Source organism: Acomys russatus, chromosome 13 (assembly GCF_903995435.1).
Source record: "Acomys russatus chromosome 13, mAcoRus1.1, whole genome shotgun sequence".
Classification (NCBI taxonomy): domain Eukaryota; kingdom Metazoa; phylum Chordata; class Mammalia; order Rodentia; family Muridae; genus Acomys; species Acomys russatus.
In genome coordinates, this window is record NC_067149.1 from 55,226,103 (window position 1) to 55,282,938 (window position 56,836).

General features: G+C 39.4%; 3 protein-coding genes across 3 annotated transcripts; 2 read left to right on the forward strand and 1 right to left on the reverse strand.

Moving 5' to 3' along the window:
• Window positions 1–8,323: 8,323 nt before the first annotated feature.
• Clec12b (C-type lectin domain family 12 member B) lies at window positions 8,324–18,248 on the reverse strand. The gene is made up of 6 exons (XM_051154607.1): window positions 17,755–18,248; window positions 16,197–16,295; window positions 14,051–14,266; window positions 13,429–13,583; window positions 13,030–13,145; window positions 8,324–8,546 (listed from the first exon to the last, which is right to left on the reverse strand). Exons 1-6 carry the CDS (start codon window positions 17,843–17,845, stop codon window positions 8,396–8,398), a joined length of 828 nt encoding a protein of 275 aa, XP_051010564.1. The 5' UTR covers window positions 17,846–18,248; the 3' UTR covers window positions 8,324–8,395.
• An 11,661-nt stretch (window positions 18,249–29,909) lies between these two features.
• Window positions 29,910–36,734, forward strand: Clec1b (C-type lectin domain family 1 member B). Its single transcript, XM_051155671.1, has 6 exons — window positions 29,910–29,973; window positions 31,247–31,393; window positions 32,680–32,805; window positions 32,950–33,101; window positions 34,708–34,814; window positions 36,561–36,734. Exons 1-6 carry the CDS (start codon window positions 29,910–29,912, stop codon window positions 36,703–36,705), a joined length of 741 nt encoding a protein of 246 aa, XP_051011628.1. The 3' UTR covers window positions 36,706–36,734.
• Window positions 36,735–42,400: 5,666 nt separating this feature from the next.
• On the forward strand, window positions 42,401–55,781 carry Clec9a (C-type lectin domain containing 9A). The gene is made up of 5 exons (XM_051155452.1): window positions 42,401–42,461; window positions 48,512–48,658; window positions 52,743–52,894; window positions 54,104–54,225; window positions 55,279–55,781. The coding sequence occupies exons 1-5, from the start codon at window positions 42,401–42,403 to the stop codon at window positions 55,409–55,411; spliced, it is 615 nt and encodes a 204-aa protein (XP_051011409.1). The 3' UTR covers window positions 55,412–55,781.
• The last annotated feature ends 1,055 nt before the right edge of the window (window positions 55,782–56,836 follow it).

A 56,836-nucleotide genomic window follows, 5' to 3' on the forward strand; every position in this document is an offset into this window, starting at 1 on the left:
TTGGTCATGGTGTTTTAATCATAGCAATAGAAAAGTAATTTATACTCCCTGTCTGTTCAGGAAATTTGTACTGAGGTCATTTACTCAGGCTGTGATCCTACAAAAAAAAAAAGTTGCAGAGCTCATTAAATATGATTTTTTCCAGTCTTGCCTCCCAGGCATCAGATCCTGTATATCTGAAACATGGTCTCCAAATCTCTATCTCTCATTTATTTACCTTTCTATTATCTATGTCTATCTTTTTATCATCTATCAAAGGACAGAGAAAAGAAACATTCCTAAGAGTTATTTCTATCTCAGAACTCAACTATGAGAAAGATAATGGGGTGTTCTCACACACAGAAAAAGGCAGTAGGTCTTCAGAAATGGAACTATCAGAATGTTCTCACTGCTGTAAAGTAGGGTGGTGACAGCAAGGTATGGGATGGATGGTCTGACCGTATCAAAACCCAGAGCCTCTGTGGCACTAAACATTTCTTTTCAAATGGGATGAAAGGTACAAGATGCCAGGAAGAACATATAAGGTCTTTATGGGAAAAATTAACAAACAAAGATGATTAGTTTACAAATAAAAGATTCTTTGGTTAAAGATGGAAGGAAAGCAGAAGAAATTATTTTCCCCATGGGAATAAAGAGAAACCCAAATGTGTGTGAGTCAGGTGCAGAGTTTTGATGTTTAATGAGCAATTACACCTTGTGAGAGATCCATAACAGGAATTTACAGATGAAAAATGGAATAATAAACTGGTCTAGCATTTCAAACTGTCCCACATAGGACTCTTATTAAGCCTGGAATTTCTCAGCATTTAGAAACTGGACCAAAAATGCTGGACAACCATTTCCATAATTTTATTTGGGTCCCTACAAAGGTACTATTTGTCCCAAATGAGCTGGAAGAAACCTTAAGATAACAACATCTCATTTCCTTTAAGGGGGGTCGGGTAGGTTTTTAGAGGGTTATTATCAATGGGAGTTGGTTACAAGTTATTATTGGTCTTATGTATAGGTTAGACTCAGTGATGTCTCTCTTCTCCTTTATCTTACCTTCTTAGCTTTGGAGGTAGGGGTTGAAAAGAAAGAAAGCAGAATATAGAAATATATAGAGAAGAGAGAATAAAAAGTAGATTAGTGAATCTACTCCTCAACTTAATGCCTCTATTGTCACTCACAAGGTTATTTTTAATTCACTGCTATAGAATTTTGTATACAGAGGCAAAGTAAGTTTAATTCTAGATGTAGTGGTATAGAATTCAAATGTAAGATTATTCTTCACACACTATATATATAATATATATTTCTATATATAGTATATATTTCTACTCTAATATGAGGTATTGTATCCATATAACTCAATTATAATGCAAGGTTTACTTCCAATACTTTGAAAGTGCTATTGCAGGCTGTTTAGGATAAATAAGTTATACAAGTTAATTGTTAGTTGATCAAATCTTGGTCATGTCAATTACTAGTTTACTTTTGTTACAAGATTATACATCTTAAGTGCAGCAGATATATATGATTCTATAGAAAGATTAGGATAGTTAGATAAGGTCTTCAAAAACCTCAGAGACATGCAGAATATGACACTACAAAAAAGGTTTTTATTTTAAAGATTCACTGACAATGAGACAAGTTAACTCCTGGCAACACCCAGCCTAACTCAAAGAGGATGATGAACATCAAAGAATCTCCTTACAGAGATGCCTTCAAATGTGGAAAGCAAGCCTTACTACTTATTATGTCCTTGTTTCTACCACAGACAGAATTCTGCCTAAAAAAGGGCAAGTTTGGATGCAGGCAGAGTTGATGGCCAAACTCTGCTAAGACAGGGTAAGCAAGTCCTCAATAGTTCCTGCCTCACAAATATGTCTGTCAGATATATTGGGCCAGAAGGCTGAAGAAGATGCTCCAACATAATAGAGAATTTTGGGTGACTATTCAGCTAGAAAACTGTCTCTGTTATCTTCTCATTTGGGAAGCTACTAACCTGCCCTCCCGGCATACTCAGGTAATCAAGTTTATCTCTTCTCAAGTCTCTGAGGGAGTTGAAGACCAGGTAGCTTAGTTTTGCAATGAAGCTTACTTGTTTCGAGGTTAAGATGTTTTTAGGTCTAGATAGATGTTTTAAGTTGATAATGACAAGATGTGATGTAGATTGATCTACATTCATAATTTTAACACTCCAAGACAGGAAAGATGTTTTCTTCAAGGCTGCCAAATACAAATAGCCAAAACACTAAAAACGTAACATTTGTATAATTCCTGATTGTGCCATGTTTCTTCTTGCGACAGGTAGTCTATTGCATATATGTGTAATAATATAAATGTATATGTAAAAACTAAAAAATGTTTAATTAATAAAAAGATTTTTAAAAGAAAAATGGAAGAACAAAGCTGCAATTTCAATACGTTTCTATTTCACCTGTGATTTAGCTCTGAGTGAGAAATGGTAGATATTGTATAGTTACACTATGTTGGCATTAATGGCATGTATATTAAAATGTATATATGCATTCCGCTTGTAGGTCTTACTAATTATTTACTCTGAATCCTACTCCCTTGTTCTATAATTTCCATATATGGATATATGGCATATAGAATTTTCCATATCCATATATGGCATTATTTTAGCATTTTAAAGATAATAAGCTATTGGGTGGTATTGTGAAGTTGTTGTTTCAAAGAACTGTTACAATGTTCGGAATGCAGTGTTTTCTAGTAAAATTTTGGCCACTGCTCAAATTTGGTATCACAAGTTAATTTACCATTCTTTCTAGATGACAACCGTGCAACTAGCACATAATTAAATAAGGAAAACTCAAAACCATATCATTCGTAAGTACTGTGAAATCCATAATTTTGCCTCAGAATGATTTTTGAAGCCTGGATTTATAGTATTTAGCTCCTGCCAGGAGGTGGGAAAATTATTTCAGTAAAGATGTCTTCAAATAATATTTAGTATTTCTCAGAAGAAAAGAAAATGCCTCATGATGTCTCAGCAGTCCTGAGCACTTCCCTAGCAAAGATGTAGATGAGCACTCGAATCCCAGCACTACTGCAACAAGCCCAGTGTGGTCAGGCTCATGCCTGTAACCCCAGAAGCTAGTGAGCAGAAACAGAAAGATGGTTGGCAATGGTTCCTTCCAGCCTAGCTGAAAAAATAAACCATAAGCTTCAGGTTTATGAAATGACACTGCATCATAGAAGGTGAGGAGTGATAAAGGAGGGCACTCAATGCTTTCCTGTGGCCTCCACATGTATGCATCAGCATAGGTATTTATTCATGTGCACCTACACACATACATACATAATACTTACGCTTATATAAACATAGAAGAGAAAATTTAAGGCTTTGGGTTTGGATCTCTGCCCACTGTTTACCTGCCTGGGTTTGGATCTCTCTCCACCTGCCCACTGCTTACCTTCCTGGCCCATTGGGGACACTGACAACAAACAGGCAGACCTGAGTCAGGCTTGGGCTACAAGCCACATTAGCTGCCATCCCGAAAAGGACTGTGGGACACCGGAGCAGTTTTGGGCTTGGATCTCTCTCCACTCCCCTGCTGCTTACCTCTCTGTTCCATCTGCGATACAGAGAGCTAACAAGCAAAGGTGAGTCAGGAATAGGCCACAGCTCTCATCAGCTGCTATCCTAAAGAGGCCTGTGGGACACTCACGCAGCTTTGGGCTTGGACCTCTCTCTCTGCTCACTGCTTACCAGCCTGGCCAGTCTGGATCACAGAAAGTGATCCATCAGAGGTGAATCAGGTTCAGTCCACATTATCTACCACACCAAAGAGGCCTGAGGGGCACCCATACATCTTTCCACTTGCTTTTCTCCTTCCTGACCCAACTGGGATACAGACAGTGTACCCACCCAGAAGAGCTGAACTGGTTGCAGGCGCCAACATCCAGTGTCTACATCCCTGTGAAGCCTCTGGGGAGCCCTAGCAAACAGCCTTCAGCTTGGAGCTCTCTTTGCTTGCTCCCGACCTGCCTGGCCTACATGGAACAAAAAGACAGTGACCCCATTGGAGGAACCTCCAGGCCTGCTAACACAATAGACAACCAGATGGCTAGAGGCCAGCACAAGAACACACACAACAAAACTCAGGGCCATATGACACCACCGGAAACCAATGATCCTACTACAGCAAGCCCTGGAGACACTAACATCCACGAAGCCCAAGAAGATTTAAATCTGAGGTGATGAAAATGATGGATTCCTTGAAGGAGAAAAATAAATCCCTCAAAGAAATACAGGAAAATATACTCAAATAGATGAAGAAACTGAATAAATCCTATAAAGAATGATGGGAATAGTCTATCAAATGGGAGAAAGAAATGACAGAAATGAATAAAACTATTCAAGACATAAAAACAGAATTAGAAACAACAAAAAAACACAATCTGCGGCAATCTTGGAGTTGGGAAACCTAGGAAAGAGAACAGGAACTGCAGACACAAACAACACAAAGAGAATGCAAGAGATGACAAACACCTTCAGCAGAGTGGCTAGATACAAAATCAGTTTCTAAAAGTCAATAGCCTTTCTGTATACAAAAGAAAAACAGGCTGAGAAAGAAATTATGGCAACAGCACCCTTCAAAATAACCAAAACAAACAAACAAACAAACAAAAACCCATAAAGTATCTTGGTGTAACTCTAAACAAGCAAGTGAAAGAACTGTATAAAGTCTTTGAAGAAAGAAATTGAAGAAAATGTCAGAAGATGAAAAGATCTCCCATGTTCGTGGATTGGTAGGATTAACATAGTAAAATTGGCCATTGTACTAAAAGCAATATACAGATTCATGCAAAAGCCATCAAAATGCCAACACAATTCTTTACAAACCTTGAAAGAACAATTCTCAAATTCATTTGGAAAACAAAGCCTGAATAGCTAAGAAAATCCTATAAAATTAAAAAAAAAATTCTGGATGAATAGCCATCCTTGATCTCAAGCTGTAGTATACAGCAACAGTAATAAAAATGGAATGCTACTTGCATAGAAAGAGACAGGTGAATCAATAAAATTAAATTCAAGACCCAGAAATACACCCACACATCTATGGACACTTGATTTTTTACTAAGAAGCTAAAACCATACAATGAAAAAAAGATAGCATCTTCAACATATGGTGCTGGCCCAACTGAATGTTGACATGTAGAAAAATGCAAATAGACCCTTATTTATCACCATGCACAAAAATCAAGCCCAAGTGGATTAAATATCTCAACATAAAACAAGACACACTAACTCTGTTAGAAGAAAAAATGGGGAAGAGCCTTGAGCTCATTAGCACAGGAGACAACTTCCTGAACAGAACGCCAATAGCATTCTGCCAATTAATAAATGGGACCACATAAAACTGAAAAGCTTCTTTAAGGCAAAGGACACTGTCAACAGGAGAAAACAACTGCCTAGAGACTTGGAAAAGATCTTCACTAACTCTACATCTGACTAAGAGTTAATATCCAGCAGCCTACCAGACAAATAATCCAATTAAAAATGGGGTATAGAACTAAACAGAGAATTCCCAACATAGAAATATTGAATGGCTGAGAAACACCTAAAGAAATGCTGAAAGTCTCTAGTTAGTCATCAGGGAAATGCAAAATGACTCTGAGATTTCATCTTACACCTATCAGAATGGCGAAGATCAAAAAGTCAAGGGACATCACATGCTGGTGAGGATGTAGAAAAAGTGGAACACTCCTCCATTGCTTGTGGGAATGCAAACTTCTATAAGCACATCAGAAATCAATTTGGCACTTTCTAAGATAATTGGGAATAGATCTACCTCAGGACACAGCCATACCATTCCTGGCATATACACAAAAGATCCTCCACCATACAACAAGGACATTTGCTCAACTATGTTCATAGTAGCTTTATTCATAATAGCCAGAATCTGGAAACAACCTAGATGTTCTCAACCAAAGAATGGCTAAAGAAGCTGTGATACGTTTATACAATGGACTACTACTCAGCTATTAAAAACAAGGAAATCTTGAAAATTTCAAGCAGATGGATTGAACTAGAAATGATCATCCTGAGCGAGGTAACCCAGACCCAGAAAGACACACATGGTGTGTCTTATAAGCAGATATTAGCCCCCCCAAAATACAGGATAACCATATTACAGTATACAGACCTAAAGAAACTAAATAACACAGAGGAACCAAGGCAGAATGCTTAATTCTCATTCAGAAGGACAAATAGAATAGACACTGGAAACAACCGAAAATAAGGAACAGGAAGGGAGCTTACCTTAGAGGTCCTCTGAAAGACTCCACCCAGCAAGGTATTTAATCAGATGCTGAGCCTCACAGCCAAACTTTGGGATGGAGCTCTGGAAGTCTTATGGAAGAGTTGAGGAGTAGAAGGACCTGGAGGGTAAGGAGCTCCCCAAGGGGACAGAGAGAGCCAATAAATCCAGGCAGAGGACAGTGTACTGAAGAGACTGATGCACCAACCAAGGACCTAGACCCTCTGCCCAGATGTAGTAGATAGGCATCACAGTCTCCTTGTGGGTCCCATAATACGGGGAGTAGGGACTACTTCTGACATGGACTCTTCCCCCCACACTTTGATCACTTCCTCCTGGCGGGGCGGCTTTGCCACAGAGGAAGAGTATACAGGCAGTGCAGATGAGATTTGATATCCTGAGGTCAGATGTTAGAGGAGGGCTCCCTTTTCTGAGGACTAGGAGAGGGCAGAAAGGGGTATGAGGGAGTGAAGGAGGAGACAGGAGGTGATGAGACAGAGCTACAGTCAGGATGTAAAGTGAAATTAAAATTAAAAAAAAGAAAATTAAATAGCATATTAATATTAAGATAATAAACATTTTATTATCCTGATAATACCCAAATTGCAAAATCAATAGCAAAATGAATATTATTAGTTTAAATAAATGATCAAAATATTCAGACACTGTACAGGCATTTTAACCCAGCAACATGGTTGCTCTGGCAAAGAATCTCATCTGAAGACATTCTAGGTCTATGTGATCTGGCTGCAATGCAGACACACTAGGAATCACAATATCATCTGGATCGAGTACAGACATGCCCTTAGTACACACCTCTAATCCCAAGCAATTAAGATGAAGTTAGTTTATAGAAGGAAGCATTCATGTTTGAAGGTGACATCTAACTGAGAGGCAGACAAAGTGATGAATCAGAGAAATATTTGACAGAATGAGTCAAAGATAGGACACATCCTACTCTCACAAGAAGAAGACAGGAAAGGCAAGCTATTTAAGAGCAGCGCAGGAAGAGAGAGTTAGTTTTTTACCAGTAGTTTCTTAACCAGGACCATTTTACAGAGACAGGCTACAGGGAGAACAAATTAGACACAGGTGAAGGCAGAATGAGCCAGAGAATGAAAAGGAACCAGAAGATTAAAACACATTGCCAGACTTAGTTTGAAGTCAGGCAGAACAACAGTCAGAAGCCAAGAGAAGTCAGTTCAAATCAGTCAGCTTGGAAAGGAGTTTAGGCCAGAATAGCTGAGTGGATCTAGCCAGAGAGATATCAGAAAGATCTAGAAAGGCTTGGAAACAGCTCTTTTCTCACCACTTCATCTGAGGAAATAACAACATGTACAAGACACAGTGTCAGTCCTATTTTATGTGGACTATAAGTTGTAAGAATTGATAATGTAGTTTCATAGGGAGACAACAGAGTTAGTCTGACTATGGAGACTGACATTTAGCTGTTAAACAGGGCTTTAGACAGGCACTCTCAAAAATACTAAAATATTTCTAATTCAGCAATCTAGCTCTGCTGTCCCAGGTCCTTTATCTTGGGCTCATTTAGATCTGTACATCACCGAGCCGCCCTTATAACAGGGGTTTCCTAGAACTTGCTCCCATACTGTGGCCCTTGTTGATCTGGTGGCTAATATTTAAATATCACCCAGTCAGCTGGCTGTGGTGGCCCATGCCTTTAATCCCAGGACTCACGAGGACAGAGGCAGGCAGATCACTGCGAGTTCGAGGCCAGCCTGGTCTACAAAATAAGTCCAGGTCAGACAAGGCTGCATGGAGAAACACTGTCTTGAAAAAACAAACAACACCAACAACAAGTTACCAGCCTGTGTATGAACATGTAAGAATAAAACAAGAAACAATGTTTATTGAGAGACAAACAGATGACCCGTTCCTCCCTGGGTACTCAGGATCATTTTAAGACCCAAGTAATCAGAACACCAGGTCAGAGGGAATCAGACCATGAAGTGAGAATGTTCTGTGAAGTAGGTTTGCCTGTGAGATAGTCTCAGTACACGATCACTTTTTAGTCGATTTTTGGCTGAAATATTCTAACTTCCTCCTTTCTTGCATGAGTTTGCAGGAGGCCCTTACTTCTGGATAAATTTAGAAGAGTCAGATTAATCCAAATCTTCGATCTTCACCAGAGAGGCTGTCTTCTCACAAATCCAAGAAATTTCAGCACTACAGCGAGAAATGTAAATATTCCCTCTTTCAAAATAAGCACACCCTCTGGATCCATTGAATTTGGCGTGCTCCTTATCACTAAATCTGAAAGAGAATTAATTTAAAATTAATTAAAACGATTATATACGAGTTTCAATGAGAATTTAGTGCTCTCAGTTACCCTCAGAGGGAATTTATACTGTTGTGAGACTGCAGCATCTACAAACTTCAGAATCTGTCATGCCAGCATCTCTGAGTTCTTTGTTTCAGGTCAGTTAAGATATTTAGCAAGACTTTCTTTAAAGAAGAATATATTTACCTCTGCATTACATCCTAATGCAATCGTGGCACAAAAGTTGAGGAAATAACCAACCATTATCTGATTGGATTTAAGGCCTACTCCATGAGACAGAACCCATGTCTCACATTTTTTTAATTGTCCTGTTTCCCTTCTAAAGCTAGAGAAAAAGAAGGTGTGGAGTTAAATGGGTGGAGAGATGGGGGTGAATCTGGGAGAAGATGAGGCAGGGGAAGCCATGATAAGAATACACTATATAAGATTCAATTAGAATATATAAATTCTGGCTTGGGGGATTATTCCCACCTGTAATATGGAATTTCACTATTGGAATAAAACTGGTGCAGATTAATATTAGGACTGATTATTTTTATATTTTAAAGTCTAGTAAGAAAACTAGAAAAATATAGTCATACTGTGTAAAAATTATTACATTTTAATAGGCAAAAATGTAATTATGTATACTTTCATATGTATTTGAGAAAACAAGATAGATTCAGAGTGGAAATGAGTGACTTATTGGTGTGATCAGGTAATTGAGAAATTGTGTCCAGCTTTTTGCTTCAGCTTTAATGATCGCCTTTAAATGTTGGCCTGAAAATTTATGAATGCTTAGCCTAAATCTGTGTCACAAGCACTCATTTGTTCAAGTGATGCACAATAGGATGCCACATTATTTTATCAATCATAGAAAAGCCTATTAAATATTACTTTTTAAATATATCTTGGTCAGAGAGAACTTATTCAGGACCCAAGGAAAGGGCTGCATAAGCCTGACGTATAGTCTCTCCACATTGGTCATAGAGAGCTGAGCTGTCTGGCAGCTGCATGACCAAGGGCCATCATCCCTATCTCTTCACCACAGCCATGGGCCGTTTCCTCCACATGTTCACAGGAGCCAGTAGATGAGTAAATGACAAGCATTCATATAGAAGAGGCGAAATATACGTTCTACCCCAAGAACTGTGCTGCGTTTACATGGTGACGTGGTCCCACTCCTGAAATGTCTAACAGCCTTCCTCTCCTGGAATCAACTGTGAACACTGCCCCACCCCCTCCAGATTATTTTGCTTTTAAAAAGAGTAATTGTCCTTTTTGTCTTCACTGTCTTGAGTGAGCCTTCTGCCATCATTTCTAGTGTGAAAGTAGATTAACTAAGTACAGCAGCAACTGTGTTAAGAGCCTGGGAGGTACGTATTTGAACAGGGAAGTGTAGGCATAAGGTTATTGTGTAATTCAAATGCTGATTTCTGTACTCCGCTGCCCCTCATATCTGGTTTGGTGCCTCACATTTGACCATGTCCCCTGGAGGGGGAGACCTGGTGGCACTCAGAGGAAGGACAGCAGGTTGCCAAGAAGATACTTGATACCCTATGAGCATATACAGGGGGAGGTAATCCCCCTCAGGAACAGTCATAGGGGAAGGGAATAAGGGAAAAAGGGGAGGGAGGAAAGAATGGGAGGACACAAGGGATGGGATAACCATTGAGATGTAACATGAATAAATTAATAATAATAAAAAAAGAATCTCCTGTCTCAATGTTGTGTAAATACTGTTCTCCAAATGTCCCCTGGTATGCCACTAAAGCAGCTTACAGCCTGTCACTGAACAGAGGAAAGAATATGGTTAGACTTCCTGCCAGCCAGAAGAGGGGGAGTTAAAGGAGGAAGTAGGGGATTCAGCCTTGGGCAGAGGTCCAGGAGAGATCAGGAGAGAGGAGCTGGAGCAGTAAAGCTGTAAAGTTCAAGTATTTCTCAGATTTATACTGCAGGGAAGCCAAACTAGTTTAGAGGGTTAAGAATAGAGTAATAGCCAGGCGGTGGTGGCGCACGCCTTTAATCCCAGCACTCGGGAGGCAGAGGCAGGCAGATCACTGTGAATTCGAGGCCAGCCTGGTCTACAAAGTGAGTCCAGGACAGCCAAGGCTACACAGAGAGACCCTGTCTCAAAAAAAAACCAAAATAATAATAATAATAATAATAATAATAATAATAATAATAATAATAATAATAATAGAGTAAAACTTCTCAGTATTGTGTTGTGAACCTTAATAAACAAATAATAGAGTCTCAATTATTCCCATAGTTTGTCCTCTGACCTCCACATGTGTGTGCCTGGTACCATACAACTCCAACCTCCCCAAAATAAATAATAAACAAATACAAAAATATTTTGTGAACATGAAAGTTAAAACAGAACAAATTTTGTTTTTTTAGAAAATAAGGACTTACGCCATGGTACCTTCTTGTAGATGAAACAAACACTGGTTTTCAGCTCCCACCCATACCATCCTTTCACTGCCTTCCTCTCTGAGCCCAGCCTGACTCCACATGGTACCTGGGCCATGGCTTCCTGTGAGTCTGGACTTCTTTCTTAAGGAGTCTTTTGAAAAGTACACAAGATAGGAAGGATAAAGAAAGACTTTGAAAGACACATTTTCATTTTGATTTCTACTTTTGTTACAACTTTAAGTAATTTCAAAGCTTTGATTTGTTGTGGGGTCCTTTTAGCACTGTCATCAAGACTCTGCTGCAGTAGATTTTGCTTAGGACACTTGCCATGTAATATAATTGGTAGTTCTGAATCTTGAAACTAACTTACTTTCTGTGAGAAAATGACCAAAACTTACATAATATGAGTAAATATGGTTGAATGTGTGTTCTCATGGAAAACACCTCACTTGGTGGTTGTAAAGACTAGAAAACAAAGCATCTGAGTGGATGAATAGGTGACTTAAAGTGTCCAGTCTTTATTTGCCCCTATTTGAACTGGACAATATTAGGCAAGTCACTGAATCTCTCTGTGATAACATTTTTATTATGTAATGGGGCTATAAAAGCTTATATTTACAAAGTAATTTGAACATACTATTATATGTACATGGTTAATAAGGAAAACAGCCAAGAGGCACATGAAGCTCAGTACAGTAGCAGTAGCCACACAACATCCACAGGAAACAACAGAAGAGTGATTCTCTGATTGGACTCTACTGTGGCCAGACTTTGGAAACTCCTTCCTACTCGGCAAGGACCTATGGTAAATTTTGATGGCTTTTGTGATTATTACTTACATTGCATGTGCTACAAGCTCTCCTTGATTTAGTTATGCTGTTTATACTCATAACAATATTTTATTTCAATTTGTCGCTCATGAGAAAGGCTGGAACCATGCAGGCTGAACGTCCTGGAGATGATTCTATTTTTCTCAACACTTTTTCCAGTGGTAAAACTCTCATTTCCTCTCTCTGTCTCTATGGCTCCTCCAGATATGATCGTTAATCCTTGGTATTTGGGGGCACATAATCGTGTCCCTAGAGAAACAGTTTCAGTTACACTGAGTAAGGCTGTGGTGGTTGTAACAACAATGGGCCCTGCTTGCTAACTGTTTTGAGGAAGCTGTTTCCGATCAACACAGACTGGAAAATGGGGAAGCTATGTCTGATCCAACAGAAACTTAGAAAATGTGGAAGTTATGTCTGATCAACGGAGACTTAAAAAATGGGGAAGATGTGCCTGATCGATAGAGACTTAAAAATTGGTTCTTGGAAAAATGGGATCAGAAATTGATTGGTGCATATCAGGAAAAGTGGCTTAGTACAATGGGTATGTCTCTGTCTACACTTAGGAAGTACTGTGACAGAGGGATGCTATTTCATGGATGGACTTATACCCACAAATGGTTAACCTGTGTCTCACCTTGTATGATTATGCAACCACATGTGCAGTAAGCTGGGTATGTGCTCATGTCCACAGAGCATGCCTGGCTAGATATTTATTTTCAGATTTCCAGAAATTGTGCTTTATGATACAAAATATGGTTGAGGGGGATTGACTGAGCTGGAGAGGGGAAGAAGGAAGGGAAACCATTGGGAGCTTTTTGTAATGAGGGGGCTTATGTAGTGCTGATGTTATGATTTTTTTTAACTAGAGTAACTAATGATGTCACTGCTCAAGAGAGCAGGATTCTCTGTATAAATAAAGATGGCATAAGCTAGTCAAGGACCACTTGCTTGAAAGTCAACAGGTGTCTTCACTTTGCACCAGTGCTCCCTCCCTGTCTCAGGATCTGAACCTTGCAGCCGGAGCTGGTCTCCAACAGTGCTTTGCTTCAAGTTTGACAACTGCACGGAATTATTTACCAGCCTCAATGTGTTCCCTACCAAAGCTCTCTCTTTTTAAACAGTGTACTTCTTTTTCATATCTAGGTTTACAATGTTTTTAATTTTATCTCAAATTTCTCAGAGTTCTATGGAAACTTTGATCTTTCCATCACAACAGTTAGATACTTACAGGGCTGGAGAAAGAAACGAACCATCCTCCCACAGCCAGCTTTTGCTAGTTGAGTCCCAGGACAATCCCAGCCAAAAGAAAGAAAATGTGAGTGTTTGCTGTAACTGAAGAAAATCCTAGGGGAGAGAGAAAGCAGAACACATGAGAGGCCCACCTACCTGCCAGTTTGCAGAGGTAAAATTAAATCATTAATTCATTTGATGGTTGGGGATATAACCCAGTGGTAGATTACTTTCTTAGCATATGCTGGGTCTTGGTTTCACGCTCAACTCCTTAATTTATTTATTGGTTCTCATTCAAAACCCACTATCTATTCCCTATCATGAAACAGAAACATTGCACATTTGTTTTTCATTGTGTGGGTAATTTCTATATCTGGAGGAGAAGAGTCAACCATACCCTTTCTTCAATGCTGTCAATCTTCACCAGAGTGGCATTTTTGTCTGTACAGTCTTTTCTGCTGTCCCACCAGGATTTCTCTTTGTTGATTGTGAAATAATAGCAACTGTTTCCATGCCATTGCCATGTCTTGGGACAAGGATTGCATTTATGTTCTGCAAAGGAAATTATACTCAAACGTACAAAGTCTGAGGGGTGACTGGAGAAGCTTTGGAAGTTAAGTCGTGCAGACAGACAACAGATCTGAGCATAAGCACCCTGAAACACATTGTGCCAGGACCCTCTGGAAGCAGAGTAACCCCAGTTGGGGTTGGACAGTGGGGATTTTCTTTGCAGGTCCAGCCTTTTAATACTTTTTGATAGCCAGACCACCAAGAAGTAGCTGATAAAATGAGAGGCTAAAGTATTCAAACACATAGCATTTGGAAATGATTACAAAACTCTCCTGTGAGTTCCAAGATATTAAGGAAACACTTGTAATTCCTTGTTCTTTGTATGCTTCGGGTGACATGGCCAAGGGATCGCTGAAGGACATAACTCCTAGGTGCCGTATTGCATGTAGGGACTTTGATCAGGGTGACAGCTTTGATCTGGCCCCTTTTGCACACCTAAATCAAATTACCGGAAGTGTGGGTGAGGAATTCCTTGCAGAGCTTGTTAGCCATCTGGCCCTGCCTCTCCAGGAGCGCAGAGATCTGGGACTGGAGAGCTTTCTCTGTGCAGCCCTCCCTGGAGCTGTTCACTGGGTCAGACAGAATCTCTTGCTGTGGGTGGCTGATCTTCTGAAGTTGACTCAACTTCCCTGAATCTGAGTGAGTATCATTAGACATCTGCAAAACTGCAAGGCAACGAGACAAGGCACGTGACCAGCCACTCTCACAAGGCTGCCAGGCTGACTCAAGAGTGTGGCCCTCTGCACCAGGAATTCTCACTCTCCCTCCCTCCTCCAGTCGTTCCTCCTTCTTTTCCTACTTTCTCATTCCTCTTCTCTCTCCTCCCTCCTTTCTTCCCTTTATCTCTTACTTTTCTTTTTCTTTCCTCTGTCTTTCTTTCTTCATCATTTTACTCCTTTTTCCTTCTACCCTCTCTCTTTTTTTCCACCCTCGCCCTCTCTCCCTCCCTTTTAGAGAGAATGAAGTCCTGCTTATACTCCAGCCCCCATTCTCTCTCTCTCTCTCTCTCTCTCTCTCTCTCTCTCTCTCTCTCTCTCTCTCTCTCTCTCTCTCTCTCTCATCCTTGACAGAGTTTTGCCAATAATCTCAGACTGGTGTTGGACCATTGTAACCATTACTATTTCTGGATCTGTTCATCTATTTTAAAAATCTTTATTTTTATTAAATCCTTCCACTGACTCATCGGCACACTGCATGTAACAACTACTACAGCAAAAACATTGTACCTTAAAAAAATTACAATGTATTGCATGATGAGTCCACATCCCTTCACTTTAATTTGTATTGAGGTGTGCATCTTTTAGAAGATAAGCCACTTATTCTCCTAACACATCTAACAAATAACCGTCAGCTCAACAGGAATATCAGACTTATTTCCAAAAGAAGAATAAAAATCATTTGTGTGTGTTTAAATGGCCAATCCACAGCCATCAATGATTTCTATCATACAAGGAAATGAATGTATAGAGCACATGAGACGTTAGTGCCTGTGATGATTGATCTGCATCATTAGTGTGACAGGGTTTAGAATCACCAGCAGACAAACCCCTGGATGTTCCTATGTGGAGATTCCAAGAGAGGCTTCACTGAAATATGAAGACCCATTCTGAGTGTGGGCAGCACCGGGGACCTAGCCTGGCTATCAAGGAGGAATCAAGCAGAAAATGGCATTCACCTCCAGTGAGCAATTGCCGTATATTCCAGTTTTCATTATGTCCTACCATGAGGGACTATACTCCTTCTTAATTAAACCATGGTACCAAAAACAAAAAAAACAAAAAAAACAAAAAAACCCTTCCTTCTTTAATCTGCTTTGCTATTGTTGTTCGTCACATCAACAAGAAACAGTAACTCATAAAGCCTTTTCCAATAACTGTTTTTGACTACACGTCTCCTGAGAGTGAGTGGCGATCAAATCAATACTCTTTATTCTGCATACTTAACAGCATACACATCCCCAGATGGCTTTCCACTACAGTAAATCCAGAATGCCCCACCCAGTACACCTGCACCGTGAATGAGGAGAATAGTCTCGCTGAGTCTCCTAAAGGATGGCTTCCACTGTAAGGCACCGATCGCTCCGTTCTGTCACGTGGGACCTAACTCCCACCCCTTCTCTTCCTTATCTACGATATTCTCCCCACTGACGCAAGTCAGCTTGTTGCTGCCACTCAGATACTCTCTCTGCCCCCAGAAGGTCATGGGTGAGCAGAGAGAGATAGCCTTCTGCTAAGTTTCAAGGTAAATGAAGTGTCACGCCCTTCTGCAAATACATCTCCTCCTTGGCCTCATGTTTTTCATTAAGAATAACAAATATGTGTGTCTGGTTAGAAAAGAGCTTGTCCATTTCAACCAATAACTAAGGAAAGAAAAGTCCTCTCAATGTGAAATAGCTCCTTAAAAGACAAAAATGACTGTGGGGCAGAATTCCTACAGCAGTGAAATAGGACCATTGTTGGTTTGCTTTGAAGGTGTGATGGAGAATAGATCTGGGGTAGCAGAAGTGACTTGATTATCCTGCATGCTCGTACCTACCTTTCTGAATTTCCATACTAACTTCTAATCCATTTTTTTGTTTAATGCAAATGTACTTACACATCATCCCCAAGGTAACCAGTCCCATCACCAGCATCAGGCAGAGGGTTATCAGGCTCAAGGCAGCTCCTCGCCAAATGGAGGATTGAGCTGGGTGTCCTGGGGACCAACAGGGGAACCACAGCATCCTGTTACTTGGGGAGTTGTTTCACCCATCCAGGAACTTTCTAGATATTAGATTTTCCCGTGCTTTCTTAGCATGACTGTTTAGAAAATTCCTTATATGAAGCACGGCCAGGTCCCTCCTTCCCTTCAGCTCTCCATTTCCCCACCTTCCTTTTAAGAGTGAATCACTCTTAATTTGCTTTTTGTTTGTTGGTTTTACATTAGTCCTTATCTTTCTTCTTGCAGACCACTGATTTCATGCATGAGGTGTGCTGACAACTCAGGAGAAACCCTGAGTTTTAAGACACAAATCTCCAAAGGGAGATCCCTCTACCTTACTTACAAAGGTGGATTATACTTTTAAAAGCAATGTTATCCTGGTAAAAGAATCTTATGTCATTATTTACCTGTTTTCTGTTATAAGTCGTACATTTATACTGGATGAGTACAGTAGCACTTGTAGGTTGTGACTACACAACCCCTTTCCTCAAAGGTTAGGTTAGAATGAGAACTACAAGGCAGAACATGATAGATATGCACAATCATCTCACCCTTAGTAAACACTGCAAACTCTATGCTTAATATTGTGTTGTGTATCTTCCTCCAACACACACACACACACACACACACACACACACACACACACACACACACACACACCAAAGCAAATCCAGAGAGAAGAAGAAAGCAATTTATATGATTCAGGATAACAACTCCTACTGTAATGGAACCTTGAAGTGAAGGAGAGTCTTATACATTGAACTGATGCCTGGCCTTAGACAGTTGACATTTCTGCCAGGTGTGCATAAAGGAATGAGCTGATGTTGGAAGGCTGGCTCCACTACACACTTGTATATATGTAGACACACTACCTAGCTCCTTCGAGGCTCAGTATTTCCATTTACATAACTACAAAAGTAGTGATTTAGTTTGTTTTCTTACAACTACACTTCAACAAAGATATGCATACACAGAATTTATTATTGATAAATACTCTGAATTATACTTAGGGTCTCAACGATGTTAAGTTAAAAACAGCATAGGAGAAAAAGCTATATCATGCTCATTTCTGAATTAACTATACTCCACTCCTTCCCTTCAGTTAGTTATGCCACACACCAGCAAACCTTCCTCTACATAGCTCAAAACCCTGTTTGGCTTCTAGAAGAACAACTCTCGAGCGCTGCTAACAGGCAAAGAGATTTCACTCCCAGACATGATCCCTGATATATCCATTAGATTTTTTTCCTATAGTGGAGAGTTACATGATTCTTGAAAGCCCCATATATTCTCTTCAGGAGGCTTACTCTGCTCACCTGTCACAGGACTGTTTGTCTCTAACTTGGGGGTTACGTTGCACATCCTTCTTCCCTTTCAGTGTCAAAGCCTGCATCTTGAAGCACTTAGCCCCTGTCGTTTCCAAGGTTACAACATGCTTTCTCTGAGCTCTTACCGTCTTTTCCTAGGTTATTTCCATCCTCCCTGCTTCTCATTCTGGCAGAATCCTGAAGCATAAGCGTTGCATAGGTCACTTCATCAGACATCGTAGGAGAAAGTGATTCTATAAATTAATGTTGCAATATCTTCAGGCCCAGTTCAGGCAGTTTCTTCTCAAGGCCAGATGCTTTTGCCCAGACAGATAACTGACACAAGACACTCCCTACTGTGTCCTTTGTAAGGACACAATGAAAGTCAATTTCCCTGTAGTGAAAGTGAAAAAATAAAACAGAAACTCCTTGGGAATTAGAATGTTGCCAGCTTCCAGCTGTACTGCATTGCTGTAAAGCCAAGAGGATATGTTTGGAGGCAAGCAGGAGTTAAGACTTCATATTGGAATTCCCATGATCCTTGGGGAACTCTGAGTGTTTGAAGAATGAATAAACAATCCATTTTTCTTCTCTGCATGTGTGTAAGGTTAGTTAATCCTATATTGGATTTAGTCTGTCCTCAGTCATACTGATACCAAGCAGAGTCAAGCTAGGAAGAGCTGTGCCACGTATGGCTGGATAGTACAGTAAGAAGTGTGTGTGTGTGTGTGTGTGTGTGTGTGTGTGTGTGTGTGTGTGTGTGTGATGAAGAGAGACACACATAGACAGATAAAGACAGACAACTGCCAGTAAGGTGGTGTTGAAGCATGGAAAGAAGTTGCAGGATGCTTAAATTGGGTATGGGAAGGAGTCGCCTCCCTGTTGCTGAAGTTGAGTAAAACTGCAGCACAAACTGTTCAAATAGTGCTTTGGTTTATTAAGGGCCAAGAGCCACCCTGTTAAGGGAGCTCACTAGGCATGTGGGCTGTCTAGGAGGTGATCTATTATTCACATGGTCTGTACCATAATGCCCCCCAAGAACTGCTTCTGGCTTCTGGCATGTTTTCAGGAGCCATTGATTTGGGGAAGGTCAGTAGGCATAAGAGATCTCTGGAGGTATTCCAGTATTTGCAAGGTCTGTATTGTGATGTACCCCGGAATTGCTTCCAACCTCTGACTACCCTGTATCTTTCTAAAATCTGGAATTAGAGCTGGGCATGCTGGTACACGCCTTTAATCCCAGCACCCAGGGAAGCAGAGGCAGGTGGATCATTGTGAGTTCAAGGCCAGCTTAGTCTCCAAAGCAAGTCCAGGACAGCCAAGATTACACAGAGAAACCCTGTCTCAAAAAACCAAAAAGAAAAAAATATCTGGCATTGATGTGAAGTGTTACTTTCTGTGTATTGACCAGCTCTGATTAAGCAAACTTCCTATAGGATCTTGTTGAAGATTTACTGTTTGTTATTCAGATGAATTAATCCCTGATTATGGAATTCCTGATTTGATTCAAATAGTTTTAAAAGTTAAGGTTAGTTTATGGCTGCAATAAATACCATTGTGGACCTCCAGATTCCTCACTTGGGATAGCCTTGTGGCAGATTTGTGGCTTCAAATAAGCCTTCACTCTAGATGGCACCAGGAATCCTGGTATTTCACCATAAATATAGGCAAGTTGGTTTAAACTTCACACGAACCCAAGGTAGAATGAAGCTACCTAGAGATGTCTGAATTTATTCTGTTTCTTAGAATGAAAGACAGATAAAATTATAGTCCTGAGCTCATTATGAGCTAAGAGCTGGATAATGTATAGTTAGGTCAGCCCTAACTGATTCTTGTAACTTTTAGGCCTTGTCACTCTGAACTCACTGTGAACTTATGTAATGGATACCTAGATAAGAAATGTTTAGATTTAAAACATATAACCTGTTGTATTTTAGAATTCATCTGTTTTTGTGATTAATTGCCTTTTTTCAACTATAAGATAATACCCTTTTCTCAGAAGTATAAGTATGGTCTTCTACAATAAACACTGTTGAAATTGGGAAGCTTAACTTCAGTTGAAGTTAAGATGCCTGACTTCATCCAACCTTTTCTCTTGAATGTTTGTGTTGAGATTGAGAAACCTGACTTCAATTGAAGTCAAGATGCTTAATTTCATCCACTTTTTGTCTTGAATGTGTGTGTGTGTGTGTGTGTGTGTGTGTGTGTGTGTGTGTGTGTTGGTTTATTTTCTATCTCTCTCTTTTATTTCTTATTTCCCTGTGGATTCACACATAAGTTAGCAGGCTCAGGGCTTTACCATCAGCCTTTTAGGATTATCCGGCCTAAGTTTACACTAGCTTACTGGAGATCTCCACAAAGAGGCCTATCTACAGCCTCCTTTTATGACCCGTGCAGTGTCTGGCCATAGCCACTTTTACAGCCTTAGCCATCGGAAAATTGTGGTCAATTTAAGTTCTCCTCTGCTGCAGTATAGCCAGTCCCTAGAGAAGAAATCTTGGGCTTCCTTTCCTCTTTTTTCGTTCAATCCTGATCAGTTGCCTGAGCCATTGGCTCTGACAACCCAAGAGATGAAGTGAACTGGAAGGGCATCTGCATCCAGCCCCAGAGACCCCACCCTGGACCTCTGCAGAGCCTCAGCTGGGCATTAACAATTAAGAGTGATGAAAAGCACGCCAAATGAGGCACAGACATGCTGACACTTCTATTTTTTTTCTTTAGCTTGAGGGTAGCTCACAGTTATTATCCTGCAGGACAATCAATTTTCTTACAAATAAATAAATAAATAAATAAATAAATAAATAAAATAAAAATTTAAAAAACCACACTATCTTGTAGGCATGAAAAATCAAAGGATAAAGTCTGGCATGTCCACAGCCATAAACAGGGCAGAAATAGTCAGGAGTCTATGTGTATCCTGGCTACAAGGATGTCCATATGGTGAGGACCCAAAGCCTCTTTGAGCTACCACTCATTTATATTTCTTTTTACAAAGCTTGATAACATAACTTATCTACTTTCTCTAGCTTAGACATATAATGTCTGGATTTTATTTCCAACAAAACTGAAGTAAGGCCACTGTACAATGACTTAAGTTGCAGCACTAAATACTTTGATGATAGAGCACAGAAAATAGTCAAGAATAGTGGGTGGCATTTTGGCAATTGTGTGGAATTAAAACAAAAACCTATCTCGTGTATGTGCCCAAATGTGCGGGCACAGACAGACAGACAGACACACACACACATACACACAGTCATTTATTTACAGCAACCATCATTTTGTCTGCTTTCTCTTTCTATAATAAAATAGTATGACTAAAAGGAAGTTGGAGAGGAAACTGTTGCTTCAAGTTCAAGCTCAGGGTCCATAATGAAGGGAAGTTGGTACAGAAACTCAAGTTAGAAACTAAAATTGGGAACCGAAGACGAACTCATGGAGGAGTGTGGCTTACTTACTTTCACCTCATGACTTGCTTAGCCTGCTCTCTTATACACCTCAGGACCAGCATCCTAAGGGTGGCACTTCCCACAGGGTCCTGGGCAACCCTACATCAATCACTAACCAAGGAAATGCCTCATAGATTTCCCTACAGGCAACTGATGGAGGGATTAGCTCAGTTGAGGTTCCCTCTTCTGGGACAAACTAACCACATTAACCATAGAACTCACAGAGGCTTAAAGGCAGTGTCTATTACTAACTCTCTCATACTTTAAAATATAAAACTTACTATACCATATAAGGAAGTAAATTGTTATTAGAAATTTGTGGTAGGTCGAATATCCCAAAGGATGTCTTTCTGAATGTGACAATTTATAAGAAAAATGTAAGAAATTATATTGTATTACCTGAATGTACTTAACGAAATCACAAATCTTTAAACATCTCAAATATTGAAGAAATTTTATTAGATTATCAGTGAGTTTTATGACAGTATTAAATAAGTTATTGACTGACAAAAGAAAAAGGCCATCAGAACACAAAGAACATGTGCTAGAAGGGATGTATAGAAGCAGATTCTCCTCAGAGATGTACAAAAGGAGTACACTCCCATCAATAGCCTTGATTTTTACCAGCAAGACCCAAGTCAGACTTTTGTCTACAGAACTGTAATACATTTGTGCTGGTAATCTGCTAAGCGGGAGGTCATTTGTCAGCAGTAGAAAGTTAATACAGAACCTGTCTTAATCACTGTTCTGTTGCTGTAAAGAGACACCATGTCCATGGCAACCCTTCTAGAAGGAACCGTTTGGTTGTGGCTTGCTTTCAGTTTTAGAGGTTTATGGGATTCGTTGCTTGTTGAGAATAAACACTGCGTCTTAACTTTGCTTAGACATGTGTCAGGACTGATGCTAGTAACCATTTTCTTATTCACAGTGACAACTTCCTTGTTCCTCATCATCATCACCCAGACAAGCAACGTTCCTTTAACCCCCTCTCTCTGTACCTCTCTTGCATAATAACGGCCAAATGTAACCACAGTAACTGCTGACTGTAAAATCATAATTTTTCAAATGCTTCTATTAGTTAGTGCTCTATTTGCTAAGAAAATTATTCACTACTTCTATTTCTTAATTAACGTATTAATTACTTTCTTTTTCCTTAAATTTCACTGATAATCTACTTTGCTATTATCCTAGAAAACCCAAGAGTGTTTCCTTTCTTGTGCCAAATATGCCAAAACATCTAAATCTGTGCATAAGATCCTTCTAACAATGGTTAAATCACACCAGCTCTTATTTATGAAAAATCTTCATCTTTATTTTAACTTCCACCCCACTTAACCTAGTTATTCAAAGATTTTGAATGTAGCCATGCAGTGGCGGCACACGCCTTCAATCCCAGCAACTGGGAGGCAGAGGCAGGCAGGTTTGTGAGTCAACCTGGTCTACAGAGTGAGTTCCAGGACAGCCAAGGCTACACAGAGAAACACTGTCTCTAAAAGTAAAAGATTTTAAATGTGTGGTTTTTCTCTGTAAGTCATCATTAATATTTCCTGGTTTTTAAAAATAGCATCTACTGGTTCATTCACCTTATTCTATATGCCTAATGCCTTTCATCTAAAAAAACAAACAAACAAACAAAACAAAACAAATCTCATCCAAATCTTCCACACACTACCACATCATGTCTCTGATGTTCTTAATCACAAAAGGGTTCACGGAGCTATTTTTGCCTTCTTTCTCCCTCTCAGGAGTCCTGAATTCCTTATATTATTATAGAGATTAAAAACTGACATCAGTGTCAGTCTTAACCTCCATATAATTACATTCAGTGAGTATTTCCTGGGACAAATTTTACTAATATTATAGGTAGCATGTAGTAAAACTATCTCATTTAAAATATTGTCTCCTTCAAATGTATGACTGTCCAGACACCATTCGATTGGTTTCCTTTTTAGTCCACCCACTCCCAGTCCCCACATTGGATTCACCAGCTCTTCCTACTGTGGTTTGAAAGTGAAATGTCCTCCATAGCCTCATTTATCCTTTCACTTCATTTCCATCTGATGGCAATGTTTGGAAAGCCTATGGAATATTTCAAGAGCTGGAGCCTTGCTTGAAGAAGCATGCCATTGGTGGAGGGCTTTGAGTAAGACCCCACTTCCTGTTTGCTCCTTGCTTCCTGTGCCAGCATTCAGCTCTTGATCCTCTTTGTCTGTTACACTCACCCTTAGACGACCTTCAGACCCACGATGAGGGATGGAACACCCAGTCATTGTCTATGTCCTGGTGCATTTCCAGCCATTCATTGGCCATGTCTTGGTTCCTATATCTAAACAACAACCAAGCCTGTCCTGGTGCATATCTCCAAGTTGGATGAATATATTAGATCCATTTTATAAGATTTAAAACTTAATGCCTCAAACGTGAATGACTCTCTCCAGTGTGTTTCTTCATCTCAATAAACAGGAACTCTATGTTTACATATCACCAGCCAAGATGGCCAGGGTAGTATGGTTGCCCCTGGATAAACTAAGTGGGTCACAAAATGAAACAAAGAGACATGAATTTGGGAAGGGGTCCGTGAGGGCAATTTCGAGGCTGACCAGGGTGATAGGGAGATAATACAACGAAGGAGTTAGGGCGCTTTGGATGTATGATACACATGCATTAGGCGGGGTGGGCAATGGTGGCTTTTAATCCCTGCACTCAGGGGGCAGAGGCAGGCAGATCTCTGTGAGATTGATGCCAGCATGATCTATAGAGAAAGTCACAACCAAACCAGGGCTACACAAAGAAACCCTGTCTCAAACTAAAAATAAATAAGTATTCAAAGAAGAAATTTAAAAAAAAATTCTGGCTCAGGGCCGGAAAGATGCCTCAGTGTTTAACAGCACTTGCTGCTCTTTCAAAGGACCTGGGTTTGTTTCCCAAATCCATGCTCTGTGGTTCACAATTACCTATAATTCTATTCCAAGTAAATCTGACACCCTCTTATACACTCCACAGGCACCTGAACACATGTATACACACATACAGGGATATACACAACACACATTAAAACTCTGCCACAGACCCCAGCCAATCAACCTGGAATCATCTTTGACTTGCCCTGCTTCTTTTACATAAATTTAATTAATCATAAGGTGCTACTCAATTCATAAAACAAGAGAAGGTGGGGGTAAATATAGAAGTTGATTTGCATTAAAATAAATGCTGAGCTTACGTGACTGGAAGTGCCTCTCTGTGTTCTTCATTATCACTCTGCTGCCACGCATTGACTCTACAGCAGAGGACACAGCTGCAGAACAGTCTGGAGTAGCTAGTGCCCAGACACTGTGCACACCAATTCAGAATTATATAAGGAAAACTAAAGATCAAAGCCTGCCAGCCATACCGCAGACCCAAAGGAGACACAGACAAAAGAAAATCAGAAAGAAGTAGAAATGGCCACAAGGAGGAGACAGAGGATGAATCGACGATGGAATTTAGTTAGAAACCTGACTGTAACTGATTTGGTTTAAATAAAACATTATCAAGGTACATTCAGGAATCCTGACTCAGTTACTTATGTTGTAACCTTTTGTATGCAAATTAACTTTTCAACTCTGTGCAGTTTTGTTTTGTTTTGTTATAAACAAGACCTCAATGTGTAGTCCAGGCGGCCCCCAAACGTATTCTCCTGCTTCATTGTCTACAGCCCCCAAATTACAGGCATTCACTACCAAGTCTGTCTAACTTTATTCGTAAAGATTGCATACATATATGCCTCAGCAAAGATAACTGATTAAAAAAAAAAAAAACCTATAGAAGCAGCCATCACTTCCCCTCCCCCTCCCCCCCCTTGGCTCACAGGTGAAGTAAGTTTGAATCAATGTAGATAGTTCTTAAAATGAAAGAAGTGATGTGAAACTTGAAGAAACCAAGCCAAGCAGTTCAACTTTTTACATTCTATTACACTGATTTCTTTTCCTTCAAGGAACCGTGCGTGCTGTGCCATGTACGGTACATGCGTGTGTTCATGTGAGTATATGTACGAGAGTATGTATGCATGTATGTGCATACAGGTCAAACCCAGGGATTGGCATGCAGCATGTTCCCCTATAGCCCCCCGCCTTATTTTTTTGACCATCCTGTAGGTCCAGGATTGTCCACACTGTAGGGATGTGCCTCTCTCATGCTTGGCCTCTTCTCCACTTAGCCAAAGACCTACCCACAGCTCCTGGATTAAACTCAGGTCCTCCTGTTTGGGCAGTAGACACTTTCCCCACTGAACCACCTCCCTAGCTACCCTTCACGGCAAGATGGTGAGAGCGGAAATGCTCTGCTTTCTCTGCTTTTTTTTTTTTTATCAGTGTGCTCACCGCCCTCCACGCGCAAGCTGTGTGTCCTATTTGACCCGAGAAAACAAGACGGTGCCTGGGACGTTCACAGTGATGAAGAAATGCAGGTTTGGATAATGCATTGGTTGATTATTTCTGCAGTGCAGGTTTCACTTTGTGTTTCAGTATAGTCTGCCACGCAGCACCACTCAGAGCTCGTTGACCACAGACCCTTTACTCAATGACATCATACTTACTCAAGCTCTCATATCTCTATCCAGATGTTTTTCTTGTCTGACAATCATTCTCTATTCCTTTATACACTTTGTATTTTCGCCTTTCTTTGGAATTTTTGTCTACCCCGTTTGACTGTCAATTAACATTTTACATATATATAATTTTTAGGCACATTCCAGATTAATGTGAGGATTGCAGGTTACTGAATTTTCTTCATTTCTCTGTTATGTAACCAAGTGCTCTCTGCCTCACTTGCCTGAAAATTAGTGTAAATTCAGCCACTTTTTAAATAAAACTCACTTTTTTTTTTAAGTCCACATGTGTAAGAACCCAGGAAATTAAGAAATGAATGTTAATTATGCTTTGTTTCCCACACAGGAAATCCTGTCATTTTCCCAAAGATGATCAGCATTTCTTGTGTGTGCACAAAGTTAAAAAGCCAAAGGTGAGCTAACAATTTTAATTCTGGAGGCTGAGGGGTGAGGGGTAAGGAGTGGGGGCTCGGGGTGCAGGGAGGAGGGTTGGGGGTTGGGGGGAAGTGGATGAGAATGCACTGGTAAACTGCCTTTAACTTTGCAGTGAAAATATCTGATCATCAGCCACAAAGTAGTCATTATATTTTCAGTTGGAGACAATGTAGCAACGTACATAGTAGCAATGCCTCCTCACAGCCCCTTGCTGCTCCTGTGTCTTAGTGATTATTATCCATGAGGTTGCATCCCAACCTTCCTTTCATATCCATACCTTTCCACAGGGATCGTGAGATCTGCTCCCCACTCTTTTTCCTTAAACACAGGTGATGCATCTGGACCACAGTGAAACTTGAAAGACATCTTAATTAGCTGAAAGAATTTGAAACCTGGGGCGATGCTGCCACTTTTAAAATGAAATGTGGCCAAAGAAACCCCTCAAATTCTTAAAAAGTTTTCCATGTGTATAATCTACGTATTTAACAAATATTGACTGAGTGGTATCTCTGTGTCTTTTACCAGAACACAGTATTCTGGGGGATAAATAGCAACAAAGTAAACATGTGATCAGGAGGTGAGACACCTTGCTTAGAGTGCTGGACTGGTACTCACAAGGCTCTGGAGCTGGACCTCCAACAAAATGAAAAAGAAAAAAAGAAATTAAATGAAAAAAAAACTATATAACTATGTGTGGGTAAGGGACAAGAGTGTGAACTGCTGTGTAGTGCATTTGAGAAAGACATTATCAATGCCAAAAATAAAGATTATCTAGCCAAACTACAAGTCTGTGCTTTCAAGGGCCAGTGTTAAACTGTCTCCACGAACGCTAAGAACCCATGCCAATGTCTTGTAGATAATCAGTGTGGGTTAGCAATGTGATTGAAAGTCAATAAACACAATTCTTATAGCAGGGTTTATTAAATTCTGAAAATAGGTTAGTGTTTATTCCAAATTTGAATAAAAGAAAAATTGGAGGATGAATTTTGTTTTGTTTTGGTTTGGTTTAGTTGTTTTTTGTTGTTGTTTGTTTATTTTGCTTGTCTAATTTTTGTTACTTTTTTGGGTGAGGAAAAGAGGAGAGAAATATTCAAATGAAAATAAAAAATGTCAATGGGGGTTTTGCAGTGTGGTTAAGAAATATCTAATCATACTCTGAACTTTGCAAAAGAAAGAAGAAAAGTTTGGTTTATCTCTTTTCTTTGCACTTCTTTATTTTTTTCCTACATAGCTTTGTTTACATTTAGTGTATGTAATAGAGTAAAATTAAGACTAAGAGCTATTGGAGGATTTTAATCCTGCAGTTCTCCATATTTTTGTTGTATGATCATAACACCAAATGGTATGCTTGAAGGATAGAAGACACATAAAGGCAGATATATATTTTGTGGACTACAGATCTAGGAAGGCTAGAAGACACATAAAGGCAGATCTGTATTTTGTGAATTACAGATCTAGGAAGGCTAGAAGACACATAAAGGCAGATATGTATTTTGTGGACTACAGATCTAGAGAGAAGAAGGCTGTGGCTGGAGTAACTGAGGAATCAAACAGTAGTGACAAATTACAATGAGAAAGAAAAACAGAACCAACAGAAATATCTTAGCCCAGCCTTAGGAAGGGGTATTATTCTATACTCTGAGGCTCCAGATTACCCACCCAGATGTGTCTTCTAATACTAAATGATTCTGTGACCTGTAGTATAAAGCAAGCCTGGACTCTTGGTGGTTCACAAGAATAAGTAGGACTCTTTAATAATTAATCCAGATGCATGAGACTCAGAAAATGTGGAAACATAAACAAAGCAAGGTAATTATTATGTTTAATTAGTTCTTTTTTTTTGATTCTTGATATTTTTATTAAATATTTTTAGATACACATTTCTATTATTACACAAATATACAGTAAAATACCTACAGCAAGAAGAACCATGAAAAAATCAGGAATTATATATATGTTACATTCATAGTGTTTTGGCTATTTGTATTTGGCAGCCTTGAAGAAAACATCTTTTCTATCTTGGTGAGTCTAAAATTCTGATGGTTTACACTAGTTAATAAGAAAAATGTACCATTATTCCCTATGTCCTTGGAGCTCTCAGTCATGCATTCAATTTAATTCACTCAATTAGATTTTCTAGTGGAATTAATTTTATTTCTAAGAAAATGGAGTAAAGCTTTTTTGGAAAAGATGTCTTTAGAATTATAAGCTCTGTGCACCCTTTTCTCTTCATTAAGCTGAAATTCTTTCAATTTTACATTGTATTGTTTTTGTATATAATTAAGTAAAAAGAAAAACAGTGAAACAAGGCCATAGGGGAAGAAAACCTCTTTGAACTCAGTTTGTAAATAGATACGGGTAAAGGAAGGAAGAGGTCAAACTGAGGTCAGACTTTGCTGGAAAACTGGGTTATCACTCTGCCAGGAAGAGCAAGAGTCTTGCGCTGAGGTAGGAGCTGTGCAAAGAAACAGCAGCTGTAGGGTGAATAGTCTGCTGGCTTTGGGAAATCATTTGAGGTGCTTGAGGTGTGAGAGAAAGAAAGAAAGAAAGAAAGAAAGAAAGAAAGAAAGAAAGAAAGAAAGGCAGGCAGAATCCTTTTAGGATGGTGACAAAGCACTCAGAATGAAGTAGAGAGCAAGGAGAAAAAGAAATAAAGCCACGTAAAAGAAACCAAGGGGAGCACAGGTAAGCAAAGCTGCCACCAGGGCCTGGATGGTCCCACGCTAAAGTGTGGAAACTGGATTCTCTTAACAGAGCAACAGGGCAGTGAGGCAGTTACTCCTAAGACAAATGCCAAGTGCCACAGGCTTTGAAGGAGATTTGCTTTACTGGCCATGTGCGAACTTAATGACAAGAGAAGTCACACCCAAACCAATATTCCCATAATAATCACCTTGACTAGCTAGCTCTGTGTGGTGCTCCTGTAGCTGCTGTCAGCATAAGCCAGTGTAATTATTTAAAGGCAATTTCTATAATTGAATGATGGAGTACATATTATGTTATGATTAAAAGGAAACAAGCACCCCCTCTCCTGTAAAAAGCTTTTTTGGCTGAGCAAAACCACACTCGAAATTAAAGAGTGCAATTAAAATTTACGTTTTTTAAGTGCAAGAAATTAATTTTTAAAGTACAAATACCTAAGAAAAATATATTGTCACGAGTTACACATTTACTTGATTCTTTTTTCCTTCGGTGTCCAAGACTAAGTAATCTGAGGTTCATCTTATGAGCAGTCTTCAATTTTCTTTTAGATCAAATGACTTACGTTTGATGCAAAATATTTGAGTAAATTTTGGGCCACAGTGAGGAGTGGTCCATTCTAATGTCGGATTATAAGCATCTAATTTAGCACCAGATCTAATCAAATGATAATTAGATTTGAAGTCATAATATATGCTATATATCTACTGGTATTTTTACCCATGAGTTTTTATAAGGAATCAGTCCACGTAAATGATATTTTTTGAGCTCTCCTAGGGTTAAGATGAAGCGTGAACTTTTGTTCTTTGACAGGATACTCCCATTGGAACATCCCTTCACTCCGAGTTGAAGATAAGAAAGCAGGAAATGAGCCCCACATCTACTCTTTCCCCACAAGTTATTATTATTTTTGTTTTTAGGTTCAAGTCCACATATCTCCGAACACCCATGAAAGGGCTTCCTGGAAAATAAGACAAAACAAAAGAAAACCCAAGTGCCCGATACACATGGCTCCGCACCACCGGGAGAGGAGGATCCCATGCTGACAGGCACTAAAATTATAAGAGTGACAGTGGGGTGAATTCTGCAGAAGTCGCGGAGCTCTGAGCTCACTTGCAGTCCGAGGGGAGCCATGCAGGATGAAGATGGGTATATCACCTTAAACACCAAGTCCCGAAAGCCAGCTCCCAGCTCAGGTAAGAAGGGTCATTCAGCAATTTGGGCACCAGTGAAATAGGACACCCCTACTCTCTGTCTCTCTCCTAGTGACAGGGTCCTTAAATTTACCTGTGCTTTCCTGAATGATATTCTTTTTCTAACACGTGTAGATGGGATCCACAGAGGCCTCTGCTGACGTAGTTAGAATGCAGTAAAGACAGAAAAAGGGGCATCGTACTAGGACTATCAGAATGTAATGCTGCGGGCTTAGAGGATAGTATGACAAAGAGACATTTGAAAACTGAAATGTCTGACAAACGGCTTCACATTTTAAATTCTATTGGCCATTCATATAATAGGAATTGGGCATGAGTAGTCCCTGAATACATTTGTTGCATGACTCACTTAGAAAAAAAATGAAGTTTTTTTTTTTTTTTTTTTTTTTTTTTATGCTCTAGAGGGAAATATTTTATGATCTGAAATCTTTTCTTTCTTTTCTGTTTAAAAGGATATAAAATCATTGCCTTATAATGTTGTTCAGTATGTAAACACTTTTTAAGTAAACATTTATGTAATACAAAAAATAAAACATTTTTCTTAGCCTTTAAAAAAAAAATCAAATTTCTGACCACCAAAAGATATAATTCTTCACTAGTTGTCTATGAAAATAATTGTTGATGTGGAATGTGGGTGCAAAAAAAAAAAAAAACCAAGAACCCCAAATACATGTAGCCTTGGCAGACAGTTATATTTTAGAATGGACAGAGAATTCTCTATGGGAAATGGAGATGGATGAATGGTGTAAAGTAGGCAAATTTCATTGAGGATGCTCACCAAAGGAATGCAGGCAAGATTTCCACCAATACTGGTTGTGGTACTTTTAGTTCTTCTCTCTCTCTCTCTCTCTCTCTCTCTCTCTCTCTCTCTCTCTCTCTCGTCGTGTGTGTGTGTGTGTGTGTGTGTGTGTGTGTGTGTGTGTGTGTGTGTAAGCAGGTGTACATGTGCCGTGGTGCCCATGCAATACTCAGAGGACAGCTTTCAGAAGTTGGCTCCTTCTTTCCACTCTGTATTCTAGGAATCAAACCCAGGCTGTTGCGCTTATAGCACTTTATTTTCTAAGCCATCTCACTAGCCTGAGTTTTGCTGGGTTTTGAGTCAGGGTCTCATGTAGCCTAGACTGGCACTGGATTTGCTCTGCAGCCAAGGTTGGCTTTGAACTCCTGATCCTCCTGCCTCCATGTTCCAGGTATTGGTAAGTTTGTTCTCTTCACAATGCTGTTTATGATACTCGAAAAATCCTGAGAAGCACAGGGTGGCCTGACGGTCTCCTCCTTCATGTCTTTATTGTGCTCCCTCCCACAGCTGATTCTGCCTCTTCCTGGTGGCGTGTGGTGGCTTTAATTCTGTTGATCTCATCCATGGGGCTGGTTGTTGGGCTCGTGGCTCTGGGGATCATGTGTAAGTATTGGCTCCTTGCCAGTGTTTTGATCTGAGGAAAGCAATACCCGAGAGTTCCTGGTGTATTGTGTTATACCACACTTCCTGTCTCTGTTCATCTCTTTGTCACCTACTCTGATTGTCCTGGACAGTGCTATTCAGAAGGGATAGTTCCCCAGGCTGATTTGAATCACTTTTAACTTTTCCTTAGTTAAAATTACTTTCAGAATGTACCGCTGGCATTTACGATATAGATCGAAGCTATCTTTCCTTCTCCATGTCTGCATTGCTTACTCTGCCGCCCAGGCAATCTAGACCTTTCCTAATTTCCTTAATAAAGCCTCTGTCTTCCTGTGTGAAATCTTGTTTGTTCTAGTCTCTATACTTAAAAATCTCTTTCATCTCATTTTGTTTACTGACATATTGGTTTTTTGTTCATGAATATCTAATCATAAGACTTTGTAAGGTCATGCTATAATTTGTGTTGCAAATTTGTTTATTTTCCTGTTTTTAGTATATTTTAGAAGCCTTTAGTCCTTATATTGTGTTTACATGAATATAAAAGTATTTTAAACACAAGATATACTATGCATTTTTTCATGTTTTAGTTACTATATTATGTTTCAATTTAAAATGTTTCATAAAGAATAAAAAACCACGCAGAAAAATTAACCAGACTTAAAGCCTAAGCATATCAATGAACTTCTATAGGAGTGTTTCTTAACCTTGTAATGGCGCAACTCTTTAATAAAAACCCTGTCTCAAAAAACCAAAAAACAAAAAACTATTTTTATTGCTACTTCATAAATGTAATTTTTGCTACTTTTATACATTATAATGCAAATATCTGATTTCAGAATATCTAATATGCTTCCCCTGTAAAACGGTCCTTAGACCTGAGAGGTCATGACCTACAGGTTAAGAACCGCTCTTCTATACAGTTAGAAAAGCCATCTGAAGGTACATTTTAAAAAATGAACTGAGTCAGTGTTGTATGTACAGAACATAATCAAAGCCGCAAGGTTTCTCATGTCTGTAAGACCTGCTTAGAAACTTGTGCAGGAAATATCGGAACAGCGTCTCCAGTCACGTGTTCTTGCCTCAGGACTTTCTCATCACCAGTCAATTCACATGCTCTTTGGTGCTGCCCTATATATATTTCCGTTTCGGTATTCATTGCTTTTTGTGTATCCCGTGGACTCTTCAGCGACTGGCAGGTTTATAGAGATGAAAGCTCACTGAAGAATCCTTCCATCCCCTTTCTGACCTTGAGACTCAGGTATAATTTAGCTCATCTCTCCATCTAGCAGTCACAGAGCAAAAGTACCTCCTAGCCGAGAAGGAAAATCTCTCAGCCGCTATGCAACAACTGGTCAAGAAAATATGCCAAGAGTTGATTAAACAAGGCGAGCTCCAGACAAAGAGCACTTTTGGTAAGTCTGGCTTGGAAACTTGATCTTACCAAGCCCTTCGCGTCCGTCATGGTAACTGGGGAGAGACCCACCAGAGCGGGAACACTGCATGTGGGGAAAGCTTTGGCCACACTTTTACAGCCCCACACTCACTGTCCCTTTCAGAGCACAAGTGCAGCCCCTGTGCCACAAAGTGGCGATACCATGGAGATAGTTGCTACGGGTTCTTCAGGCATAACCTAACGTGGGAAGAGAGCAAGCAGTACTGCGCTGAGCAGAACGCAACTCTTGTGAAGACCGCCAGCCAGAGCACTGTGGTAAGGAGGGGCCTGTGCCAACCATTTGGGAACTCTGAAGAGAAAGATCTCAGGAGAAACATTGAATCTGCTTTAAGTTTCCCTGTGTTTCTTTATAGCTTGCACTTTGTGGACCTCTGAGAAATTTGGGAAGCTTGGTAACAAATACAGACCTTAAATATCCAATCCCATCACATCCCCAAAATATCACTAGAGTGTTTGGGTGAGATTGGATTGTGTGTGTACCACCCTAACGGAGAAAGTGGACACTAATCCGACAGGCTGAGTCAGCCTGGGATGCTTCCATCACACCTACTCTAGTTTGCACGATTTTCCGCCCCTGGTTGCAAGCCCAGGTTCACAGAGAACTTTAAAGATTAAATTAGCTAAATAAATTTACTGTCAAAACAGGAGAGTGTAGAAACATGTCAACTCCATTATAAAGAGATCAACGGGAGACGTGAAACGTACCCTGCCTCTCATCGCCCCAGGCCGATAGCTCTAGGAAATCTGCAATGTAACAAAGGGATAGTATCAGTTTTTTGAGACGAAATTAAAGTTAAATATTGGTTGGGTTTTTTCCATTAAGTCATACAGAGAAGCAATGTGAACAGTATACATATATGTCTATGTGATAGGTTTTAACAAAAAGATCAATTAAGGGATCAATCGAAAGGTGGTGGGTGGCTCACGCTTTAGGTAAATGAGACTCACACACATCTCTTGTGGAGTGTTATTCTGAGTGTCACATGTCGTCCACAAGCTCAAACAAAATGTTAATGTTGCTGTTGTTGTTGTTGTTGCTTTCCAAGAGTGGATTCTTATCTGTTCTTCCGGGATGCACGAGGGCATAATTAACATATAACTTCCTTTTGCTATTCTTTCCAAGAGAATGATTGCTCATTCACCTAATAGTCAGTCTATATATCCCGGAACCACTGCAGGACCTGAATCTATGTACTTATTAAAACTGAAACCTCTTCATTCCTTAACTTAAAAAAGAAAGTAAATTATAACCAGGAAGGGAAAAGTAAGCCAGAGACAGATACAGTGGGGCATGCTTATGAAGTCATAGCTGAGGCTAGGACGACTCGTTTGAGGCCAGCCTAGGCTACACAGTGAGAACTATCTAAAAGTAGAAAGCATAGAAAAATGTAAACTGGGAACGGTGAATAAAGTTACTTACTAACAACTTTGAGAAAGATGTCTATAGATCTTTTTATTCATCCAACTATAACAAATGAACGTTTTCATGTATAGGGCAACCAGTAAAATCTAAGACCTTAATTTCAGGGATTGTGGCGTTTATAAACAACATATGGTTGTTGTATCTACCCCCATTTAAATATTATTTAGATGTCTCAAATCTTCAATTGGCAGGAAATATAAACACACTTTATAAGCATCCTAGGAAAACTAGAATATCACTGTTTAATATAGTTTCTCATGTTCTCTGTACATTTTTAACATCTCAAAACAACTGAGATCTTTGACGTGAAACATAACCCATTAGTACCAACACAGATGCATAATTCCAGTTGTTTGCCTGAGGCTGTGAAACTGTGTATCGGTCATCACACAGTGCTGTGGCGGCACTTGCCATTGTATGGATGTTTGTTTGCAACAGGAATACATCAAAGACAGAGTTGCGTCCGACCGTTGGATTGGATTATCACGCCAGAACTCTAGGAATAACTGGATGTGGGAAGATAGCTCAATTCTTAACAAGAATATGTAAGTCCCTGGAAGCTCAGCTAGAAGCATTACCCAAAGCTCTGACTCCCACATCCTTCTTGATGAACACAAATTGCCTGAAAGTTGAGGTGTCTCTCTACCCTACTGTGGGTTGTAGCTGCCAGTCATGTGTCCTCTATTCCTAACCAGAGAGCACTGGTGGGCAGCGCTACTCTCTCCTCCCTCTCTTCCTCTTATGTAACTAATGATTCATTTTTATTACCAGTATATCCCCTATTCATTTCCATGAAATCTCCATCTCTCTCTCTGTAACTGGATCTGATTCTTTTTGTGGTTTGGCAATACATTTATTTCTTTTGTTATTTAACAGTTGAAATGATTACCATTAGGGTTACATTCAGTATGTTTCAGTTCTATGGGTCTCCATAAGTCAGGTACAATGTAAATTAAAAGGAAATTGTAATTCATACAATAAGGCTCCACTCTTCTAATGCCATTGTAAACAAATGACCTCATTTAATATGGCTGTCTCTTTTTAAATTTTAAAATTTTAAAATTTATTTGCTGTATGAGAGAGAGAGAATATTCACATGCCACAGTGTATGTTGGTAAGTCAGAGGAAAACTTAGAGGAGTTTTTCTCCTTTCATCATGTGGTTCCTGGAAATCAAATACAAGACAGCGAACTTGGCAACTAGCAGCTTTACCTACTGAGCCAACTTGCTAGACCCCAGTATGGCCCTTTAATCACTAATTTCAACGTCTTTTATTTGTCCTACAAAACACTACATTCTCTTTGTCCATAACTTATGGCCAAAGGTTATACAATTCTATTTAAATAACCAAGTAAGCCAACAGGTGTTTATTGTACATGTTGAATAGCAAATCACACAAACCTCCTGCAAACCCTGGCTTGTATCTCTTATTGAGTACTGGCTTGCTCTCAATATTGCAGGAGATGTGTGTTCTCACTAAATTCTCAAGAATCCAAATTCCCCTTTTCCTCCTAGGCTCCATGACTAACTCTTGCATGTTGGTCAAGTCCAGTTGAAGGCTGCTTCCTTATTGAGATCAACTATAATGGCGCACACCAAATCATGTCCCTTTCAGCACGCAGCTGCTCCGTTGTCTCTTTCTGCCATTTTCCTGTCTGCTTATCTGTGTCTTACCAATTTCTCCTCACTGGAATTTGGGATAGAGTGTGGCTTTTCTCTTCTTCAATCATTTGATCACTAGTTGGTATCTTTGGTTAGCTTTCTAGTAGGCTAAGCATATTTTCCTTGTCTTTCATTATAAACACTGATTAGGAGAATAGAGGCGAACTTGCAGACGATAGTCTGGAGCAAATTATTACCCAGTGCTGTTACATCTCAGCTCTATAGTATTTAGCCACCTGACCTTTCCTTGAGAGTTGTCTTGTGTTGCGCAGCTGGTAGCTGCCTTTATAAGAACTTCCCACTTCCTCTTTGCCGACGTCCAACCTCCTTTTTTTCAATACTGGCCCCAAATGAATTGTAGATAACGCTCTACTTAGCTTGCTAGGTCATGAGGTGCCTCTTCCTCTGGACTCCCATGTAATTATTTCTTCTTGTATTCAATTGTTATTGGGCTTTTTATGTGCACAGACTGCATACTTACGAGTAGACAGGGAGTTTCTCAAAGATGAGACTTCTGTTTCTTTCCTCACCCCAAGCCTCTGGTTTGACCAACAAAACATGTGTGTCCCTTGCTTTCTTATCTATGTGTACCTCTGAAGAACATACGGTCTGTATTTTTTCACTTATAGGGTTGATATTTCTGGAAATACGAAAGAAAATATGAATTGTGCTTATCTTCATAATGGAAAAATCAACCCGGCTTCCTGTAAGGACAGGCATTATTTTATATGCGAGAGAAAGGCTGGCATGACAAGAGCGGACCAACTGTTTTAAGGCAGAAGGATGCACAGGCTCTCAGATAAGTGCTCGATCGTGTAATTAAAGATCTGGACAAACGAATTCTGCAGTCATAAAACTGCTTATTTTTTTTCTTATATCATCTTTTTATCATATGTCTGATTCTTTTTCTGAATATTAAAAAAAAAAAACCAGCATGAGAGTGGATCACTAGCTTTTCAGTGTTTTGCTTTCCGTTATCTTTCTTTTTATCCCCCATTCCTAATTTTCTTAGCATGCTGCAATCCACCTCAACTTCAAATATACATGTATTAAATTAAAATTAGGTAAAGGCACAAGTGACTTAACAAAATGCAAAATATTTAGGCTAAGAAAGACATCATGGCAAAGTAGAAATAATATAGATTGGAATATGTACAATGGTTTAAATAGTATGACCCAGGCCAGGAGTGGTGGTACATGCCTTTAATCCCAACACTTGGGAGGCAGAGGCAGGCGGATTGCTGTGAATTCAAGGCCAGCCTGGTGTACAAAATGAGTCCTGGACAGCCAAGGCTACACAGAGAAACCCTGTCTCGAAACCCCGCCTCATTAAAAAAATAAATATTATGACCCTTAAATAGCAATCATGAACCAATCCTCTATCTATCTATTCATTTATTTTTTGAGAAAGGAACTCTATCTGTCCTGGAACTCACTATATAGATCAGGTGTTTTCCTCTGCATTCCAAATGCTGAGATTAAAGGCATGTGCCTGGCTCATGAGGCAATTTTGTATTGTTTGGGGGTTGAAGGATAAACCAAATGTGTATGTATGTATGTGTGTATGTGTATATATGTGTGTATACATATATGATTGTGAAAATGCTAAATAAATATGAACTATATGAAAACATATGAAGTATATTTTATATAATTATATGAAAATCCAAAACAAAGTCAAATGAGATGATATTGCCCTATTTTATATACCTCACCAAAACTAAACCGCAGAGGAAGGGAATAGCAATAAAGCTGTGATCTGAATAAATTAATTACATAGTAAAAATAAATAAATAAATAAAAGAAAATTTCTGAGTACTAACTATACCAGAAACTCCATGAAAACAGGCCCCATTATTTCATTGTTCGTTGTCTGGGGCCAGCATCAAGCACATCCCTGAATCATGGGAAACCATGTGTGTTTCACCCCGAGAGACAATGACTCCCAGTCCCTAGTTCAGCCCTCTTCACAGTCAACAGTGGTCACCTTCTGTACAATACAAGGAAACTCAATTTGCGAGAGGCCTCACAGGGTTTGTAAAACCACAGAATATTTCTTGACAAAGCAGAGTGCCCAGAAGGCAGAAGAAGAAGCAGACATGTTTTATCTGGTTCTTTTTTCCTGACAGTTCTATGTTTGGAGTTTGCTGAATAACCCAGAAGTTATTTATAGGGTCTGTGCACAGGCACCTCTAACAGGATAAGAGGAAAAAGTCATACTTTCTACCCGCTCTGGCCCTCACAGCTTCTTTTATTTAACTATAGAGAAAGCAGGATCATGAATACAGTTCATCTCAGCTGAGGTCTTTGTGGAAACTGAACGTTCAAGCACAAACATAGATGAAATTCAGAAGGTTGGAAAGATATGGAAATCTTCATTTTTAACACGCACTCCCCATGACCCTGTTGTAGGCAGTCTACTCTTGGTATCTTTCCATAAACATGACTTTAGCACTTACTCCCTGTATGGTTTGGGGAAAGAAGGCTTAGTCTCTTTTACACTGCTTCCTCGCCTATTCAGTGGACCCATGACCCTATCTAGAAAACACCTGTGATGAACTCTGATGCAATTATATAAAATATTGATCAGAGCATCAACTGTGTGATACTCGAAGATGTTAGTCTTACAGCTCTGTACGTGAGGTGCACCTTGGTTTATTTTAAACTGTCCATAAGGAGTAGATTTCTGAGCTACTGGAAAAAAAACCAGAATTTTTTTAGGCTTTTAAATTTTAAATTCCAAGATCTTGGCCTTGCAAGATACAAAGCCTTGGCTTTTCCTCGTTTTCCTTGGAGCTGGGGATTCAGGGATGAACTTCTTGTGTGGAACTATTTTTCAGAACTATTATTATTTCTATTAGTTAGTTCTAATAATGAACTGTTAGTTCTATTGGTCTATTTGCAGAATTGTGATTAGTTCCAAGAGGGAACTAATACTAAGGAACTACGCCAACCTCAAAGTTATGCCTGGACTTCAGTGGTTTTCATCTCTTCAGCGTGGGGAGTGACATATTTATATACTACTACAAGACACACAGGTTTAGAGTGATTGTATTCAATGCTCAGAGAAACACACGTGGAAAGTGAAAGCAACCAAACTGTACCCACAAAGCCTCTTTCCCCCTTGTGCCCATGCCTCAAGCATCTGGTGAAATGAGAACAAACCAGATTCTAGGGTCAGGGGCTCCATTCCCAACACTCTGCCTGGCACGAGCTGAATGGATTTCTGTGTGCTCCCCGTTATAGCTAGCTTACCCTTCCGCTTCACAGAGCTGTAGTGAGGAAGAAATGCCTGTCATCTGGCTTTAAAGTAGTTGTCAGGAACTCAATGAAGGATGAACAGTAAGTATTAAAAAAAAAAAAACAAGAGCTGCAGCACCAAATGGATCTTCTGTTGGAAGAAACCAATCGCTCCCTCCCAGAAATCTCTCAGAGAGTGAATTGCCCTGCGAAATGGTGGATCTACCCAAGTGTGGGTTTTCGGTGCTGATGAAATGAGAAGAGAAACTGGAAACGAGCAGCAGCTGATGAAGTTCTGGCCCCTGAGGTTAGTTGCAATATTGTTTGGTGTTGTGCTTTCTTCCTCTTTTCTCCTCCTGGTAGAGCTTAGCATGTCCTCACTATCTGGAATTGAGTCACCCAGTTTTCATGTCAGAATGTGCCAGTTGTTTTTCTCCTTAACAACCCCACCATCTATTCCTTGTGTCTCAGGAAGCTAAACTCAAATAAATACATATTCTGGACAAACTCAGCCTCTTGAGATACATTTCAAGTCTCAATGAGAGAATGTATCACATTTGCCAAGCCCAGTGCCCTTTACTCACTCCTCCTCCATGAAGTATAATTCCAATTACCTAAATGTCTTGGTTGGTAAAGCCTGATGTGCTTTCCTGCCCTTGGATCTGGTGAGGCAGACTACCAAGTCCCAGTGAGCACCCTCCTTTGTGTTTTAGGCCGTGGGGTAATTTCGGCTCTGCAGTGCATGTTTCGTCACCACTCCCCTTTGGCTCTTCTATTAACCATTTCCAAAATGGTAGTTTTCTTCTTGAGTTCCCTTACATTATCTCCTGAGTGTGCCATTTGTGATGAAGAATCATTGATCCGGTGAGGTTCTAAAATAAAAAGAGAACATGCAATTCTGCAAGTTGTATGAGCTATAAATTATTAAGAAAGGGCCTTTGGACATAAGGACAAGTGGCCTAGAGGTAAAATAATGTCTCAGTGCCACTGCTGTAGTAGTTACAGGATGTGATGAAAGTGGACATCTAGCCACTAAATAATTGATTACTTCTCCAAGAGTAAAGTCATCTCTGCATGCCACTGCCCAAACAAACCCAATCTTCATGTCCAGTATGCAAATGTGATTCACAACACTTTGAGGTTATGGATTTCAAGAAGAAAGTGTGGGCTTTACATCTTTTTTTTTTTTTTTTTTTTCCATCATGGCTCTAATGTTCCAGCAGATGGAAGAAACCCAGGCCACTTTTGGGACAAAGCTCTCCATCAACCAGGATTCCTGGGAACAAATTACGAGGGAGACCTAAACCTTTATAGTGTTGACTGGCCTTTTGAAACTTACTGATCTTAGCAGTCAGTATTGCCCTAATCAATAGACTGTTTGGAAATGAATTTAGGGATGAAATTTCTTCCAAGCTTTCTTATTTGAAACTCCAAAAGCTATGCACAGATTGGTTTGCCTAGATTCGACTGTGTCTATCTTTATTCCCTGGTTAATCTTTGTGTACACTTGATAGAAATTCACCCTATGTATGTCATCTTCAGCATCTGCTACCATGTGGAAATCTGAGCACCAGTATAGTTTCACCATAGCCATTTTGAGTTCAGTACATTCACGTTTCTTCCTTTGTGGATTGTGTTTCAGTTCCAGCTTTAAAAGTTCCACTGTCTGGATGATGCCACACCTACCCTGCACCTTAATCCCCAGTGTATTTCACCACTGTGGACAAGTAGATGGTTCCATTTCCTGTTCTGCCTTACTCCTTACCACAAGAGTTCTTTGTGCCAGGCTCCTATGTAGACTGCTTTGTCTCTGCGCTCACCTTCAGCATGCACGAGGAAGAAATATATACCTCTCTTCAGTGGGACAGTCCAACCTCAGAGGCCTCTCAGAAGTGTCTGTCTCCTAGCAAAAGCTCAGGTAATAAAATGGAAATGCATAGTGGAAAACTAGAATTTTTTCTGTTGTTCTGCGATGAACATAAGGTGTTTCTTCTAATCTGTGGTAACTTCATTAGACTCTTCTAGTACGCTGGTTATGGTCAGTGACATAGAGGAGTGAGTTAAGTAAGGCTTTACCAACCAAGACATTTAAAATTTGAAAAAAGTAAAAGATAGACAATTTAAATCACTTTAGTTTTTTAATAAAACAATGAATTATCTGACAAATACTAAGAAATGTAGAAAAATTGGAAAAAATAGAAAAAAATTATGCTGATGCAGTTATGTTTTCACTGTTTAATACCTGTTTCTACATTTTATGCTACTTTCTATTTTTAAAATTCTACAGCACAAAATATTTTCAAATAAATTAGTTTTATGTATTTTTTGTCACTTCTTTAATTCATCAACTAGATGTCATGCATAATATCATACAACATATAATTGAATGGGCTTTGAAAGTGTTTTCTTATATTTTTCTGAGTAATTACATTGTTTAGTTATTTAATTCTGACTTGTTACAAATTAATTAGGTGAAGCTAGCTTTCCCATCTCAGATCTCTAATATAATAATACCTTTATAATCTCTTTTGTCACATAAAGCACCATTTCAAGGTCCCAGGGATGACCCAGAATCATCACAGGCAAGACATTATCTGACTTATCAGAATATGTAAGGATAAGCCTTATTTTTATTAGTATGAAGAATTAATAAGCCACACCATTCATTTTACCCCCGGGAATAGTTGTAAAATTAGCTGGAATTTTTTGTTCATTTTCTAAAAATACTTTAATCAATCATGTCCAACAGATGTTAAAAACAGATAGGATAGTCTCTCTCTCTCTCTCTCTCTCTCTCTCTCTCTCTCTCTGTAGGAGAGACATGATATTAAGAATTCAAGGTTGTCTGGTTGGTATAATTGAGATATTTGAAAAAGACTAGATAGGTAGGTAGGTAGATAAATGATAGATAGATGATAGCTAAATAGCTAGATAGATAGATGTAATTGCTTATTAAAACCATATTATTATACATTAGGATTGGAGAGAGATGCTATTAAATCTATTAGATTCGGTATTTTCCAGGTGAGATGTATACAAAGCCATAAGGTTCATTCGAGAGACTCTAAGCAGAGAGTTTCCTTTTCCTATTAGAGTTTCAAATCTTTGCATCTCTCCAGTAGGAAGGACAACCTTCTTCCACTCATCCTGACGTCAACCCTTCCAACTGCGTTATGTAACTCACTGCATTGTTCTGATTCCACATTTAGGAACATGGTGTGTTGTGACAATGATTTCCTGTGTGATCTGTGTCGGCTTATTAGCAACGTCTATTTTCTTGGGCATCAAGTGTAAGTACAAAGGCATATCTTCAACATTACATGCTAACATAATTGGGTATAAATTATGTATAGGTGCATTGTTATGTAAAAAACCACATAGGTAAATGGGTGAATAAATGAATTAAGAACTCTTTGAGTGCATATAAATGCTATAAAGGCACCTTGATTTATATTAAGAAGAAGTTTACATAGTGAGATAGATGAATCTGATAAAATTAATCACCTAAAAGAATGCAATTAATTAATTAAAAACTGACTAAAAGCACTCGTATAGATGTAGAGCTGTACTTATGTGATGTTTCCCATGAAAGCAGAAGGTTAACAAATCATTTCTAGAGTCTAAACAATTTATAGTTTTTGAAAAATGATATGCAAACTAGATTCATATATGTACATGTGCTCTGTACATGTGCACACAAGGATTTCAACAAATATAACCTGAATGTTAGCCATCACTGCTTGAATAGTCATTTGCAAGGTTTGTCGACTTTTAATTTTCCCTTCATCCTTTTGTGTTCCTAGGTTTTCTTTAATGTCATATGCTACTTAAGTATTAATTTGAAAACTTTATACTTCAAAAATATTTCCAGAGAGATCAGTTTTCTTTGTGCTTATTCTGTTTATTTTCATTTTTCCAACTCTTCATTTAAGTACAGTGGGTTGCATCATATACTCAGTAATTTTGTTTGGGAGATCTAGGAGTATTTTGGTACATTTCCCCAGAAAACCACATTATTCATCATTATTCTCAACTTGTTCAAATTAATTACAATTCAAACACCAATTAAGGTCAAGCATTTGCTTCCTATGTAGAATGAAACTCTACAGAGCTATCTCCTTTCCCTTCTCCTGTCTTACTACATGCAGTCCAAGCCATCCAGGCTGTAATAAGCAAAGCAGAACTGACTTGAAGCTAGGCATTGTGGCACATGCCTTTAATCCCAGCACTCAGGGAAGCAGATGCAGATGGATCTCTGTGAGTTCCAGGCCATCCTTGTCTACAGAATGAGTCCAGGACAGCCAAAGCTACACAGAGAAAACTGTTTCAAAAAGCCAAAACAACAACAACAACAAAACAAAATAGAAATGACTTAAAACACAGCTCATCCAGTAAAGTTCATCACATATGAAAAGTATATCTTTATTTTCTAAAACTAAGATTATATTTCAATCCCTATATGTATTATGTTATTAATATAATATAGCAAAGAATATTAGTTTTCTTTGCCTAACTCGAGGTAGTGCCCAAACAAAGTAGCAAAAAGAAAGAAAGAAAGAAAGAAAGAAATTCTCCAAGTATATAAGGATTTCTTGCTCTAACACCTAGCAAGTTATTAGTAAAAGATAAGGCTGATAAGATGCACCTACTTCAACATAAGACTGGCTAACCACACAAGGCAGAAGGAGAAAATACTTGCAAACCACATACCTAACGATATACCATAAATTTGAACCTAAAGTGGATAAAAGACTAAAAACTCAACAGAAAACCAAGCCATTCAACTGTGAAAGAGAAAAAAAATGTGGCAACACATTTCTCCAAAGAACTTAAGGAAGTGTCAAGCAAGCCTGAAAGCAGGATTCAATATCTTTAGCCATTTGAAAAAATAAAAAATAAAACAAGCTAAAACCACAGCGAGGCACATTACATACACCAGAAAACTGAAAGCACAAGCCAGCGGCAGCACATATTTCATGGGTCTGTGCAACAGAATCATTAGTCATCCCTGGTAGGATGGTACAGTGATTAGAGCCCCTGGGAGAACAGGCCAGTGATTTCATTAAATCATGACCCTTTTACAACCCAACAATTGCACCCCTAAACACTCACCTCAGAAAGTGGAATCTTTCCTTCACTAAAATCTGAACACACTCGTATATTTGTAAGAACTAAACAAGAGCACAACCGAGAGCTCCTTTTGTGAATGAATAGTTAAACAAATGAGGTAACTAATATGAAAGAAACCTTTTCAACAGTGGCTATTAATTTATCCAACTAGCCAGATAAATCTTCAGGAGAGCATCCCGAGTTGGCATGGGGCAGGGAGGCCTTACAAATGTAAAATCTTGTTTCTATAATATCGTTGTAATGACAAAATCACTGAATTAGAGAATAGTGTTAAAGAGCAGGAAGAGGGGGTGCAGGGAATGGCCTACCTTCATGAAAGGGCAATGCACTGGATCCATATCTCCAGTGATGGAGAAATGGTGTACCATGGTGTTATGACACTGAACTTCAGTTTTCAGCATGGTTCCATGTGGTGGAAAGTGGGCTAAGCGTTGATGGGATCTATTACTTCTTATAGCTACATACAAATCTTCAACTGCTTCAGAATAAAATTCCAGTTAAATATTAAGACAGGAAGCCTCTGTGCTGGATATATCCATTTTCTCCATTGTAGAGATGGCTTATTATATGAATGTATGCATGGAGTGTATCTGTTTGTGCCCTTCAAATCATTGAGATGTGTGGCAGCTATTCTTTTGCCTGTGTGTTTTAACAACCTGCAAGAGAAGCCACCTCCCCTCCCCACACCCAAGATTTTAATATATCCACTTAACTGAAAAATAGACGAAGGGTTGGGACTTTAGCTCAGGGGTAGAGCTTGCTAGGGGAGCACAAGGTTCTGGGTTTTGAACATAGCATTGAAAACCATCAACAACAATAACAAAAAATATCCAATGAACCAGAAGATAAAGTGGGATACACATTTTTTAAAAAGTGGAAAAAATGATTGCAAAATATAGAAACACAAGTAAAAGACAGATACACAAAAAAGACTAGGCTATGTGCTGTGATGTTTAATTTTGTCCACTTGGTTAGACTGAGAGCACTAAAATGTTTCCAAAGAGGATTTACTAAGTGGGAGCTTTCTATGTGGGAAGCTATGTCACCTTGTCTGAAAGCATGGGTAGGAAAGGAGAGAGCCCCCCAGTGTCAGCGTTCCCTGCCCTTTCTGGCTGCTTTGATGAAATCAATTCTGTTGCTGTATACCCTCCCTTTTGTCAATTCATTAGTCATTGACTATGAGTTAAATTTACTGTGCCACTTTTAAGTGGCAACTAAGAGAGTGTGGGTGGGAATTACTCATTAAATGTCAGAGGAAAACTGTAAAGACATCTGGAAAAATGTTAACATCATCCTTTGTAGTTACAATGACGTTAATCCCAAATATGTCAAAATGTAAATGTACCAATATAGTGATGAGATTATAGTTTCACATGCAAAACCAACATTACTAGGACTCTTAGCATAATGATACCTATTTATAATATTTAAGTTAGTAGTGCTGGCTAGATATACACTAATATCTTTGCCAATAATCCCATTGTTTTTTTCCAATTTAACTCCTGCAGCACAACATATATCCTTTTTAGTCTTTTATCTAGAATGTATAACCTAAAATATAAAATGGTGGCAAATAGGGAACGAAATGTACACAGTAGCTTACAGCTCACCAAAATCAAGCTTTGAAGCATGTGATATGCCAACAAATATCTCTAGGCACACAGCTGATTGGTAACAGAGACTCATAGGACCTAAACAGCAGTCCTTGGCATGGTAGTTTCTTGAAACTTAAGGAGTTTGATTTATTACACAATAAGAGTGCAACTTAACAATACTGAAGTAGGGATTTTCCAGCAAAGTATCTCATCAGAAGAATCTGAATGGAGCCAGGAGTAGTGCTGACCCAGACCTGTATTCCCAACAAATGAGAGGAGGAAGATGGGAGATCAGGACTGCAAGTCCATTTTTGGCTACATGATAAGTTTGAGGCCAGCCTGGGATACATGAGATGCTGTCTCAAGATAAATAGAGGGGGAAAGAGAGCAGGTGTGCATCTGGACAGACAAGGCAGTTACCTTTGCCTGACTCAGTTTCCACTATGAGTTTTCTGTTGTTTCAAGAACTGCTGATGTTTGCACAGGATGCTGCGGTATTAAGGCGCCCCAGAGTCTTGCTTGGGGATTGTTATGTTTTGCTGATCATAAAGACAAAATTTTGCTGAGACTAGGCAACCTGCCTTAGCAGAAGGCATCTCTCAGGGTCTCATTAAAACCAAGGGCAAATCATCCAGCATGCTGCCATCAATAAACAATGCTGACAAGTGAGTCACATTCTGGTCTCCAAATTCTCAGACCCATAGTCACAAGCTACACCATTAACTAGCATGCATCATGTTTTGTCTGAAGATCAGTGTCTTGTGTGAACTTCAGTTGCACTACTCAACCTGACTCCAGGTTTGCTAGCTAATTCTCACAACACTAGGAAACAAAAGAAACTACTTGAAAGCCACTGGAGGGTGTGCTGTTTACAAACGCTCTAATCACATTTCACAGACAAGAAAATACAGCCAACCTATTCACATCTGTGAGGAAAATTTTAGTCACAAACAGAAAGAGCTGTAATTGTAGATAACCTTGAAACACTCTACAAAGGCATATATGGGGGGTTACTTAGAAATACCGAATGGAATTTAAATGTCCACGATTCGAATCCAAGTCATGCCACCAGATGATTGATTAAAAGGAAATAAGCTAACAGAGAAGAAGCTATATTATATAAGTGCAGGTTGACTGGAGCAGCATGGGAGGGGGAGGGAAAAGGAGGATAGGAGGGAAGGGAAATATTGATAGCAGGGAGGGGAAAAGCAGGAAGAGATGGCAGAGCCAAAATGTCTACATTATATAGTGAAGGGTCTCTAGGAGAGGGTGAGCCCTGGCCCTAGGTAGAGGGAAGGGCACATCAGCTATACTCTGAAGCAGGATCTAACATCTATGTGTGTGTGTGTGTGTGTGTGTGTGTGTGTGTGTGTGTGTGTGTGTGTGCTCTTACAAGCTCATGTAGATGTGGCTACCGTGTATGTGTGTAGGACATAGAATAGCTTGGGTATCACTACTTAGGAGCCCCGACCTTGTTTGCTGCCACATGTCTCTTCCTGGCCTGCAGCTTGCCAAGAAGAGTGTACTAGCCAGTTAGGGCATTCCAGAGATCCAACATTTCCATCTCTCTAGTATTGGGAATACAAATCTGCACCACCATGCCCAGCTCATGGGTTCTGGGAATAAAGGTCCTCAAACTAGAACAGAAAGCACCAAGACTAAAATTCTTTAAAGAGCATTTTCTCCCTTGTCATACAAGAGAATGAGCCATTTGACAATTAAGCCTTAGTGCTCGTGTCCAACATCAATGAGGCCCTGGGTTTTAATGATTAAAAAGGAAGGCGCCAGGCAACAGATATTATATAGAGAGGTTCATTATATGAGTGTGGGAGAGCAGGGAAGTGAGAGGGGTACCCCAGAGATACATAGGGAGATAGAGACAGCAAGAATGGAAGAGGAGAACAAGAAAAGAACAAGAGAGGAGATGGTTAAGAGAATGGAGGAAGGGGAGCAAGAGCAAGAGGTAGGTGGGTTTCTCCTTTTATGTACTCCTGGGCAGGGACATGCCCACTGGCAAGTATGAAATGACATCACAGGTTGCTAGGCAGACTGGGGAAGAATCCTAATACTGGGTTCAACTCCAGCCCTGAAAAATAAACAAATCAATCATCCAATTAATTTTCAAGATGGCACCAAAGTACTGCTGAAGGAAATCATGATGCATCCACACAGTGGATTTCTACTCCATTATAATGAGTCAGTGGGTGAGAGATTTTTGTCTACTTCCAGAAATGAATACTAAAATATACTTAAGTAATAAAAATTAAAATGTTCAACATTATATAAACAGGCCCCCATGCTTTGCAAACAAGGTTGAACAGAAATTTTATGTCTATTAATTTGATAAGGAACTTGATCAATTTATTTGCTCTTGCGAGTGAGACTGGGTGAGCAAAGGAAGGTTTTTTTTTTTTTTTTTTTTGAGGGTGTGTTGTTTATTTGTTTTGTTTTTTCTGTGTGTTTTGGTGGTATTTGATTCTTAAATAATGTAACTCTTATACAAAGAACCAAAGCCAGGCAAATTACACCCTCATTGATAATTTTCTTTGATCCATCTTGGGGGATTACTTTATTGTAAAATGTCAGTAGTTGATAAAGTGTGTGCATTGTCACAGTCTTCCAGGTGTCCTCTCTTGTAATGAATCATCAGGAAAAACTCATGCAGCAGGACAGAGCCTTGCTGAACCTCACACAATTGCAGAGAAAGCAAACTCTGCAGTTGGAAAACTGCCAAGCCTTGTTACAAAGATCTCTCCATTCAGGTAACTTACAGAGGATCAGTGTGATTTTGCATTGCTTGTCATATAGCCTCGGCTGGCCAGAACTCATGGTGGCTGTTTCCCCATGTGTGAAAATGACTTTCTTGCCTCAGCCTCCTCAGTGCTGGGATGACAGGCAGAGAGACATCAGGCCCAGCTAAGAATAGTTGAACTCAGTAGAGACCCAAACAGTTGCAGCAACTGATCAAAAGAAATAATTCTGTGTATTCTATTCTCTATGGATTATTAAGGTTTAGAGTGAGTGCTGAGACATATCTGAAAGATAGAAAATAAGGAAGACATGAAAAGATAGAAGAATTCCTTACCCAGGGTCTGGTTATAGCCTCTCAACCTGAGGGAAGAGAGATTCCAGGGCCATTAACTACCTCTTTTCTCTCCTGAGCTGTGAACCTGCAATTTTATAGGAACCTAACCAGAAATCTTACTTACAGGGAAAGGACATGGAACAAACTCCTTGTGCAACCCTGGTGTCTCCTGGTTTCACTTTATCAGATTGTAATTCCAGCCCAGGCCTCTGCAGAGCCTCTCCTGATAGTCTCCTTTATCAAGATGAAATGGTTCTCAGAAATGTTTTAGGTTGTAATTCTGGAGAGCCAGCAGAGAGCCAGACAGGGCCAATGTGAGGAGAGTTGATCCTGGATCTCTTTCAGGACCGTGGACGCAGAGTTGGATGTGTCTTAGTTTCAACAACTCAGCCTTAGGGAAGCCCACAGCCATGCCTTCAAGTGGCTCTTGCTTTTTCTCCAGTGTCTCTCTGACATCTAGCCCTCATGCTTATGAAAGTCTATAATAAAATATCTTTCATAATCTCTTGCTTTGTTTCAAATTGTCTTGAAACCCTTTTCCATGTGAAATTTAAAAGAGAAAAATCCAGTTTGTCCAGGGTTCAGGTCTCTGAAAGATTAGCTGAGCACTTCATGTACTGCAGGCTAGCGCTGTCTCTGGCCTTCGCAGTTGACAAGTAGGACACAATTTTAGTTGCTCTGCAGTTCAGCCTCTTCTATATTTTCCAGTGAGATGCTGAAAAGACTGATCACATTCCTAAAACATTCAGTTAACCCAACCTTATAGCCAGATCAAGTGAAATGTGTGTTTCTTAGGCTTTTAAGAATCAACAATATATTCTACCCAATCACTCAAATCTAGGCCTATTTTCAATTCTAGCTCCAAACTGTGCAGTTCACTTAATTTGACTCTTTAGACTCTTACTGTAGGTAACTAAGCACAAAACTTGATCTTGGAAATTAGACTACTCACCATAAAATTATAACATGCAAGACTCACTTCTAAAAAGTTTATAGAGTTAATTGAGTTTTGCTTTTTATGAGCTTTTTAAACTTAAATTTGTATTACTACCTGTTTTACAGCTTGTTAACATTCTGTGGTGGCTTATTACTTATTTAGAAAGTTAAATTTCCTCTAGAATGTACCATTTGAATTTTGAGTTCTGTGAAAAGAAAAGTCTACAATTTTTTTCCTTAACAAATAAGGTCCATTTTTTTAGCAATATGTATGTGTGAGAGGGTCTCTGTGTAGAGGTATGGACATGTGAGTGCAATGCCAGAGGAAGCCAGAGACATCAGATCTTCCTATAGCTGGATTTATAGGTAGTTGTGAGCCACCCAATTTAGGTGTTGGGACCCTAACTTGGATGCTTTGTAAGAGGAGGCGTGTGCTTTGTAAGAGGAGGTGTGTGCTTTTAACTTCTGAGTCATCACTACAGTCCTCATTGTTCATTGTAATTGAACATTTAAGTAAAAAAAAAAAAATGCTTGCAGAGTCACTAAGTATAACCAGTGCTCTTTTTAAATTAATTAATTTATAATAATAATAATTAATTATTCACTTTCTGTCTCAATCATCAAACCTTCCCTCCTCTCCTCCCAGTCCCACCCTCCTTCCCTCTTCCCTGTATCCCCCCTCCCCTACCCCTCAGAAAAAGGGAGCCACACCCCTCATCTATCCATCTCAGCACATCAAGTGCATCAGGACTGAGTAATCCTCTACCAAGGCCTGGCAAGGGAGCCCCATCAAGGGGGAAGCAATCAAAAAACACGCACAAAAGTCCTTGTCAGAGACAGCCCTTGCTCCCCTTACTAGAGGACCCACATAAAGACCAAGCTGCCCACCAAATGCATATATGTAAGGGGCCTAGGTCCAGTCCAGATATGGTCCTTGGTTGTTGTTTCAGTCTCTGCAACCCCCCTGGTTCTAGTTTAGTTGGCTCTGTTTGACTTCTTGTAGAGCTCTTGTCCCCTCCAGGTCCTTTTATCCTTTCTCCCACTCTTCCACAAGGCTCTCTGTGCTCTGCCCAGTGTTTGACTGTGAGTCTCAGCATCTGTTTCAATACATTGCTGGATGAGGCCTCTCAGAGGACAGCTATGCTAGTCTCCCATTTGCAAGCAGAGCAAAGTGTAGTTAATAGTGTCAGGTGTTGGCTCTCTTGCATGGTGTGGCCAGGCATTGGTTGGACATTCCCTCAATCTCTGCTCTTTCTTTATCCCTGCACATCTTGTAGGCAGGGTAAAATTTGGGCTGAATAAGTTTTTGTGAGTAGGTTGGTGTTCCCCTCCCTCTACTAGGAGTCCTGCCTGGTTAGGTGGTGTCCTCTTTAGTCTCCATTTCCTCCACTAGTAGAGATCTCAGCTAGAGTCACCCCTATATCCTCCCAGGAGCCTATGCTGTCATAGGTCTCCAGCCTGTCTCAGAGATGCCCCAGGCCACAATTTCTCTTCTTTCTGTAAGCCCTCTATCCTACCCCACTACCTTGCTCTCTCGTTATTAGATCCCTTCATTCATTTTCCTCAGCACTCTCTCTCTCCCCTATCTTGTTCCCTCTCTTAGAGCACTTCCTCTGGCTATTCTATTTCCTCTTTTTGGTGTGATTCATGCACCCTTCCTTGGGCCTTCTTTGTTATTGACCTTCTTTGAGTCTGTGAATTATAGTATGGTTATTCTACACTAGTGTTCATATATATGACAAGTTACGGTAAGCATGAGTTAGGCCCACCTCTGAGCTACAAACCCTGAACAAGTAATAACCTGCTTTGGAGATCTGCTAATCTATTGTGTTTTTCCAACCTTCCAAAAACCATTTCAACATTAACCCTGCCATGACTTTCACAGGCTCAGCATGCTTGCACTGGTTCCAAACACTGGCTACTGAAAAGCCTTAAAGGACACAGTATTCAATCTTGAAAACTGCTCATGAAGTGTTTCTCACCCGACATGGAATGCTACTCTTTAGTAGCCAGTGTTCTATGAGTTTCTCTGTCTTCTTCCTTAAAGCTAGGGTAGAACCTCCCAGTCAAATTTGTGCTGTTTTGAGTATATTCTTTCCTAAGACATGTTCCTTAAAAAACACATTAATAATAAAATCTGATTCTTAGCTATCATGAAGTCCTAAAATGTTCTTTCTTTATATGCCTAGTTCACACCGACCTGTTTCAAGCCACTCTTTTTGTGCATTGATTGATCTTTCCTTTAAACATGAAATATTTCCTTGCTTAAGTCTCAGAATTAAAGCATCAATTCAAGGCTTACTTCTCAGCCCCATCGATGGCTCAGTGGAAAAACTAGATCAAATTTTGATATAGGAGGAAAGATTTGGGTAAAGCCATCTCCATACTGATTTTAACTGAAATAGTTATTTGCTCTTGTAATTAAAAGCTTTCAAGTAAATTACAGTTTGTTAAATATTGAATGGTTATCATAATACTTATTTAGAATATTAAAGTTCATCTAGAAAATACCCTTTGAATTTTGAGAAAGGGAATTATGTGAAATTATGTGTAAAGAAAAATCTACCATTTTTCTTTAAAAAAAAAAAAAGATTTATTTTTTACATATGACTTTCACAGTGCCCAATTAAAAAGCTAATAAGTTCCAGCTATTGTAGTTTATTAGAGAGCTATTTTAGATGGACATTACAAAATCGTGTTGTGTCTAGCCTCAGAGAAGCTGAACAGGTAGGTGCTACTTCATGGATATCACTGGATTATTTTGACAGAGGTGGAATGCCAATTTGCACATTGATAACAATTAAGGAAATGTCTCTATTTTGAAGGTAGTAACTGCAGTTCTTGTCCACACAACTGGATTCAGAATGGAAAAAATTGTTACCATGCCTTTGAACGTTGGGAAATATGGAGCAGCAGTAAGGAGAATTGTTTAAAAGAGGGTGCTAATCTTCTTCAAATAGACAGCAAAGAAGAAATGGTAAAGACTGTCCTATGGTTTCATGTCATTCTGAAAATACCATGTTACTCATTAAAATGAAGTACAGATTCTCATAAGATAAGATTCCTAAATTTTTCATAGCAGTTGTATATTTTTAATATAAAAAATTAAAGAAACAATGTAGAGATTCATATAATTTATTGTCCCTTCAATTGGAGAAATGAAAATAAGGTTGGTTTTCCAGAAGGTGGGGAACACAGACTGTTTATCTCTTAATTAACCCAGAAGGAAAGAGAAAGAGGATTAGTGAGCTGTTACATGCTCCCCACATACATGGACATCCTAACTGTAGATGCTCTTAAATGTATTTATTATGTTCAATGCTACACGAAACAAAATAATCTATAATTCATAGGGAGAAATAGTAGCATGAAAACTGAAGTCCTACTCTGCATGTACACATGGATGTAAATACAGGACATGGTAGGCTGAGATGGGACAATACTGAGTTTGAGGAGCATGTATCAAGACTCTGTCTCAAAAACAAACAAAAGTTACAAAAAATAAAACCTGAGCTGATGTCATGAAATGAATTGGCTTAATAGGAGTAAGTGTTTTCTCAATGAAATGTTAAGTTTACTAACCTGGTTTACTAAGATCTTGATAAATAAATAGTACAATGTTTCTTGAAGGCATTCTTCCCTTAAACAGAATATCTAAAGTGGAATTCATAGTTAGACCTTTCTTAACCTAAAAAAATGGTCACTAACTGAAGTCTAGTTCATGAGAACAATGGGAAATGTTAAGAATATGCAATAAAGCAAGAAGCTTTAAATATCAAAAATACTAAAGGGAGGAGAAGAATTCATATGGTGAATGAAGTAGGTGACCATTTTACTTTTCATTATGAAGGGTCAATATAAGACTTACTTTGTTTAACATGCACTATCTGACAGACTCTGAATCTCTTAAAACCTTAATATCAGGTATCTATATTTTGCATAGTATTTAACACACCATACTAACTATACTGAAAAAGAATCTCCCCCCATCTGTGTGTGTGTGTGTATATGTGTGTGTGTACATGTGTGTATATGTCCCCACTTCACTTTAACACCTCCTCTTTTTCTTCAACACTCAAATTCTCACTAATCTTTGACTAGGCAAAATATCAGACTTTATACTACATAGTAGTTTGGGTTGTTATTTACTTTTCTTCATTCACAGTTTGTGTCTTGTTTTTAATAGGATTTTATTATCAACAGCATGTGGAAGCTCAAAGGAGGAGATGAATACTGGGTGGGAGTATTTCAGGAGAGACTCAGTGGTTCCTGGTTCTGGCAAGATGGCTCCTCTCCTCTCTCTGACTTGTAAGTTTATAAAGGAGACATTACAAGCAAAACTAGGAATAGGAAGAAATTTTTAAAGCTTACCTTGTACCTTGTATTTCCTCCAGAAGACTTTTACAGGCTCCTGATTGAACTTATAACCAACATACTTAAGACTTGGTTTTCTTGCTTCCTTTTAGAGTCTCTACTGCTGTGATGAAACATAATGACCAAAAAGCAAGTTGGAGAGGAAAGGGTTTATTTTGTTTAGTGGCAAAGTTGCTGTTCATCACCACAGGAAGTCAGGACAGGAACACAAACCAGACAGGAAGCTGGAGGCAGGAACTGATACAGAGGCTATCAGTGGATGCTGTTTACTGGTTTGTTCCTCATGGGCTTGCTCAGCCTGCTTTCTTATAGAACCCAGGATCACCACAGTGGTCTGAGCCCTCTCCTATCAATCACTAACTGAGAATATACTTTACAGGCTTGCTCACAACCTTATGTTATGGAGGGATTTTCTTAATTGAGATTCCCTCATCTCAGATGACTTTAGCTTGTGTCAAGTTGACATGTAACTATCCTATATACAGCTTCTAAATCTTATTTCTTGTCAGCCCTCCTACGATTATTCTCTAGAAAATTCTTATCTTATTCCAAGTTTCTAAACAGGCAGTAAAATACAAGTGTCAAGAACATTCTTCGTATAACTTAATGCTGAGAGAGCCTTCTGGTCAAGGGACTATAATAACTATTGAGCAATTTCTATATTGAGCTTTTCAGATGGGAATGGAGATTGTTGGCCTCAATCAGGTGCTTAGTGTTTTGAGGATGGAGTCAAAGAAACCCATTATCGCCTGCCTTTAAGTAAACATGATTTGGTTTTTTTAAATAAAATGTTTGTTCAAATTATAATGACATATTTTAGTAAAATGTAATAGCTGTTATTTGAAGGAGGATAAAACCACCACAGGAGGGTGCCACATTAAGGCAAATTAAAATAAATCCAACAGTATCTCTGAGGGTTTGGTACCTAAGTACCACTGTTATCTTCCAATCTAATATCTAACCTGGTAAGCTAACTTACTTTTTCAGGTTGCCAACAGTGAGACAGCTATCAGCCATCCAGGTCTGTGGATACCTCAAAGACCATAGCCTCATCTCAGATGAGTGCAGCAGCTTGAAATATTTTATCTGTGAGAAGAATGTATTTGGGTCCTGCAACTGAAAAATACAACTCAAAGCCACCTCTGTGACACAAGTGTTTGAAAGAGGTCAAAGAGCAAATAAAGGTGAAGATTGGTATGTGGCCTATGAAGGCTAATTTGCTTCAGATTTACACTTGGCAATATTCTTCAATGCTTTTCATATTTCCATTGACTCTGCCCACGGTACCAAGGAGAAAATTGATTTAGAGCTACATAAGACCTGATTCATTGAGAACAAAGAAGAGAAAATGATTTCCTGTCTGTTTAAAAGTCCAAAGTGACTATGCATACTACACAGAAATCTAGTTGTCCTTATGGGAGTTCTTGCAGTAATCCCTGATTTGTTTTTTAATAAAGAAATCTACCTACTATACTCACAACTGACAGAATTTTCTTCCGATCAGCTCCTAATAATTATATATCATAAAATCACACACTGAGAGGAGAGAGATGGATTTCCAAACTGTAGTGTTACCATTAGTCCTATGCCAGGGGGCCTTTGGCCCTAGATGAAAATGAGCAACATGGTGACCTCCAGTGTTTGTAATCTTCCTCTGAAAGCCAAGGCCTAGAGTCAGACCCCTCAGATATAGAAGTTTGCAGTTGCTAACCCTTGGAGCTAAGGGTCTATTGCTGTAGGATTTGGGTGCTCAGGTTGAAGGCTTCTACCTCTGGGTTTTTATCACCTTCAGCCCCAGCTCAAGACAGCTTTTACAATCTTTGGCAGCAGCATTACATAGCAGTCAATAGCAGCAGGCACTTCCCACTAGTGTTACAGTTCTTGCGCAGCTGTAGGATGATGGGGCACTCAACCCCACAGTGACTATTACAGTCCCTGGGTCTAGAATGTAGAACTATCCCACCAGGCCCTGTTGAGTGTTTGTGTTAAAGCTCTCAGCATAGGTTGTCTGTGATCCTTGATGCTAAAGACCAGGAGCTCCATGGCGTTCTTCCAGTTGCCCGAGCCCACTTTTTCTCCTCTCTGATTTGCCACATCCTTCTTCTGTCTTTACCCAGCTTTGCCTTTCTGCCTTCTCTTATTGACTCCACCATTCCTCAATGTCTCTTTCCTTCTGCTGCCCATCCCTACTGCCAGGGTGACTGCTGTCTCCACCAGAGCAGGAGTTGCTTCTGGTGCTGCTTGTTCTTGCTACCACCCTGAGCTTCTGCATCCTCTCTTTGCATTACCAGCTCAGCCCACTTCTCTAATGATGAGCAAAGGAGGTGAGAACGGACTACCCAGGAATTCTTTTATTGGTCCTATTGTTGCAATCTCAGGAGTGTCAGGGAAGGGGGTGTCTCTTGGCCTACTCTAACACTAAACCAAAGAACCCACTTAATAGAGAGTGAAATGAGTGAGATGAGGGTGCCTGCACCAGTCACAGCTGCCCTTGAGGAACTGTGCTTGCACCAATCACAGCACAGACTTGTGTTTAGGCAGCCAC

Coding starts and splice junctions, on each gene's coding strand:
- Clec1b (XM_051155671.1), top strand. CDS start 29,910: ATGCAGGATGAAGATGGGTATATCACCTTAAACACCAAGTCCCGAAAG. Junction 33,102..34,707: donor CCGCCAGCCAGAGCACTGTG/GTAAGGAGGGGC, acceptor TGTTTGCAACAG/GAATACATCAAAGACAGAGT. Junction 34,815..36,560: donor TCAATTCTTAACAAGAATAT/GTAAGTCCCTGG, acceptor TTTCACTTATAG/GGTTGATATTTCTGGAAATA.
- Clec12b (XM_051154607.1), bottom strand. CDS start 17,845: ATGTCTGATGAAGTGACCTATGCAACGCTTATGCTTCAGGATTCTGCC. Junction 14,267..16,196: donor GGTTACCTTGGGGATGATGT/GTAAGTACATTT, acceptor GTTGCCTTGCAG/TTTTGCAGATGTCTAATGAT. Junction 8,547..13,029: donor TCGTTTCTTTCTCCAGCCCT/GTAAGTATCTAA, acceptor ATTCTCTTTCAG/ATTTAGTGATAAGGAGCACG.
- Clec9a (XM_051155452.1), top strand. CDS start 42,401: ATGATTTCCTGTGTGATCTGTGTCGGCTTATTAGCAACGTCTATTTTC. Junction 48,659..52,742: donor ACAAAGATCTCTCCATTCAG/GTAACTTACAGA, acceptor TCTATTTTGAAG/GTAGTAACTGCAGTTCTTGT. Junction 52,895..54,103: donor TAGACAGCAAAGAAGAAATG/GTAAAGACTGTC, acceptor TGTTTTTAATAG/GATTTTATTATCAACAGCAT.